This window comes from Watersipora subatra, chromosome 9 (assembly GCF_963576615.1).
Source record: "Watersipora subatra chromosome 9, tzWatSuba1.1, whole genome shotgun sequence".
NCBI lineage: Eukaryota > Metazoa > Bryozoa > Gymnolaemata > Cheilostomatida > Watersiporidae > Watersipora > Watersipora subatra.
The window spans coordinates 22,566,760-22,619,129 of record NC_088716.1 but is presented as its reverse complement, the minus strand read 5'-3'; the positions used below and the strand labels follow the sequence as shown (position 1 = coordinate 22,619,129).

At 36.4% G+C, this 52,370-nt stretch overlaps 3 protein-coding genes across 3 annotated transcripts; 2 read left to right on the top strand and 1 right to left on the bottom strand.

Annotated features, from left to right (window-relative positions):
* Positions 1–20,642: 20,642 nt before the first annotated feature.
* Positions 20,643–21,500, top strand: LOC137404904 (uncharacterized). The gene has a single exon (XM_068091130.1). It carries the CDS (start codon positions 20,643–20,645, stop codon positions 21,498–21,500), a length of 858 nt encoding a protein of 285 aa, XP_067947231.1.
* A 2,201-nt stretch (positions 21,501–23,701) lies between these two features.
* LOC137403821 (probable serine/threonine-protein kinase clkA) lies at positions 23,702–26,818 on the top strand. Its single transcript, XM_068089884.1, has 4 exons — positions 23,702–23,763; positions 24,179–24,275; positions 25,188–25,244; positions 26,087–26,818. Exons 2-4 carry the CDS (start codon positions 24,185–24,187, stop codon positions 26,782–26,784), a joined length of 846 nt encoding a protein of 281 aa, XP_067945985.1. The 5' UTR covers positions 23,702–23,763; positions 24,179–24,184; the 3' UTR covers positions 26,785–26,818.
* A 2,932-nt stretch (positions 26,819–29,750) lies between these two features.
* Positions 29,751–48,700, bottom strand: LOC137404431 (FIGNL1-interacting regulator of recombination and mitosis-like). Its single transcript, XM_068090630.1, has 15 exons — positions 48,649–48,700; positions 47,776–47,881; positions 47,216–47,343; positions 46,537–46,655; positions 43,717–43,854; positions 43,335–43,377; positions 42,142–42,217; positions 40,844–40,926; positions 40,454–40,595; positions 38,852–39,022; positions 36,101–36,289; positions 32,454–32,555; positions 31,960–32,145; positions 31,245–31,325; positions 29,751–30,107 (listed from the first exon to the last, which is right to left on the bottom strand). Exons 1-15 carry the CDS (start codon positions 48,675–48,677, stop codon positions 29,943–29,945), a joined length of 1,758 nt encoding a protein of 585 aa, XP_067946731.1. The 5' UTR covers positions 48,678–48,700; the 3' UTR covers positions 29,751–29,942.
* Positions 48,701–52,370: the final 3,670 nt, after the last annotated feature.

Genomic DNA, 52,370 nt, shown 5'->3' with positions numbered 1-52,370 from the left:
TGTACATATATATATATATATGTATATATATATGCATGTATGTACATATATGTACATATATACATACATGTATATACAGAATAGATATACATGCATATACAGCATATATGAATATACATGCATATACAGTATACATAAATATACATGCATATACAGTATATATGAATATACATGCATATACAGCATATATGAATATACATGCATATACAGTATACATAAATATACATGCATATACAGTATATATGAATATACATGCATATACAGTATATATGAATATACATGAATATACAGTATATATGAATATACATGCATATACAGTATATATGAATATACATGAATATACAGTATACATAAATATACATGCATATACAGTATATATGAATATACATGCATATACAGTATATATGAATATACATGAATATACAGTATATATGAATATACATGCATATACAGTATACATAAATATACATGCATATACAGTATATATGAATATACATGCATATACAGTATATATGAATATACATGAATATACAGTATATATGAATATACATGCATATACAGTATATATGAATATACATGCATATACAGTATATATGAATATACATGCATATACAGTATATATGAATATACATGCATATACAGTATATATGAATATAAATGAATATATGTATAGAAAGGCTGCAGCGAGAAAGTTTAGGCCCTATTCATAAAAATTGTCTCTCTTTAATACACTCAACTCATAGAGTTTAAAGTTCTCTTTTTCACTTAATTACTTGGAAACGACATATACCGGTATATATATATATAAATATATATATATATATACTTATATAAGTATATAGATAGGTATATATATATAAGTATATATATATAAACATATATAAATAGATAAATATATATATACATATATATATAAATATATATATATGTATATATATAAATATATGTAGCTGTTCAGTTATATAAGAATCTGTAGTTGATTGACATATTTTATCTGATGGTTGCTCCTTCAGAGCATGAAACTAGTAGTAATAAAAGTGTTTTAACCATAAGTTTCCAACTTTCGTTTCTGTATATATACTTTTGGTACTATATATATATATATATATATATATATATATATATATAGTGTACAGCAGACAGTGAAAGAGGAGGATCAAAGCATATGCAGCCTCCATGGCCATTTCAGATAAGTTGCTAGCTGAATTTCAATCGGCTGCTCTTACAACGGACCTACGCCCTGATGATGAGGAAATTGACTGGCACACGAAACCTCTTCATGGTGCTTACCACCAACAAATATCTAAGGTTGGCGATCTTCACCAGACATACATGTGACTAAACAAAGGAAACCTAACGGCCAATACAGAGTCGCTAATCATGGCAGCCCAGGAGCAAGTGCTCCCAACAAGGCAATTCCAAACAAAAACCTATCACACTAGAGACGATTCTAGATGCAGACTGCAAAGATGCACCTGAGACCATCCAACACATCATCAGTGGATGCAAGCAGCTAGCAGGAAACGCATACACTGAGCGGCATAATCATGTCGCAGGTGTTGTGTATAGAAGTCTATGTGATGAGTATGGCCTTAATAAACCACAACACTGGTGGAAAGCTCCTGGTAAGGTCAATGAAAATGACCGCGGTAAGATCCTCTGGGACTTCTACATCCGAACAGACAAGCATGTCCTAGCAAACCAACCGGATATAGTGGTGGTAGACAAGGAGAACAAGAGGGCTACTATAATAGATATAGCAGTACCCAATGACTACAATATAGCCAGCAAAGAAAAAGAAAAGGTAGAGAAATATCTCCCTCTTGGAGAAGAAATTGAAAAATGCTAGAATGTAAGAACAACTGTAATCCCAGTAGTCATTGGGGCACTGGGCGCAATAACACCGGCGCATAAAATGTGGCTTGCCCAAATACCAACAACAATCAACTCAGGTGAGTTGCAGAAAAGTGCGCTATTGGGAACAGCTAAGATCTTGAGGCCAGTGCTCAAACTCCCAGGTCTCTGCTAGGAGACCCGAGTTAGAGCAGAATTTACCACCCATACGGGGTATCCGGGGTGAGGAAACAATTTTTATATTTATCTATATATATATATATATATATATATATATATATATATATATATATATATATATATATATATATATATAGTACCCAATGACTACAATATAGCCAGCAAAGAAAAAGAAAAGGCAGAGAAATATCTCCCTTTTGGAGAAGAGATTGAAAAGTGCTGGGATGTAAGAACAACTGTAATTCCAGTAGTCATTGGGGCACTGGGCGCAATAACACCGGCGCATAAAATGTGGCTTGCCCAGATACCGACAGCAATCAACTCAGGTGAGTTGCAGAAAAGTGCGCTATTGGGAACAGCTAAGATCTTGAGGGAAGTGCCCAAACTTTTAGGTCTCTCGTAGGTTACCGAGTTAGAGCAGAAATTACCACCCATATGGGTTAACCGGGGTGAGGGAACATATATATGTATATATATGTATATTTATATATACATTTATGTATTTATACATTTATATATTTATGTATTTATATATTTATGTATTTATATATTTATGTATTTATATATTTATTTATTATTATTAAAGATTGCTGATCTGAAGATCAACCTGAAGAAGCAATCTGAAGATAGCTCTTACTAAGCATGACACTATTAGTAATGGAGTGTTTTATCTAGTCTGTTTTACTGATTTTATATGTTTACAAAATTTTATTAACATTTTACTGACTTTATATATACGTATATACATAAGTGTATACATAGGTATATACACTTACGTATTTAGGCCTATGCACATATGTACATATGTACATACATGTAGGTATACATACTTATCTCTGTATGTGTGCAAAGATGAGGTTTGTTACAGATATTCATAAATGAATTCATGGGTTGAAGGTATATCTGAGAAGTTTCCTTAAACACAACAGATTAAGGTTTAAGCTCAACAGGAAACGCTCTCCTACCACTCAGCTTCACTGACAGAACTAAATATAGTTAACAAACCCAAGAGAACAACAAACCACAGTGCGTAGGAGGTTTATTAATGCCGGTGGCAGATGACATAATGAAGAGAGACTAGGTATGTTTGTATCCGGAGATGTATTATATGTATATTATAGAAATGTGAACAGATGTGATGTTTAGTGGCAACACAGGGGCGGATCTAGGACAAAATGTGTGTGGTGCAAAATTTGTGTGATGTATCTAGGGTGAGAGGGGGTGCATGGTGCCAACCCTGGCTCTGCGCTAGCAGAACCTTTTGAAATTTAGGCATCTTAGAATGAAGGAGAGGCGTGTTTGAGGCCAAAAAGTGTAATCATTTGTTTGCAGCAAACAACAAGTTTAGAGGCAAAAATTGACATTAGATATGATTAATTAAATTGGTGTTTTATAATGTTTATAATAAACATCATAAAATAATAATAATAATCATAACAACATAATAATAATAATACTATGTATATCAAGATTACATGTAAATAGAAAGTTAACAAACAATTGTGCAATAAAATAAAGTCAATCACAAAACCTTAACAGCCATTTGGTGTGGCTTTGCAGAAATAAGCCATCATTTCTGCAAACTACCACAAAAAATGTTTTGTAGTATTAGCTACACATCGATGATCTTATAAAACAAATATAGTAGGGTATACTTTTTGGAATTGTTGTTTTGTTGCTGAAAGAATTGATCTAAAGTTCGTTTTTGGCCTTTCTTCTGAGACATTTTGCTTTTAAAATTGCTTGTAGCACTTTTTTCAGAAAAGTGGCTCAATTAGGGATGTCTATTGGGACCGCCCTTATTTGTTTATAAGCCAAACAAATTCAAGTCAAGTTTATTAAAACTTGATTAATATTACGAGTCCTACTAGGCTGTTTTTGTTCATTTCCTCCGAAAGCAAGCTCTCAGTGAAATGAAATGTAATTCACTCAATTCTTGATGGATTTTAAATCTTTTTTTAAATTTTTTTGCCATATTTAGGGTGGTGCATTTGCACTATATGCACCACAGTAGATCCAACAGGAAATAAGGCCTAGTATAGTAACTTGAAAGGTGTTCAATGATAACAGTGTCAGCTGCCAGACCTACATGTAGCAAAAAATGTGAAGTGCATCAACCCTTCCATTGCATCATCTACAAATATAAGATTTTACCTGCTGTGTTGGTTCCCAAACTCTTACTATGAATTCAAAAGAACATCTTTATATCTCACATAATCAAGACATACATGTTCTAAAGTACTTAAATATCCAAATTTTATTTCCCAATGATCAGTTTGGTAAAATTCAACCTATTCATTCCTAAGTCGATATGCTAAACAATAAAGTTACTAATCTTTGATTTAATATTTCAACCAAAACGTATTTGAAAGTTTTTAGAGAAAGTAGATAATATTTTAACATTTGTATTCCTAATAACAATATCTGCATATGTCTACATTACATTTATCTGAACTAAAATAAATTATAATTTTATTACAAATAAAAATCCTATCATTACTATGTGTAGTTGTTCAATAGAATATAAATAAATTTATGCTGGTGTGGTATGGCTAAATGACGGTACTCAAAATTGTTCAGTTTTGTTATGTGCTACGTATGTCAAAAATTTTATATGTTAGAGCATCAATTTTTATAAAAATGCATCATATTTTCTTAAATTCGTGACAGAGCTAAAACAATCATAAATACTTGAAATAATTATCTGTCACATCAAAACAAATACATTATAAACAACAACATAATAAAATAATTTGACCAATTTGGATAATATTTCAAAACTAAATTAAATAGTGTTAATCAACGCACAAAGATATTTTGTTACTTAACCTTAGAGCCAGCAAAGTGTAGACTTGGCAATGAATAAAATATAGAGTGATAGTTACATGTGCGTAAGATACCCTAATTTGCACTCAACAAAATTTAAATTATTTGAATTTAATTAATTTATATACAAACTTTTATTTCCAATTTTACCCAGTTTTTCATTTTTTTGCACAGATTACCAATTTTTAACATTATTTTGGCTGTCGTGTGTACGGATTTACTTTATATATCAAAACAAATATTTGCACAAATCTCATCACTTATATTGAAGAGTTTATACCTGGAGGTGATCGTAATTTGCCGTAATAATGCGTAATTTATCTACTTCTTCTATGTATTCTTCTTCTACTTCTATGTATATAAATCTTGTTGTCTGTCTGGCTGTACCAATTAGTCATAAAGTTTGAGGAACAAAAAACCTGCTTCACATTTGATTTGAACTCGAAACCTCCAGCTCTGCAGACTAGCGAGCTAATCCACTACTCCACGTTGTCTTGCTATGCTCTGGCATAATAGAGCACATACTTTACATTCGCAAAAATTCTAGCACACCTTTAGATATGATTGTGTTATAGATCATTATGCGTAACGTCACAAGCTAGCTTCAGATGACGGACACGTCCCTTATTATAATAAGTTACTAGCTTTATTAGCTTAAGTTACTCAAGTTCATTGGATAGTTATTTTATTATCCGTGCAATGCCCGGCATTTATCTAACATTTATATCTATATATATATTTCTCAAAGTATGTCCGTATGTGTATTCTAAGTTTGATTGTCCGGCTATAGCAATTATTAGAATAGCGTAGCTCGGCAACAATGCTGGCGCAATGTTAATTGCATTAGAAGCTTACTAACTAGCTTGGTAGACTTTTCCATTGGCAATGTGCTTGTGAAAGTTACAGTTGTTTGACAAAGTTTTGAAACCTTTACAGTTGTTTTTATGTTTCTCTTAATTAATTTCAACTACACAAACACTTTTCTCATGATATGTAGTTTGAAAGTTAGAATGTGAAATGTTGTATATGTTAAATATAAATAAATTTACTTATTTTTTTTACTTAAATTTTTTATTACCCGGGCAATGCCAGGTAGCACAGCTAGTATATCTATAAATCTCAAAGTTCATTGCTTGGTGTGTCCAGCTATAGCTAATAAAGTTTAGGAATGAAAGATTTACTTCATGCAGGATTTGATCTTGGAACCCCTCATTCAGATGGCGATAATCTAACTAATTAAGCTACACGAGATGCAATGAATGTATCAAGCATAATGAGTCATTATGTCGGCTCTTGCAAGTAAGTTTAACAATACGGATAGTAGCTTACTCAAATTAGTCAGTGGCAATGTGCCAGGCTAATGGCAAATGGCAGGCAACTACATTACCTGCCACTGTTTATAGGCTGTTTTTTAATACCCATGCAACGTCGGGCTTTCCACTAATGTATATATATATATATACGAGTTGTATATATGTATATATACTGTATATATAAATTAGTAGAGAATTAGATAGAATACTTATCTTGGTTAGTTACTGTTAGTCTATATGTCAGTCGGTATATGAGATCTACAACCTGTTGACTGCGCAAGCACGAAACTGACAATAGCTAACCAAAATATGTATTTTATCTAATTCTCTGCTAATTTATACTGCTCCATTCTATGCTAAACAATGTGGTTTTTGCTCTACTTATGATAAATTTCAATATACTGTATATATCTTTATATATATGCTTTTTCAAAGGGTTCATAATCTGTCACTAATAATAATAATAGTTAATAATCTGTCATAATCTGTCATTGTTTAACAATGAAGTTTGTTCATAATATTCATGGATAAATTCATAGACTTAAGCTACGTTGCTGAATATGTCAGGCTAAGGTTTAAACACCCTCCAACTCAGTTTCTCTGACAGAACTACATACAGTTAAGAAACCGAAGAGAATAACAAGTCGCATTGTGTAGGAGGTTTAATAATGCTGGTGGCAGATGACATAATGAAGAGAGATTAAGATTGCTTGTATCCGGAGATAAAGTGTTGCCTGAAGATTAGACATAATTAATTGTTATTCCATATTGTGAGATTATTGCTTATTATTCCGTTTGAGCTTCTAGAATAATCTAAAATGAATATATCATCTTTATATATCATTTTCTGCCTTAGTATCTATTATATTATTCTCATGTATGGGAAGTCCTCTATTAGACATATCCTTTCTTGCACGTGGGAGCCAGACCCTGTAGTACCATCTGACCGTGTAGAAGGTAGGATCTAGCTCACTCAAGATTATTCTCCTTTAAAAGCCCAAATTAGCAATGAACTTCCCCACATTTCGACTATAAAAACTGTGATTGCTAAAGAGGTCATTTGGGAATTTTCTATTGGTTATGTTCTATTGGTCGATTGTCACATGACGTGATCTCACAACATGGTGTAGGATTCTACAGAATGTAGTAAAAACTGACGCTAATGATTCGAATGACTCAGTATTCTTTAGTTTTTGATGCTGCATAAAAAGTACATTGATTTAGAGATCTCTTTGCAAACCTTTATCATGAGTTTTAAATTCCATCAACTTCAACATCAGTGTAAAGGTTAAATAACAAAAGGCTTGTAATAGAATCAATAGAATGTGTGATTTTTAACTTAATTATTTGGAAACGACATATACCGGTATTTCTATATATATATTTCTCAAAGTATGTTTTCTGTCTTCTGTCGTTGTATGTATATCTGTCCGCGTTCCGGCTATAGATCTTAAAATATTGAAATAAAAAATCTGTACCGCAGAAGATTTGATCTCGGACCCATCCATTTGTCAGTTCAACACCATACCCATTAGACCAACGAGGTTGAGTTGCTAGGTTACCGATATAAGTCATTATATGAGAACAAATACCCATCGGCTTTGCTTACAATGCAGGGTCATAGCATGACGTCATGAGAAGCTGTTGGCTCACATTATTAAGAGTACTCAAATTTTCCATTGGCAGTGTGCCAGGCTAATAGCAAGCAGCTCTCATTACTTCTCATTGTTTATAAGACAAAAATTTTTTCTCATGATATGTAGTTTGAAAGTTAGAATGGCAAATGTTGTTATATGTTAAATACAAATCATTTTTCTGTCCAAAGACGTTTCTATTACCCGGGCAACGCCGGGAAGCACAGCTAGTTAGTATATATATAAGTATATATATACATACATGTAAGTATATGTATATATAAGTATATATATAAATAAGTATTTATATAAACATATATATAAATAGATAAATATATTTATATACATATATATAAATATATATATATAATAATATATGTATATATATTAAAGATTGCTGATCTGAAGATCAACCTGAAGAAGCAATCTGAAGATAGCTCTTACCAAGAATGAAACCATTAGTAATGAAGTGTTTTATCTAGTCTGTTTTACTGGTTTTATATATTTATAAAATTATATTAAAATTTTACTATATATATACATGTATATACATATATACTATATATACATATATACTATATATACATATAGATATATATATATATATATATATACAATCAGTAAATTTTATTAGAATTTTACTGATTGTATATATATATATATACATATACATAAGTGTATACATAGGTATATACACCTAGGTATATAGGCTTATGTACATATATACATATATGCACAGGTATACATACTTATCTCTGTATGTGTGCAAAGATGAGGTTTGTTACGGATATTCATAAATGAATTCATGGGTTGAAGGTATATATGAGAAGTTTCCTTAAATACAACAGATTAAGATTTAAGCTCAACAGGAAACGCCCTGCTACCACTCAACTTCCCTGACAGAACTAAATATAGTTAACAAACCCAAGAGAACAACAAGTCACAGTGCGTAGGAGGTTTACTAATGCTGGTGGCAGATGACATAATGAAGAGGGATTAGGTATGTTTGTATCCGGAGATGTATATGTATATACATCTTCGTGATACAAACATCTCCACTTGGTGTAGTTCGTGCAGAAGTTTACTTCGATTGACAGAAAACTGTGATTGCATATTTATCAACTGTTTAAGGTTACTCTCTGCGCATATGTATATTGTGATCAATTGATGACCCAAAAATTTTTGGTGTGATCAGGTCTCTGCTAATCAATATTTTCCAGAAAATAATAAGCTTTGGTCTTAGCCCCACAATTCTCATTGCTTACCAAATGTCTATCAATTTATAGTATTACCATAAGTCAAGTAAGAGTTATGTTCTCTTTTATGAGATAGAACAACTCTTTAAAAGCTCATGAGTCGTGACCAATGAATGAACAATAATGCCCATGTTTGTACCCAATTCTTATTACTCAAATTTAGTGCACAAAATCAAAATGTTCAGTTATAGTTTACCTATTAGCAGAATTCAAAGATTCAAAGATGGTTTAACGTAAGAACATAAGGTAGGCAACTCCAGTTGAGGACACATAAAAGGGCTGCTACCAATATTTGTAGTCTCAGCCAGAACTTTTTGTTAAACACTTGACTTAAATAACTCTGATGTTCTGGACTGCAGCAGCCTTTTGTGTTCTTGTTTTTATGGGTTTTAAAGGGACATTTAAAAAGCTTTCCTCTATTAGTCATAGACCAGGCATGTCCTACCCACAATAGTGTTAGTCATTGTCCCAGATTTTGCCCCATTTCCCACACCTTTCATATTTAAAGTTGGCCACATTTCATTACAAGAACTAAAATTTGCAAAATCCATTAGAAGCTCTAATAATAGTTTTTTTGGAAGATTAGATGGTTTCTGTTAGAATATTGCTAACCCAGTTTCCAACCAATTTACTGTGCAAAACATAGTGAGACCACCTAGAAATGTGTCCTGTGGTCACAAAACCACACATGAAGAACTTTGTGGCTGCAGAGTTTCACTAAACTAGCTTGACTCACCTGTGACATAATTTTTCGCAGATTAAATCTTATGAGTGCATTTCCTTGTATTTATTAAGCTGTGAATCATGCAGCATCCAAACCTCAAGACTATCGTAGTATAACTATTATCCACCTCAAATGATAGTTTTGCCCTGCTTTTGCCTTGTGAACAGAGTTGAATTTTGTTTAATCGTGCTCTGGAATTTTAATGATTAGATGAAGCGTGCCAATCTACAAGGAAATGCTTTGCAGCAGCTCGTGTGAATCATTCTCCTTTCTAAAGACTTGGAAAGAAGGGCCATGGTACCGACCCTACATATTTGCTACAAAAGAATTAAATTAGACACCGCTTATCTCATAATATTAATGTTGAGAGGTTCGTTATTATAATGCTACCAGTTTCTAGGCAACTGCAAGCTAAGGTGAGAAAATTTAATAGATCTAATCTAGAAAATCAACATTTATCTGAAAATGATTCAAAATCATGTCACAAACTGATAAAGCTTGATCATGCTTCGCTGGCAAAAGGCAAAACACGCTTTGCAATAACAATAAATCTTTCTTAACAATGCATGGATTATCTACAAAAATATGGTAGAGCTTGTATTACATGGGCACTTATTATCTAGTCGTAAACTAAACAAACTAACTGGCAGTTTGCCAAGGATAATGACACTCTGTAGCAGTTAGTGACGATCTGTAATAGGCATGCAGTTGGCATATTTGGCCTGCGATAAAAGGGAATCAAACTGCCATTATAAGTTTACCTGAAAAATGGCAGGCGATCCAATTGTTCAAATGTGACAGTTGAAGTGTTATTCTAAAACATATTCCCATAAACGTCTGCCCAGTCTAAAGGGTGTAAGATTAATGACACTTGAAATGCGTAATCTCTAGAAACAGAATAGTATAGTAGAATATACTTTATGAATGGTTGACAAAAAGATCTTCCTGAAATAAACTAATTATACTACCAGCACCATAGAACTCACTAGATAATAGAAGAACTGTACTAAATTTATACACTTTTCTTTATCTAAAGATTGGCTCTACAAATAAACTAAGGGCCCCAGGCTACTTACTGCAATAAAGAAGAGCTTTGACATTGAAAATAATATTTTCTCTTATATTTTATATTATATGATTATTGTCTTGAAAACTTGGGCAACACAAAACAATTTCAATGTTTCATAGACACACTTTCTACTACTGCAAATTCTTGATTAAAATTAATAGAATTGAATTTTTGCCAAATAATTGAATTTAAATATTTGAAAAAACTGATTATTACATATAATTATTGTTCTCTTTGCATAAAATCTTGTAAATGCAATTTTTGAGATATGTAGATTCGTGTATGAATTAAACTGTCTGACCAACTCCCAACACCATGTTATTATTAATTACATTGTGATAGATTGGCAGGTGTAATACTGTAACTCTGTGTACAATTATTCCAACCTACAGTTAAGCAGTTGATTGGTGCAGGTATTAGAAAGTCGGTCCATTTAGGTGGCTGTTGTGAGTTCAAACCCAGTATAATGTGTTGGTTTTCCTAACATCCAACCATGTCTTTGGACAGGCCGATGGACATGGCTCTTATTATAGTAAAAAGATTAGGATGTTCTGATAAGCTGCTTTTGCCAGTTTGAAATGGTTTCCAACCGTTGCTCCAATTTTTCGATTGTTATATAGCTAAGGGATTTTGAGAATTTCTTCCTAAAAAGTAACAATCAAACCATCAACATGTATATGCGGAGAGTTGACCTGCATTCCATCAGAATCAACCCCGAGCTCTGCACCTCGACTAGCTACGCTATTGTGCACGTGGGCCCTCATCATTAAAAATAGATTGATTTTTCTATTATGTTTTTTTTTTATTCTTTGATGAAAATACAAACAAACAAACAAACAAACAAACAAACAAAGAATCACTAAGCATTATAAGCCATCAGCTTTGATTAAAGTAGAGGTAAGGTCTACACAGTAACTTTACAGCTAAAGCTTCATGATATGACGATTTAATTTTTTGGTGGCATTTTTAAGGTATACAATTTGAAACTCGCGGCCATTTAAAATGATATAGCCAATCGTATGAAAGATATAATCGTGTAATGAGATAAGCTATACTGGAATTAAACTACATGGGCCTCATTCCACGGCCTTTCATGAACACGGGCATTCATGAAATAAATGTTTGTAATTATCTTGAACAAAAAACCGTTTTTTGTCAAGTTGAAATACAAAAATATTAACAAAAGTTTACAAGTTTTTTCCATAATACTAATATCACTATATATTGAGAATAGTTTATTTGCAATATCGAATCGTCTGATGAAATCGCGAAACTCTATTTACAGCATGATAAAAGCAGCTAATGTTTACCTTGTTTTCATAGCCTAAGTGTGAAGTAGTCATATCGCATATGTACAAAGTAATGTGTAAAGGGGTTGTCTAATATAGCCTTAGTTGCCTATCAAAATCATAACAGACACTCCACATTAGCTCCAAGATAGATTGGCTCACCCTGACTATAAACAAAATAGCTAGCCCTTATTTGTGAAGACTGAAAAGTAGTCACAATGAATATTGGAAATAACATTACCTAATGTGTTGTACTAGTGTGAACAGGACTCCTTTGTACAGCAAGTTGGTGGCCTCATAAAGAATTGCAGAGGTGAGGTGATTCTGTAAGGTAGTGACGACAGGCTTGAGAAGACAAACTATCAGTGTGTGAAAACCATTGCAATACTAGTGGCTGCATGAGTCGCTGAGAATCGAAGCTGTCAAAAACAGGAACTATTGCGGCTTTTACTTACAAGCAAATGCTTGGAAGTGCAGCAAACTGGTCTAGTAAGAGAGGAGACAACTTGAAGGATGGCCATTGCTGGTTGAAAACCCTGTGCAGATTTTTAAACAAATGTGTAGATCTCCATGATGCTCACTGTGGTTTACATTAACTGTTAACATGCTTATGTTAGCATTTTAACATGTTAACATTTTAACATGTTTATATTAACATATTAACTTAAACATAAACATTTATCGACACTAGTTTATAAAGGAGTAGCCCAATTTGAATTGGCCATGATTATTGCAATAGGTTAAAGTTCAACTAAGACCAAGGGATCAGTCTGATTAGTTCCCTACTTTACTTATTGAGCGGTGGCTTCGACCTGAGGACTAAAACTGATGCTGCACTGGAAGCATTTGTGTCTGCAGCTGTTTGTATGGAACTCAATACATGTATATGGAAGATTCATACGCAGTATCATCACCTGCAAGTCATAGCAAAAAGTGAGAGAGTTGATTGTTGTCATTATTCGGACTATTGCGAACATCCCCAAGAACATTCATGCTATTGATCCTGTGTTTATATTAGATGTCTATGTTACATGTTATGTGGCCAGGTCACATATCTATGCAACATATTAAATGTATATTTCACATATGGTAACTATGCAATCACTGCATTTTCATGCTCCAAATGGGTTCAGAGTTGCTCTCACTCCAAATCAAACGGTTATACCCAAACCCATTCGACACCATTTTGATTCGATAAATTTGTGCGAAGGTATTACCGGCGATGCAACGCTTGCTGCTGAAGGATCCGATACGATAACACTCCGCTAAGCTCTTCCTGATGAAGGTAAATAAATTTCAGCACACAACCGTGCGCCCGGGTCTCTGATTCGAAAACGTTCTACTGTTACTCACTATTGTTTCTGCTTGACCTTTTGGCTTTACATTAAAATTTACATGTCAAGGATGGGTTGCTAGTGCAAGGATGATGAAATAATGTCTTTTTAGTGCAACTAGTTGACCATGCATGAAATTAAAAGTGAATGTGAAATGAGAGTGAGTCTGTTTTAACAAGTTTTGTTTTGAAGGATACATCTGTGATTCTTGGAAACATTTATAGGGCGACTCCAAATCGTTGAAATGTTGGATGCGAATTCATTCGAAGCGAGGAAACTCAGTGTATGTGTACATGCTTATCTGTCTATATTACATGACTATGTTGCATGTCCATATTACATATCTATGTATATGTCTATGCCTATATGTCTATGTATATGTCTATGCTTGTGTCTATATGAATTTTTAAATACTAGCACTCAACTTAAGCCCCCATTCTTGTCTGTATAAGGAGCCATTCATCTAGCAGCCCTCAGTCGGTCTCATATGATTTTGGCAACAACTCGTCTGATGATGACATCATTTTCTATTTTTACAAAAGGAATTCCTTGCGATTCATGAGAAAAAATAAACCACAAAAACAAACATAAATATAATAGTGGTGTCAGCTTACACTCGTATAAGCTTGGTTAAGTTATAAATTACTCTTTGACGTCATTGTGGGAAAGGCCGGCAGTACTATAGGCAGCGGTGTAACCGCTACCCCCAACAGAGTGATTTGATCACAGCATAGTCTGTGACTTTAAAGTGTGGTCTCAAAAGTTTGCACACGCCCCTAATTTAGCGTAAAACAAATCTATCTTATTAAATATTTGATATTTCATCACTAAACCATTGCACTGATGTCTGGCTCACAGGAAATACAGAAATATTGAAAAAAGTACCACACATGGAAAGTAACTGTTTGCTGTAAAGTTTATTGACAAACACTAAACATGTTATTGTTATTGTTATTAGTCAGTAAGTAATATTCTTGGTGATATAAACATGTTTAGTGTTTGTCAATAAACTTTACAGCAAACAGTTACTTTCCATGTGTGGTACTTGTTTCAATATTTCTGTATTTCCTGTGAGTCAGACGTCAGTGCAATGGTTTAGTGATGAAATATCAAATATTTAATAAGATAGATTTGTTTTAAGCTAAGTTAGAGGCGTGTGCAAACATTTTAGACCGCAATGTAAAGTCACAGGCTATGCTGTAATCAAATCAGTCTGTTGCGGGTAGCGGTTACAGCACTGCCTATAGTGCTGTCAGCTTTTCCCCACAATGACATCAACAGTAATTTATAACTTAACCAAACTTATATGAGTGTAAGCTGACACCACTATTATATTTATGTTTGTTTTTGTGGTTTATTTTTTGATGATACAGTATACAGTACACTGCATATTGTATCATCATGGCTGACTGATATAGTGTGTGTACAGTACACTGTACACTGTATCATCATGGCTGACTGACATAGTGTGTGTACAGTACACTGTATACTGTATCATCATGGCTCACTGATATAGTGTGTGTACAGTACACTGTATACTGTACCATCATGGCTCACTGACAGATAGTGTGTACAGTACACTGTATACTGTACCATCATGGCTCACTGATATATAGTGTGTGTACAGTACACTGTATACTGTACCATCATGGCTCACTGATATATAGCGTGTACACTACACAGCTTACTGTATCATATCTATGAACAGCTAGTTATGCCTTACTAAGATGTCTTGACTGCAGACTTTACCCATTGTTATCATTCTTATCATATATACATTTACTGTACAAATGTGATATTCCAGATTTTTGTTTAGTAAAGTCATGCCAAGACGAAGACAGATAATAATACTAGGGTTGTGGTGTCCATTTGCTGTGCCACATATAACTCAATATCTACTCTTATTAATATAATTTGTTCGAGGAACATTTGTTTTATTTGTTTAAAGTTATAATAATACTGGCAAGATTGATTAGTTTTAAAATAAAACTAAATCTTTGTTCATTTTGTGCTGTATCTGCTATTTCAGGAGCATTTAGTGTTGTGACTGTTGTAATGGATTTATATATAATATCTGCGATATGTTGGCCATTTTTGTTTGGCTGAGAATTTTGCCTTCTTCATGACAAACAACCGGTAGACTTGAATTACGAAATTATGAATCATGTTGTTTGCTAAGAACGGTGGTCAGCTTGGAATTTCTGCTGACTCCGGAACTACAGCCTACACGTGAAAGGATAATGATTGGACCAAGTATATAGAGACTTTAAGTTTATTGGTCTACCATTTATGTTTAGAAGGTATATAATAATATGTTACCTTATTTTTACTCAGTCTTTTTCCTGCTCTTATCTGAATATATTCTAAGCCTTATTCTATATTCAAGGTATGTTTTAGTCTGAATCAGTAAATAAAAGGAATTATAACCTGTGAAATTAAGCTTGTTGTTATATCTATCAATCTAGATTGTGGATAAGAGATTTTAGCCGCATGCTATGCTATTCTAGGCTGTAACGGCTTATCACCGAACAGCGTTGGTCTATCAATATCTGATTATCTCAGATACTGTTTGAGTTTGTACAACTTTTCATAGTCATCATATCACTATGTCAAGTTGATTATCCTATGTCAATTGATTGTCTCAATTACATAGGACTACGTTATTGAAGTGGCAATTATAACACGAAAGTCATCCTTTCGGGGTTATGGGGTTACACTAGTACTGTTCATCACAGTTTAGTGTAGCTGTGGGCAATATCAATAACCCGAAAGTCATCCTTTCAGGGTTATGTGGCTATGCTAACACTGTTCATCACAGGTTAGTGTAGCTATCTAGGCCTATTTAAATATTAGGGTTAATATTAATCTGACAGCATTTAAACTATAGCCCGTGAGTTCTTGAAGGTGTAGTAATATAAAAGTATTAGGGAAAATCCTTCACACTGGTGGCAGCGGTGGGATTCTATATAGTTTATAATGCCCCCGCGTCGGCGTCATCAAGCGTCACCTGAACCAATGGCAACGGGAGGCGCAAATATGGACCAATTAGCTCAGGCTTTGGCTAATTTGAATTTAAATAGACAGGCAACTTTTAAACTACCTAAGTATGATGGTAGCGGAGATGTTGAATTGTATTTGCAGCAGTTCATTGATATTAGTGCTGCTAATCAATGGGAAGATCGAGCCGCCTTATTACATCTAAAATGCGCTTTGGAAGGGGCGGCTGCGGCTTGCAGTCGTGGGGAGACACTTGAAATCGTCTTTCAAGGTCTACGAGCTCGTTTTGGCATTAGTCCAAGACAGGCTAGAGATAAACTAGGACAGTTAAGGTACGAGAGTAACTCATCGTTACACGTACTAGGAACTGAGGTGGAGCGATTAGTTGATATTGCTTACCCAGCTGCAGGTCAGGAAGTACGAAACACCTTGGCCATTGACTCCTTCACCCGAGCATTAAATCATAATGCGCTTCAACGCCATTTGTTAGTGCTTCCAATTGAGTCAGTAGCTGATGCTGTGACAGCTGCTCAGGAGTATTTCCAAGTGGGAAATAACTCGGGAAAAACAAAACATCACGTTGCTTCTGTAGAAGTGGATCAGGTTTCTGTCGAAAAGAAATCGCCAATGGAGCAGGTGATGGAGAAAATGTTACAGCAAATGGAAACAAACACGAAAGTTATGCAACAGCTTTTACAACAAAAATCCACAGCTACAGGTAGATCCTCCGGCCAGGCATCTAACAATGGATCGAGAACTTCTTTGCAATGCTATGAGTGCGGAGGCCCTCATCTAAAAAGAAACTGTCCCGCTTTGAAGACGGAAACCTCAAAGGCGGGAAACGGAGATGGTCCACAGCAGTAAGGCCTGCTGACTGTGGCAATACTGATAGGTCAAAAAGTCAGGAATCTACCAACGCTTCTAAATTGACATCATCCCAAAATGGCAATGATAGTCTCTTGTCTTTGGCGGTAGATGGGCCCAATAGGGAGTTACCTCGTTCATCACAGGTAACTGAACCTACACGTATCAACCCCAGTTACTTTCTCCCAGGGAAGGTGTCGGGCAGACCTGTTCATTTTCTGATAGACTCTGGTTGTACGTCTAATATCATATCACAGCATGTGTTTGAAAGAATATCTAAAGGAGTTAGAGATCAGCTGATGCCATATGAGTCTCAAGGAAGACTCGCAGATGGTAGTCAGATGGAGATCTCAGGGACAATCGAGTTGTCAGGAAGACTCAGAGATATTGCTTTTGTGTCTGAATTCTTAGTATGCCCCGTCACTGAGGATGCGATACTAGGAATGCCATTTTTAGAAAACAATGCTTGTGTCATGGATTTTAGACTTCAGAGTTTAAAAATGAAAGGCAGAGAGCTGAAGTGTACTAATCGGTTTGGTGATCGACTGCAGAGCAAAGTTCAAGTGGTTCACAAAGTTACCATTCCATCCCATTCTGAAATGATAGTGAAGGGTAGACTATGTGGGAAAACGACAAACGAAATTGGGGTAGTTGACAGATGGGAGGAGAATCCCAAGGCTGCTCCTGGGTTGTTGCTAGGAACATGCTTGGCAAAAGTAGGTGAGAAGTTGCAAGTCCCAATACGCTGCATTAATATAACACGAGCACCGATCGTGATAAATGCAGGTAGTTGCGTGGGGATGTTCCATGCGGTAGAGATTCCAAGCGATGGAGAGGTAGAAGTACGTCAAATAACAAATGTGTTAAATGAAGGTAACAGTCAAACTGAAGACCATCTCTCAGTAGGCTCTATGCCTGAACATGTGGGCTCTGTATATCAGGAAGCAATAAAACTTTGCACTACTGACAGAGAAAGACGTAGTATTGGGAAGCTGCTGATGGAGTTTCAGGACGTTTTCAGCAGATCTGATGCTGATGTTGGCCGGACACATTTAATCAAGCACTCGATACCGGTTAAGCCAGGAACTCGGCCAATTAAGCAACCACCCCGACGCCTCGGATCTGAAAAGGAAGCGGAAGTTGAGCGGCGGGTAAAAGAACTATCAGAGCAGGGGCTCATCACCCCGTCCAATAGTGCTTGGAGTTCGCCAGTCGTCCTGGTGAAACGTAAAGATGGAAACTGGCGGTTTTGTATTGACTACCGCCAATTGAATGCCGTCACAGAACAAGACTGTCATCCGTTGCCGCGAATAGATGAAAGTCTTGATGCATTGGCCGGGAGTAAGATATTCAGCACCCTTGATTTGATATCCGGGTACTGGCAGCTTCCTTTAGATGAGAATGCACAGGACAAATCCTCGTTTGTAACTCGAGATGGGCTGTGGAAGTGGACGGTGCTTCCCTTTGGGCTCACCTCTGCTCCTGCTTGTTTTAGTCGCTTGATGGAGCGGGTGATGAGGGGTCTTCACTGGAAAACCTTGCTTTTGTATCTCGACGATATTATTGTGTTCAGTGAGGATATTGATTCGCATATAGAGCGGTTAGCAGCTGTATTCGAGCGCCTACGGGCAGCGGGTCTGAAATTGAAGCCTCGTAAATGTGATTTTTTTAAAGCCGAAGTGAAATACCTTGGTCACGTGGTGAGTGCAGATGGTGTAGCTACCAACCCCGAAAAGATAGTGGATGTGAAAGAGTGGCCTGTTCCAAAATGTGTGCATGAGCTGAAGGCTTTCCTCGGAACAGCTGGCTATTACCGCCAGTATGTTCCAAATTTCTCAGTTATTGCTAGTCCTTTGAATCGGATAACATCTACGTCTGCTTCTTTTTGTTGGTCGCCCGAGTGTCAAAAATCGTTTGAGACTTTGAAAGAATGTCTGGTGACTTCAGAAGTTCTCGGGTATCCAGACCCAAGCCTTTCGTTCATTTTGGACACAGATGCTAGTGCCGAAGGTATAGGGGGAGTTTTGTCCCAAGTTCAAAATGGTAAAGAAAGAGTAATTTCTTATTATAGCAAGTCGTTCAGTCCTCCTGAACGAAATTATTGCGTAACTAGAAAGGAACTTCTTGCTGTTATTAAGTGTGTCAAACATTTCCGACCTTATCTGTATGGTCGACAGTTCCTTGTCAGAACGGATCATGCCTCATTGATATGGTTGGCTAGAAGAAAAGAGCCTTCGTGTCAGGTGGCTCGGTGGTTAGAAATTCTTGGAGAATTTCAGTATCGGATCGAACACCGGAAGGGCATCCGCCACGGAAACGCGGATGGTCTAAGTCGAATGACTTGTTTCGATTGTAAACAATGTAAACAAATAGAGATCCGAGATGGTGGACCTACAAAAGAGGAAGTAGTGGCAGAACTTCTGGTGGATGAAAATAGATCATCTCTATTTCCACCAGATCGTACGGAATGGAGTACCGGATCATCTCTGGTACCATGCCATTATCCCACTAGAGGTAAAATTGGTTTAGTTGGACGTAGTGAACTCAGTAGCGACAAGGTGGAGGGCTCATCGCCCTCTAACCTGATGGAAATGGAGGGATCGTCTCCCACCATTTCTGTCGTGGACTCGCAGTCTATGAATAACAAAGTTGTGAGTTTACAAAAATAGCAGCCAAGTGAGGTTGCAGACATTTACAATGCTGTGGAAAGCGGTCAAGAGATTTCACGGCAAAAGCTTGAATGCGGTAGTAAGGAGTTAAGGAAATTACACAGTTTGTTACCATCACTGAAGATTCTAAATGAGAGGCTGGTGATCCAGATTAAAATAAATGGACGGATGCATAATTGCACTATTTGTCCCAAAACAGCGCGTAAAACAGTTATATGGGAGACTCATCGTCTGACCCATAGTGGTATAATGCGGACTGCTCGTCGCGTTCGCATGCAGTGGTTTTGGCCCGGCATGATGTCGGAAATTCGCAAGCTCGTTCGCACTTGCGAAACTTGTCAACTAGCAAAACACAGCACAGTTCCACAGTCCGGAAACCGCCAACGGCTATACAGCGGCCGACCCTGGCAAAAAGTGGCTGTAGATTTAGTAGGGCCATTCCCCCAAACTGAATGAGGGAACCAATGGATTCTGGTCTTAACCGACCATTTCACAAGATGGCAAGATGCTCTACCTCTGCCTGACGCCACTGCTCCGGTAGTAGCAGAAGCACTTGATAGCCGTATCTTCTGTTACCTGGGATTGCCAGAACAAATACACTCCGACCAAGGCGCACAATTTCAATCTGCCCTAATGGTAGAGCTTTGTCGGCTCTGGAAGATAGCCAAAAGTAAAACCACTCCCTACCACCCTCAAGGGAATAGTATGGTAGAGAGAATGAATCGGACGCTCGGGGACTCATTGCGCAGTCTCCTGTTGGGAAGACAACAAGAGGACTGGGATCTTCTGTTGCCTCAAATTATGAGAGGGTTCCGTGCCTCGCCCCATTCTGCAACTGGCGAGACAGCAAACTATCTTATGTTTGGAAGAGAAACGCGACTTCCGGATCAAATCGTTTATGGGGTAACAGATACTGAAAATGTTACCACCCAACAATATGCCCTAGAGTTGCTGGAGCGACTTCAAGAGGCCCATGACAAGCTGCGGCAGCAGCAGCTCGAAATTCAAACAGATGATTCTGACGAACCTCCACTATACGAAGTCGGTGACTTGGTTAGCATGACACGAAAAAGAAAGAAGAGAGGGCAGAGCGAGAAACTGTGTCCTAAATTTGTTGGTCCTTTCCGAATCACTGAGGTGAGGCCCAACCACACTTACAAACTGAAGCGGAATGGTCAGGAATCCATTCAAAATGAAGGCCGACTAAAACCGTTTGTGGAGTGTGTGGAAGAAGGGGGTCAGGCTCCGTTTATCCCGGAGCCTGTGCGCCATCCTAACATGAAAGGAGCTAGAAAACTCAAAAAGGCACCTGATCCTTTGTTTAGTTTAGACGATTTTCCTCCGCTAATACCAAACCCAAAAGAGCGACAGTACACTGAGCAAGGAGCTTCCGCGGAAGATGTAGTAAAAGCGATCGCTCAGCCTGAGGTGTTAGAAGAAAGACCAAGGCGTTCACTGAAACATTATCTCGTAGATTATGCAAATAAGTGATGGATCGTCTCCATTGCCACGGCTGTGATCATCTCACAGGCCCATCTTGTGTTGGGAAGTAGTTAGTTACACATATATATATACCTAGTCTCATGTCATTATACTTTATTATATTATTATCACCATGCTCGAAGAACTGAGGGAACTGAAATCCATTCAGCGTCGTCTCGCCTCCAAAGTTGCGGTCAAAGAAGAAAGACTCCAGAGAGCATCAAAGGATACTTTAACCCACTGACTAATCTTTACTCACATTATTATAATGGTTACTCTTACTGTTGTATATTATCTCGATTTAAAGTGCCTTTTTTTTAATTAAGTCATTTAAAGGAAGGGGCTGTGTAATGGATTTATATATAATATCTGCGATATGTTGGCCATTTTTGTTTGGCTGAGAATTTTGCCTTCTTCATGACAAACAACCGGTAGACTTGAATTACGAAATTATGAATCATGTTGTTTGCTAAGAACGGTGGTCAGCTTGGAATTTCTGCTGACTCCGGAACTACAGCCTACACGTGAAAGGATAATGATTGGACCAAGTATATAGAGACTTTAAGTTTATTGGTCTACCATTTATGTTTAGAAGGTATATAATAATATGTTACCTTATTTTTACTCAGTCTTTTTCCTGCTCTTATCTGAATATATTCTAAGCCTTATTCTATATTCAAGGTATGTTTTAGTCTGAATCAGTAAATAAAAGGAATTATAACCTGTGAAATTAAGCTTGTTGTTATATCTATCAATCTAGATTGTGGATAAGAGATTTTAGCCGCATGCTATGCTATTCTAGGCTGTAACGGCTTATCACCGAACAGCGTTGGTCTATCAATATCTGATTATCTCAGATACTGTTTGAGTTTGTACAACTTTCCATAGTCATCATATCACTATGTCAAGTTGATTATCCTATGTCAATTGATTGTCTCAATTACATAGGACTACGTTATTGAAGTGGCAATTATAACACGAAAGTCATCCTTTCGGGGTTATGGGGTTACACTAGTACTGTTCATCACAGTTTAGTGTAGCTGTGGGCAATATCAATAACCCGAAAGTCATCCTTTCAGGGTTATGTGGCTATGCTAACACTGTTCATCACAGGTTAGTGTAGCTATCTAGGCCTATTTAAATATTAGGGTTAATATTAATCTGACAGCATTTAAACTATAGCCCGTGAGTTCTTGAAGGTGTAGTAATATAAAAGTATTAGGGAAAATCCTTCACACTGTTACATGTTTTCACATTTTACCTGATCTTAGCAGCAGCAGCTTTTGGTTGCCTTAGACACTGTACAAAACCGCTTTGGAGAACAAAAATTTTGTGAACGCTTGAAATTCAGTTTTTCTGTATTTTTAACTATGTTGTGGTCAATGCATTGCTGAGCAATAAATTGTACATGTACATATGTTAAATTGAATAGATACAATTGTATCTACTACATAATCCATCATCGATGTCAGTAATTTGATTTACCGTTATCACTGAAAATGTAGCTTTATATCTTGAGCAGACAGTCAAATGTAAACCATATGATACCAACCAGTACTAACATAGCCAACAAATCTTACACTAACATATTAGTAAGATATCTAATCTAAAAACTGCCCAACAACTGTAAACAAAGATACAATGAATCTCAGCAATGAATCTTCTCAAAACTACTGAATTATTGCATAAATTCATCGCACAAATTCCATACAATGACTGTATTTTAAAACTCCCTATATTACTCAACAATGCTTAACTATATCGAACCAATGTCTCAGCACCAATCTACCCACACTTACACTAAATATACCCACAGCTCAGATAAATGCCTCTTACTGTATGTAGATCAGACTTGTCAAGCAAAACACTCCTTTGCTGTTTTTAACTTGCGTTTAAAATATATCAAATGATTTCGTTATATGATTTTGAGTAAAAAGCCTGTTTGTTTTAGGTTTCTCTCAGTGATACTTTAACGAGTAGATGCTGCGGTCCTCTTTGATGTTGTAATTCTGATAAGTTTCCGCTCAGAGGCAATATTAGAATCATTAATAATTTAAAGCAAACGAAGCTATTATTAGTGGTGGTCTAACAGCAAAACAGCCATGTGGGTGGTAAAGTTATCATATGTGGAGGCTTGGGAACTGGCTGCATGTTGATTGGTTATTCAGCCATAACAACTTGCTCTTTTATAAGACTCCTGTTCCAGCTAGAGAGAATCAGTTGACTGGGAGAGTTTAGACGAGTAGAACTCACTGGAGCACATCTTTGGAATGTAAGTGATATGGTGTTGTCATTATATGTATTGTAATGCAGATATGAATTGCTTTAGTTTTGGCTTCTGATATTAGTTAGTCATGCTTTGAGCAGGTCTGTTGAAACTGATGGAGAATTAATGAGATAATAGGAATGCCACTTTGAACATAAACCGTGAAAATGTGCTATCAATCAGTTCCCGCCAATTTATTATGTAATTAACTGACATGAGTTGTAGCTTAATTTGTTCTTTGAAGATTATTGACTTATTGATTATTGACTGATTAGTGACTCTGCTGAAGTACGAACAGAAATATTAATTATGTCGTTGCTCTTTTAAAAAACTAATAGATTAAATTTGAGAAGTTTTCAAAAATTCAGAAAAAGCAAACAGCAGTCAACATTTATTGCAACCAATTTTCATGTACTTGAAGATAAGCATGACACGCACTGCCCTGTTAATGATGATTCTGCTCTCCTCTGCTGGAGGTGCTTACTATGATTGGAGAGCTGCTCTGCGGGAATATGAAAGTGAGTATTTGTGTCATTGCTATATTGTAAATAACTTGATGACAGACGAGCGCTGTTATACTGCTTGCTACATAGACTTGCGTCAACCACCAAACATGCACGTTTCTCACAAAAGGTGAGACAATAAGACAAGCAATACTGTTGGTTATTATGATTAGTAGGTCATCCAATCACAGGAAGTAAACATTAATGGCTAAAATAAAAAACTACTTACGTGTCACAGCTCTGTATCAAACTGCTTCATGTCACTCATCAGTGAAATGTTGATTGAAATGCCTATGTCTATGACTTTGTCTATTTCTATGTTTAAGTCTATATCTTGCTCAACTCTATTATCAATTGAGTATCGACTGAAATGCCCATGTTTGTGTCTATGTTTGGGTCTATCTCTATGTCTTGCTTTAATTCTATTATCAATTGAGTATCGACTGAAATGCCCATGTTTGTGTCTATGACTTTGTCTACCTCTATGTCTATGTCTTGCTTCATCTCTCTTATCAGCATGAAAAAAGTAGGTTACTATCTAACAATAGCACTCAGAGATACGAAGGGTTTCATTATAAAGCCATATTACAACGCTTTCAGTTGTCATGCCTTCATATCATACATGATACAATAAGCTCTGATACCTATCAAGCATAATGATGCCTGTTGATTTATTGCGCTAGAACCAAACCCTTGTCCATTTAGCTCCAGTTTTATGCCAATTAACAGACAAGGTTCTCGGACGGACGACAATGCAAATCGGTGCAAAACACTAGAAGTTTCTAGCATCTTTAGTAATTTCGAAACTTTGCAACTGGCTAATGTGAATAACATGTTGTGAGAGGAAATTGGCAATTGGCCATAATTATTCAACTGTGTGAGAACTCCAGCATAGACTTAGCATTAATTAATGTTTGTCTGCCACAGGAGAATGGAACTCAGGAGGAAACAACTTTGGAAGCACAAATGGACCTGGCAGACCTTGTAAGTTGAATGAATCACGAGTCTAGATGATAGATCTGCTGAGAATTTTGTTTGAGATTAGACATGTTTATCTTTCTTGGGTGATTAATTTCATCTGTCAGTTTCACCATTTAGTGATTGGGTGCCACTTGACTGCACTGGATGTGGATTAGTAGAAACCTCCCAACAGTTATGTGGTCGATCTTTCTTTCATGATTTTACAGTGATTGTTTTCTACTTGTTCACGATGAAGGGTGATGCCATATTGATGAGTCAATGACTATTGCAGAATTCATTGTTTGTGCATAATGATATTAAATATGAATTTGTACAAAAATTTGGTAGATTTTATCAGAAAGTGTTGACCAGTATTTTTTACCATTTGCAATTGTTTCTGATGTTTTATGTGATTTGACTGCCAGGATGTTTCAAGATTTAAATCGACACAACTTGATCGTGGTTAGAACTCTCAGATCAAATGAAAGTGCGATTGTGATGTCTATAGTTGCAAAGAGACCGACCGAATAGAGAGGCGTAACACTGGAACTCGAATGCAATAGCTGATATCAACTATAGCAATGATATCGTTGCTATAGTTGATATCATTTCGCATGCATTTTACTTCTGAGCGTTTTAACCACAACAAAGTTTTGGTAATTTCAATCCTGAAACATCCTGGCAGTCAGATCACCCCAAACATTAAAAGCAATTGCAAATATTAGAAAAATGTGACACCTTATAATAAAATCTACTAAAAATTTTTGCAAGTTCGTTTTATGTCCTGTAAGTTCTGTTGAAGCGCATGTTTGTGATGATTGTTGATCTGTTGTTTATGAGTCTCATTGTTGATGCTGGTATTACAGCAAGTGGCAGCACTAACAATGGAATGGGCAACACTGGCACGAACAATGGGCGGAATAATGCTGGAAGCAACAATGGTAACAACAATGGAGGCAGCAACAATGGAAACAACAACCATGGCTCATTCAATGGGAACAACAACGGAGGCAGCAATAATGGGAACAACAACCAGGGTTCATTCAACGGTAACAACAATGGAGGCAGCAATAACGGAAACAATAACCGAGGTAGTAACTTTGGTAACAACAACCCGGGGTCAAATAATGGGAACAACAATGGTAATGGAAACTGGAGAGGTAACTCCAGGTCTGCTAGCAAAGCTTCTCGGGGGCCATCTTGGAATACCAAATTGCAAGATTCTACTACGCCAAGAAATACCGAAAATACATTTTCTACAAACACAGGAAGTACCGTAGACTACTTTACCAGCACAGGAAGTACCAGTACAAAAAGTACAACTACCTTCTCTATCAGTACAGACAGTACAACAGTTGTCTCTACAGAAGTAGATGCTGAGAGGACACGTCCTGCCGCTACCGAGAGAAATAGACAATGGATGAGCTGGCGGGACTACGCAAGACGATGGGCAGATTATGGCAGACAACCTTACGAATATTCAAGGCCATCGTATGGCAATGAGCATACAACTCCTTCCTACAGCTATGAATATAAGGGCCGATATTCATCCCTCTATTCTTGAATATGACATTCATCCAGCCTTTACGGGCATCTGCTAAGGGTAGGCAACCAGTTGAGCAAGGCTGAAATATTTTTATTTTTTACCAAATTCAACCATAGTGTGGCTTTTAAATACTGCCGTAATGACTATTATTGGCCTTTTTATTGGTTGAAGACATTCTGCCGATACTCGGACAAGTGCATTGACTGTCAACTTTCTCGGACAAGTGCATTGTCTGTCAACTTTCTCGGACAAGTGCATTGTCTGTCAACTTTCTCGGACAAGTGCATTGTCTGTCAACTTTCTCGGACAAGTGCATTGTCTGTCAACTTTTTCGCTCCACAAGCTATACTTCCATAAGGTTTTTATTATTTTCCTATATCTTTATACACAAAATATGACTTTCGCTCGCATTCTGTATATTTTTGTACATATGGTGATTTTTATGAGCATTTGCTACTGGCTCCAATGTGTAATATAGTGTATTTCATAAAATCATTGTAATACAAATGTAATATTTTTTAGTATGCTTTTGTATATAAATAAAAATGAATATCGATTACTTTTATCCAACAGATGTTGTCTATATTTTTGGCTTTTAATTGAATAAATAGGCCTACATGTATACACAAGAATGCATTTATATTGCGCAATTTTTCCCACAAATCCAATTCACATTATTCCTTGAATCACACCTGTAAGATTTTCTATGTATCGGCTGTATCGTACCGATCACGGAACAAAATTTCTTGAATAGTTCAATGAACAGATTTTATATTGCTGTTGCCATGACACGACAGAAAATGTTACAATGGTAATAATACAAGCTACGACTATCATTCAGTTTGTTTATAATTAAAATTAATCGCGATTGGTACAACTTTTTTGGTTTTAAATGATAGCTACCGCTCTGTCCAGCTGTCCAGCTGTCCAGCTGTCCAGCTGTCCAGCTGTCCGCTCTGCCTTCGTGCACAACGAATGAAAAATAATTTGTCGTCTATTTGTAGGCATATATTTGATTCGTTAAAATGAGTGGTCCTCATTGATCAGATTACAATTTTTATTGTAATTCCTTCTATCTGAAATCAGCTTCGTTTAAGAGGACTCAAAGATTTGGTGTGAATAAAAGGTGTCTTTTTAATCAATGTCAAATCAGCAGAAATGATGAAGTGCAGTGTGGATGTCAAAGCCTTTTATTTCTGTGTTACAGTAGCAGTTATTTAAATGTGCCAACTTTGACGCCATCACTTAAAGTTCTGCGCATGCGATTAATAAAATGACTAAAATGCTGGCCAATGTAGGGCTTGAACCTGTGACATTTAGCTTATTAGACTGATGCTCCAGCCAACAGAGCTAATTGTACACTTTGTAAGACATTTGAACAATTGCACTACTTATCTTTATTCTCTGTGATTTATGACAGAAAAAGGGAACAGGCGGATGGACAATAACAGTATAGAGGCATTTTTGAATGAACAACAGACAATATAGAGTTCCACTCACCAATGTTTACGAATCAGGTCTCTAGACATGACATGCTTGATGAGTCATTTCTCCATCACACAGATCTAACCGTAGGTGAGTGAGACGAGCTTAACCAACCATCTGTGCTTTTTGAACTGGCAGGTCTAGTGACTAGAAGATAAAACCTGTAGAGCAATGGTTCTCAAACTTGTTGGTCGTACTGAACCCCACCAGTTTCATATGCGCTTTTACCGAACCATTTTTAATTAAGAAATGTAATATGATTTTTTTCAGCATGATTGACAATGGCTGCCCTGTAAAGCTACCAGGTTACATTCTATCAAATAACTCTATGAATAGCACAATACAGACTCCAAACTCCATTATTAGTATATGAGAGCGACCCAATAAGCTAACTTGCCAGAAATACTTGAACGCGATAAACTTATCGTCAATCGAGGCACGCTGTACCTTGTACATTCATATATTTGTAGCCAAACACAACTGCGCGTTTGACTGGTGCACAAAATGATCTGTGCTTTAACATCAACATGTTGAAGGAACAAAACCAATACACTGCATGAACTCACAACAAATTATATATCTTTATATAAAGACATGACCTTGCAAATCACTGTGACTTGTGCTGTTGCCTTGGAGAGACCTCCACCAGACATCTGAAACTGACTCACTGAACCACTGAGGTTCGATCGAACCCAGAAAAGGAACCTAGAATATTTTGTCTGCGCAGAATGCACCAAACGCTGCTTTGATTCCAATGAAAACCATGCATGTAGGAATATGTAGAAATTGTAAAATGACGAGTAGCATGTTTTTGTCCTACTACTCACACGTGTCAACATTCGTCAACAAGAATGTCCTTTCAATACTTTTCTATGTTAACACATAAACAACAAAACAAATTAGAATACAAAGTGTATGAAATCTGTTTCTCTTGATCAGTGCAGCTCATGCTGAGGTCCTACTTTGATTAGAGTGATACCAACGACAGTCAAATAACAGCGAGCACACTGCATAACAAGCATGATTGATAGATGGATTAAGCATTCATAAATCTGGCTAGAGCCAGAGTAAAATAGTCTGTGTTGACTCTATTCACAACTGTCATATACACAACTGTTGTAACCATTACTGTCGTATCCACAAATGGCACATCCGCAACTGTCATATCTGCAACTGTCACGTCCATTACGGACATACTCACAACTGTCACATCCACAATTGTCGTGTCCAAAACTGTCACATCTACAAATGTCCCATTTGCAACTGTCATATCAGCAACTGCCACATATGTACCTGTCACTTTCACAACTGTCAGATCTATGACTGTCGTTCCCACAAATGGCACATCCACAACGGTCATATCTGCAATTGTCACATTCACGACTGTCATATCCACAACTGTCATATCTGCAATTGTCACATTCACGACTGTCATATCCACAACTGTCACATTCAAAGCTGTCACATTCACAGCTGTCACATCCACAACTGAGGTTTTGTTTGAATGTAAACTAGAAAAGCCATGCTTGTAGCTGAAGTGAGCCTTGGACGTCACCATACAACAGGATATCCAGCGTTATTAAGTTCAGCTTACTTGCAACAATAGTAACATTTATTAAAAATACCGGACCATAGCCCGCAGTTGCTCTTGCGTACTATATAATAAAAAATACAAAAATATCTTTGAGAAACTAGAGCTGGTTGCCAGACAATTGAGTGAGATCAGTTGAGATCTTTCGCAGCCGCAGCCTTTGGGCGGAGCTAAACTGGCAGCGAGACTGATGGATCTGTGTGACAAGAGTTTCTAGACTGTTGATAGTATCCACCGGGTCTAGCCTCAGTCTCTTAGTCTGTGGCTGAAACAGTAAACACCTCCCTTGACGACCGTCTATTCTACACTGAACTATAAGCATCGCCATCTATATATATTTCTCAAAGTTGGTGTCTGTGTTTGTCCAGCTATAGCTATTAAAATCTTGGAATAAAGAATCTGTACCGCAAAAGATTTGATCCCAGACCCTCTGATTCACCAGTCCAACACCTTACCAATTCCATCACAACAACTTGATGGATTCATTAGGCGATAAATGTCGCTATACAAGAGCAAATACGCTACCACGCTCCGCTACGATGCAGCGTGATGGTGTAACATCATGGAGAGCGGTGAATCTTATTAGTAAGCTTACTCAAATATTTATTGGCAATAAGCCAGGCTAATAGCAAGTGGCAGGCAACCACATTACCCCTCATTGTCTATAAGGTGATTTTTAATATCGGGTCAACGCCGGGTAGCACAGCTAGCCTTTACTATAATAAGAGCTGTGTTTGGCCGTCTGAACTCACGGGTGAAGGTTGGGGGAAAAGATTACATTGTGCAGGATTTGAACTCATGAATTTCAGCATAGTGTCCAGACACTTTCACTACTGCGCCATTCTATCACCCACTGACAATTCCGAATGATTGTATCACACATGACGATCTCTCACGGCAAACTGAACTTTTAGGGTACTAGTATCTCTAATTTGTACTCTACTGAACTTACTGGTAATATCGATATAGGTTATATACAACCTCTACAGACACAAAAACATATTGTAACTATATTTGAGTACCGATGTCAATTCGGTTGACCTTTTAACCTTAATGGAGCAATTCTTGACAGTTTTTACAGAATATTTAATTTTTTATAGCAGGAAAACATAGATGGTGCATAAAAGGAGAGGTTACCACTATACTTGCAGGAAGAGATAAATCTGAACAGTTGATGAAATCAGAGAGAAATAATGAACATGTTCAATGACACGAATAAAGATATTAGGATAAAATCGCCAAGGGCTACTGTCTGATGAGCCATGATCAATGAAGCAACACTCATTGTGCTAGGATGATACTTGTACCATTGGATACTTGTACTTGGATTGCCAACCAACAGGAGATATGAAGGGTGGTGAAAAATTATCTCCTCTTTAAAACAAATCAATGACATACTGACCTGGAAAGAGTCAGTGCTGTTGAAATTGAAAGAGAAATCTGGTATGTCCCAGGGTTCCATATTCCTTGGGAGATTCTGAAACTAAAAGAGACCAATAGAACATCAGGAAACTTTTTGACGGAACGATTTGACACGAGAGATTTTTGAGGTGGCTTAATAAAAAAATGTTTACATAACAGATAATATAGAATTACCGCAAATTCTGATGTGTATTGAAAAAGATAATAATTTGTTCAAGGAAACTTGTAAAATGTTGACAGAGTGTAACATGTTGCAACGCATTCGAATATTGTACAAATGGTGGCAATATCATTGGATAAGATGCCCCTTATGACAATATGATTGGATACAATGCAGCCTGGAGAAATATGACTAGGCTCAAGGTTTCTTGTAGCAATACGATTGGTTACTTTGGAAATTGTAGCAATATGATTGGCTGCCGTGCAACTTATAATAATCTCTCAAGTTTTTTAGTTTGTTAGTATCATTTTGCCAGCACAAATTGCCAAAAGTTGTCCATGCATAAACGCACCTTCAAAATCCTCTAATCCTGTAAATAAAATAGCAGAAAAATGAAACTTACAATACTTTTAACAAAGTAATATAATCCAACCACAAGCCAGAATAGTAAAGATCAACTAAATATTGATAGATGAGTATAAGGGACGCTACCAGGCCTGAGGCACCTAGTAGCCTGAGCTCTCTACTAACAAACCTGCCCGCTGCAATAGTTCACAATCTTCTCATTGACCTCTGAACTGCGAGCTGCTACCTCCTGGATGAGCTCCTGGTAAGGTGTTGACTTAGCAAATGATTTGAAGCTTTCCAAGGCATTTAACCTTAGCTCTAGGTCCTTACTGGCAATAGCTCTCTGATAAAGTTGGACCACAAGCTTTTTGTCCTACAGTTGAAAGATATTGCGTTCAATTACGTACTACCTTTAAACTTTACATGTCAAACTTCAGACTCTGCATGCTTTAACTACCTTTGAATCTCAATAACTTAATAGCTGAACAAATCTTTGCTACAACAAGTATTTTGGAATGGATCATCTATAAACAAAAATAATTTTAATAAAATTCAGTATGACATTAGCTTGTTACAGCACCAACTCTATGCTGTGACAACTCTATGAAAATGTCTGACTGTTCAGTAAGTATTTCCAAACATTTGCTTAACACAAATGGAGCAGTGCTAGCCTTTCCTCACCTGAGCGGTAGACAGGGTAGAGAGGTATGAGAGACACCTCAACATCCTTATTCTGATACTCAGACTTCTGACATCAAATGACTCAGAGAGTGCATGTAGTAACTGTAAGCATGTAAAACTAGAAATACCTCATAGACATGGAGAACTACAGATGCCTCATAGACATGGAGAACTACAAATGCCTCATAGACGTGTAGAACTACAAATGCCTCATAGACATGGAGAACTACAGATACCTCATAGACATGAAGAACTACAAATGCCTCATAGACATGTAGAACTACAAATACCTCATAGACATGTAGAACTACAAATGCCTCATAGACATGTAGAACTACAAATGCTCCATAGACATGGAGAACTACAGATACCTCATAGACATGGAAAACTACAGATACCTCATAAACATGGAAAACTACAAATGCCTCATAGACATGGAGAACTACAAATGCCTCATAGACATGTAGAACTACAAATGCCTCATAGACATGGAGAACTACAGATACCTCATAGACACGGAGAACTACAAATGCCTCATAGACACGTAGAACTACAGATACCTCATAGTCATGGAGAACTACAAATGCCTCATAGACGTGTAGAACTACAAATGCCTCATAGACACACAGAACTACAGCTGCCTCATAGACATGAAGAACTAAAAATGCCTCATAGACATGTAGAACTACAAATGCCTCATAGACATGTAGAACTACAGATACCTCATAGTCATGGAGAACTACAGGTGCCTCATAGACATGGAGAACTACAAATGCCTCATAGACGTGTAGAACTACAAATGCCTCATAGACATGGAGAACTACAGATACCTCATAGACATGAAGAACTACAAATGCCTCATAGACATGTAGAACTACAAATACCTCATAGACATGTAGAACTACAAATGCCTCATAGACATGTAGAACTACAAATGCTCCATAGACATGGAGAACTACAGATACCTCATAGACATGGAAAACTACAGATAACTCATAAACATGGAAAACTACAAATGCCTCATAGACATGGAGAACTACAAATGCCTCCTAGACATGTAGAACTACAAATGCCTCATAGACACACAGAACTACAGCTGCCTCATAGACATGAAAAACTAAAAATGCCTCATAGACATGTAGAACTACAAATGCCTCATAGACACGCAGAACTACAGATGCCTCATAGACATGAAGAACTACAGATGCCTCATAGACATGAAGAACTACAGATGCCTCATAGACATGAAGAACTACAGATGCCTCCTAGACATGGACAACTACAAATACCTCATAGACATGAAGAACTACAGATGCCTTCTAGACATGTAGAACTACAGATACCTCATAGTCATGGATGTGCAGTCTTCTCATACCTTCTCACAGCAATAAAACATACTTAATCTTTTAGAAAAAGTGAGCTTTTCATTTCACAGCTTGGAGCTGGTGCTGCAAGTGTAGTTGTCTCTGCGACTGACTTTTAGTTTTATCAACAAAATCATTGCCCAAAAGTAAAATATCATATTATAATTAGATGTAGCTATAAAATGCTGTCAGTAAATGTTCGAGAACAAACACAGCATTTTACTATAGAATGTTTTCATATCTGTGCCATATCCACCCAGTTAAACACGGACTACTAAAATGTATCCATGTCTATGATAATTCATAGACATGTGCAGGCCCATATTCCCTGGGGCGGCTGGCCAGCTGAGCCGACCCAACTTTTTGGGGATTTTTGGCGGCTAAGTACAGTCAAACTAGGATAGAAAATATCGGATAAAATGTAAAATTTTATCACGAACACTTGGTTAACTCGAACGGATTTGTTTGGTCCATTCCCACGCAATGATAAATTGCTTTAGATAACTCGACCTCAACAGCATTAACTCGAACAGTTATTTGCCCAACGGCTACGGGAACCGTTTTTATCGCTGCAGAGTATCACTTTATTCCAAGCCATATAGATAAACGTCAACTTTTAATAGTTATTGGGCGTCATTATTATCATCATCGGCAAAATATTATTGTTAATGACTTTTATAAAGGTTTGCAAAAGGTCAAGTTTTAACAAACGTCCGCTTGGCAATAGCCCCACGAAAGCGTAGAAATCTTAGGATGAACTTAAAATAGAATCGGCAAAATTGATCTTTGTTAAAATGCTCAAAAGAAAAAGATGTATTTTTTCAAGTTTAGCCTATTTTAATCTGAAAACGTCCTGGCAGTCGCATCACCTAAAACAAACAAATCTCAAATAATAGAAAAAATGTTTATACTTTCCGATAAAATTTTTTAAAACTTTACATGAGATGCCCGGTTGAGGCCCTACATAAAAGAAACTGTTGAGGGGGGCTGACACGGCCCCTCCAAACCCCCAGATGCTCATAACTCGTCGCCTAACATTAGCCGCCCCAACTTGCTTAGTCGCCCCAACTTGCAACCAGGGAATACAGGCCTGGACATGTGTAATCGCCTAATACCTTTTTACAGCAAAACACACCACCAATCCTTCATGACAAAATATCTATGCTATTTCATAGATATGCCTAAAATGGGTATAGATACATAAACACTTCTCTATTGATGTGAACATGATTGCATCTTTAGTCACTTTATAATTCTGTACGTGCGTGTGTCATTTCTCCCCACAATGCAACAATAAATATAATTTTTCTCTCAAAATTAAGTGAGATCTTAACGAAAAAGCTACATGTAGAATTGATTTCAATAAAGGAATGACGACATAAACTCACCGTTTTCAGCAGACGATAAAACAAGACGAAATCTGCCAGAAAATAGAAACTACATGAATTTAAAGTCAATATTTCATCTCAGAACTTTTTGTTGAATGAATGCACACTTATATAAATTAATTAATCCCATATTATTATTATGTCAGTCAATCTGTGTAAACGGTATGCCTATCCACAACGGCCTATCCACATTTTTTGGTCAATTTTATCCTTCACACAAATATGCTTCGTGCCTTTTACCAACTCTCGAACAATATGTGGTTTTAAAAGTCCGCCTGGTTGCAGAGAACCAGCGTCATAAACACCCACCTAAAGGCTACTGCAAATATATATATCTGTTTCTCAAAGTTGGTGTTTATACATGTGTGTAGTTCCAGCTATTGATATCTTGATAGAAGATTTGATCTCGGACCCTCCGGTTCACCAGTCCGACGCCTTACCAATTCAACCACACGAGGTTGATGTATTCATGAGGCGATATATGTCGCTATATTAGAGCAAATACGCTACCCGCTTTCCGTCACGACGTAATGTGATGGCGTAATGTCATGAGAAGCGGTAGCTTTTATTAGTAAGCTTATTCAAATTATCCATTGGCAATGTGCCAGGCTAACAGCCAGTGGCAGGCAACTCTCATTGTTTATAAGCTGATTTTTAATACCAGGGCAACGCCGGATAGCACAGCTAGTATGCTACAAAGTTGAAAGTATTTCCATTTGGATAAAAAATAACTTTTTTGTTTAATTCGGACTTCGTAGAGCAAATATCTTAATTAAAAAGCTATTAATGTTCCAAAAGTAGAATTATATAAATTGTTGTCCTACATTTTAAACACGCAGATGATTGATTGAAAACAGAGAAAAAACAAACCCAAGTTAATAATCGGCCTACCCACCTTTAACAGAAGAGGATGGAACTTTCTCCGAGAAGAATAACTCCCCATAACAAGCATGATGCAATACTCCAGAGAATGAGAGTCGAGATTGAAAAGGAGTATTTCTGTCAGATGATTCGCCGCTTGTAATGAAAGCCACACCCACTCTTCTTGCTGGCTCACCAGAAAAAGCAGCCTGGCTATTGCCTTCTACAGATAAGACAAGACAACATCTGACAATATTAAAAAACTCAAACATTCAAGGGAGATAAATCCTAAACACTCTCGTTTGACCAAACTGCTTTTACAACTGATCATTAGCTAAAATCTAGATGAACTTAAAATCCAACCACCAGAGGGCAGCACAGCTACAGTATGTTTATATCCTTGTTCGCTCACTCTTCAAACAAAGCTATGTCAATCATTAGCTCATAAATAGTGATAAGTTGTGGATTAGCTAGAGCTAATCGGCTGATAAGCAGCTGATTCATAAGATGAGCAGACGAATCTCAAACAATCCTTAACATAATTAGGGAAATGAAAGCAGGCACTACCAACTACAGCCATTGCAACATGCTTGACAATGTTTGCTCTGTATAGCTACCGGGTTATATTCTATCAAATAACTCTATGAATACCACAATACATAGGAGACTCTATTGTTAATGTATGAGAGCAACCCATAAAATAACTTACCAGAAAAACTTGAACATATACTAAGAGCCAATGGGAGCTGAGAAATGCCATACATCGCATGTTCATATTTCAAGTTCATATTTCAAATCATATACATGTATATGACTTGAAATGAGCAAATACATATGTACAGTATGTGGTGTGACCATATCTGTATATCTGTACAGATTGTTATCTTCAACCATTAAAAAATGAAATGTTTAGAATTTAGCCTACATAATCATTCAAAAACATACATTTACAACTGTTTGGTTTACATATTGAGAATCAGGACAGAATGAGGATTAATTTAATATATAATTTGTAACTATTGATTAAATTCACAATGAGTAACAATGTTGTAAATGAGAATTCTAGTTTTGCAACAACAAGGTCCAGTTTATTTCGCACACCAATGTATAAAAGGGTTATCAATAAAAAAAAAACAGAATTACCACATTGATAATGAGTCAATTTTGCCTCTTTTTTATAGTTGAATTTTAGTTGACCATCTCAGTGAGTTTGAAAATGAATAACAGCAAGAGTACCTGCATTTAAAAGGTGAAAAGTGGTGCAGCTACTTTAAATTATTTTACATCCTCCCAACCAAAAAACCCGTTCAAAAAATTGACTGCCATAACTGCACCAACCTGAGACATCTCACCAAATTGACTGCCATATAGGTCCTGCACCAAATTAAGACATCTCACCAAATTGACTGCCACATATGGACATGGACCAATTTTACAATGAAAATTTGGGCAGGGCAAATCTCAAGGGCCTAAAGGTGGGTCATTTGAAACACACGGAGCTATTATTATTGTTAATGTTAGGCATTGTTGGCTGATACTCCTTAGTTTGTTTTATACTAATATTTTTGCTATTTCTCAAAGTTATTGAAAATTCTTCTTTTAACCCTGCTTGCTAAAGATGATGGCATGCGATCATTGACCAAATTGCTTTTTAAACTAAGGAACAGCATTTGCTTCTTTTCTCTTCTCACATGAAGAGACCAATGTAAGCAACCGAAACCAAGTGACCAAAGCGAGTGATATAACAGCTGGCTCCAGGAGCTATTCTGAAATTTTTTTCACACAACGCCTTCAGTGCTTGCACCAACCTTCGGCAACAGTTTTTACAAAATGCATTTTCATCTCTAAGCACAGCAAGAACTAATTTTATAAGTACAGTGGAATTTCTACTTACAAAGGACTTGACATATAAAACTTTTAAGTTACGAAACGTCTTTTGGTAGAAATTTTACTTCGACTTACAAATGATATTTTTTTTAGAACCGAAAGGGTTAAAAGGGTTAAAACTATACTTATAGCCAACTGAGAGTTGAGACACGCTATACATTGTACGTTTATATATTTGTATTCCCATAACTAGAAAGTTTAAATATTTCAGCAAGTATGATCTTTTGCTGTAGGGGTTGCTGACTGCAGTAGCTGAATGACAGCAACACATGACATATGATACTTATCTACCCTACAGAACTATATTATTCATGGAGTTATAGTTATATTTCACTTGAAAGTTGTCTTTTCATACATTTTTGCGGAGTATTTTATTCACAGCTAGCAATAGAGTGCAAAACCTCTACATGTACGTGTTTAACTTCCTACTTGAGGTTTTCTATTATATATGTAAAATCTATAAATCAAATACATACCGTAATGTCTAAATCTGAATCATCATTGTCAATGTCACCAACTTCAGTATTAGAAATTGTCAGAGGTGATTTTGCAGTGAAAAACTGCGAAGGCTACTTTTGAGATGAGGATGACATGTTGAATTCTGAAGAAACTGTGACAACCTTGAATAATTTTGTAAAGAATTGCGATGCATTGACATTGGGTAACTTCAACCCCCAGAGATGGTTAAAAAAAAGTTTGGAAATCAGTTATATTCACTGACTACTCCTACCAACTAGTTTTTAATTTTAGGTAGCAGTTATTCTCCTGTTTTACAAAGTTAACAACTCTAATTATTTAAGTATTTAATCATTTGCGGAATTGTCTGTCCACGAATTTTTAAATCCATTGAATAATTTCATCCTGCAGGGTACCTTCAGCTACACAAGGAGCACCTTACCAGTGAGTGAACCATCTCTGTTTGAGATAGTCCATCACTTCCTATCAGCCTTAGATGTTGTTTCATTGACTCAAGAGCGGCCGCCTCCACCTGTGCCTGTACTTGCTTACATAAAGAAACTTGGGCTAATATTCCCGAGTCCAATGCATTCTTATGTTTAACAAGCTCCATCTACAAATTACACACAACATGAAACATGCCATTGTAGACAGATTATACATATAAATTCAACAGAATATGAACACAATACAATAATTATATTATTACAATGTCTATTACTAGCTGTTGATGACATCAGGTCCTGCAGCTCACTTCAAACAGAAACAGAGAACAAAGCACAATATAAAGTTACAGTTTAGTTTTACACGGTGTTAAACTTCTAGTGCATCTATAACAATAATATATATTTAATATATATATTATTATATTATATAATATTATTATATATATAATATTAATTAATCTATATATTCATATACAGTGGAGCTTCTCTAATGAAAGACTACATACATGCTATTTCCTAGTTTTGGAGCTCGGAATGGATTGGAGCATTTATATGCTAAAATGAGTTTCTACTTAAGAAATTTTCAACTTACGAAAGGAATTACGGTAGACGCTCCTACAATGTAAATAATCCATTCTAAGAAAGTTTACGCTAGATGAACTGTAAAATACATGTAAATTGTGTAATCAGTTCCATGGAGTCTTTCAAAACTCACCCCTAAAAAATCATACAAAAGGAAAAAAATTAGACTTAACTTTTTAATTTATTGGTTGTATCATGACTGTAATATTATTAGTTTACGTCAACAACTTGTCTCCTTTTCCTGATCGATTTCTCTGGCTTTATAGACTATGATTGCGGTTATTGTACAATAAGTTGATGGGGAACACATTTTTGACGTCCATTTACGATTTGTTTATTTTTTTAGACAGCAAAGTATATTCTGCAAAGCAAAACTAGTAACAAATATTTAATACGTCTACAATAAGGCAAAACACCCATATATTTTACTATAAAAAGATCGGCGCCTACCTGCTCATCATGTATCTGTATCCAGGGGTCAAGGTTAAGATAAAAGACAACTTTTGGCAATACTTCCAGCTTGTAACATTCAGATTATTAGATGGAACACATGCACCAATCGATCGTCTTCAAGTATTTATCAAACAATGCGCAGCTACCTATTCTTTGTTTTGTCGACGCATCTGACGATCTATCATGAAAAACTAAAATGTCAGGGATGTTGTATATTTAATTTATATAACGCTATGCGTGCGTCGGCAAGATATGTTACCATTTAAATAAAATTTGAGAAGTTGCTCTTACTTGACACTTTACGTTAGATAGAATTTTTTATGTAGTGCGAAGCAAAAACTTTGCATAAATGTTTTACGTTATCTGGAATCTACGTTATAGGAGGTCTATACGTTATAGTAGCGTCTAGTGCAATTTTGTAAGTATTAAATAGATACTCCACTGTATACTATTTTGGTTTCAAGTGCGTAGTAACCCTAGTAACGTAATGCTTGACATTTAGCTTTAGAATCATTAGAGCCAAAAATCTACAGGTATCTAAAGAAATTCTTGGCTATATCTACCTGTATGTTGGGGGTCATCCCACTGACGAGCCTCACTATCACTTGATATAATCTATTCTCCAACCTGTCAGATAGCCTGAGCTCATGTAGTGCATCAAGTAGCTTGCAGCAATGGTCTAAAGAAAGTCTAGCAGAACTGTACCTGAGCAAAGAAGAATGACATATAATAAGATGTACTTATCAGGGTTGCAATGAACTAGCGTAGCTCCAATGATGTCATACAAATGGAAACTCTCTAACTTCCCAGACATGCACTTAACCTAATTTAAATACGATTAATAAGCATACAGTCATGTGACATCAACATATTCCCAGCTCGATGCAACATAATTTTAACATATTTGGCCATATTTTATATATTAAACAAGATGTAGCATCAGTGAGACCCACCTTGAGATGAAGTGCCAACAATCGGTGGCTAGAAAGTTGACATGCAGAGCAGGTGCCACGAGAAGGGTGAGCAACAATTTTTCCTAGAAACCAGTTTAAACCAGTTAATGCTTCACTTCAAAATAAAACAACATCATTAGTACCTAACTATTCAAACATTAATAAGGCTAAGGTGAGACAATTCCAAGTTTAAGTGAGGTGGTCTACTAGATACACAGCTATACCAATTTAGTGTGATAAAGCATTTTTATCCGCTTTTATATTTGTAGTTTATGAGTGCCAACCAATGTGAATGATAAATTATTACCATAAACCTTACCCTAAGTTGATCTTGTGCATAAACAAAACAATATTTGTCAAGGCGAGATCATTTTGTGTGACATTTCTTAAAACAAATAATTACAACAGCTTAAATTATTAAATGCACATAATGAGCCTTAATAGCACATGTGGTGGATGTTTTCCAATATACATGAGAAGATGATTCCTTAACGTTGATTAGGATGTATATGACTCCGAAGTGAGCCAGTAATCTGATAGACTAGTTCAAACTTCTCTATAAATTAGCCGCACCACCAACAGACAGTACTCTCTCCATTGGTTAAATTCTTGTAGCATCTAGCAAAAAATATACTGTACAAGAATTACTAGAAACCTTAAAACAGGATAAGTTTTAAAATATTCAGAATGAATAAGCTGGTTCCTGTGGTACCTGCTGCATTACATTTAACTGTTAATTGAATCATCTCTCAATAATGTTACAATCCTTGCTATAGAGCCATGTCCGTCTGTCTGTTCGGCACCTCAATTGGATGTTAAGAAAAAAGATTGCATAATATGGGATTTAAACTTGCGACTTTGAGCATGGTAGACTAACACTCTAATAACTGCTCCCATTGAATGCCTGCTAAGATTCCAAAATACTGTAATTGTATGTATAGTTATTACCCCTGCCGATCTCTCATGAGACACTGGACTGCATAATATAATGACAGTATAATGTCTAATGAATAGCTATCGTTGGACGAAGAAGTGCTAAACACAATATGAACATATGAACTATGAACATAAAGAGGACAACTCTTGAGTTATAGGCAAGTCCTACAGTCCAAGTTATGAGTCACAGCTATTAGAGATGTCCAACATGTGAGACATACCATAAAACTTCTAATTGAACGCCACTAAAGAGGAAGGATTGAAAAATAGAGCTCCATGGCATCCAATTTAAAGTTATACGGTACCTGTAGCAGCTGTCAAGGTATTTACCAAGTCTATAAGTGGCTGAGATGGTAACTCACCACTGGCTGGAAACTCTGGCCAGCTGCAGTGACCATCATGCCTACCAACCGAGTCAACACAAACTCATATGCTGTCCTACAACATTCCAGAGGATGAGACTGCAAGGTGTCTATGAGAAAGAACAGCAAGGCCTCCGTAAAGTAGGCTAGTAGCACATGCAAAGCTTTGCTGCCGTTACTTGTTTTTTAGTTGTCGAATGACATTGACTGCACTGATCTTCTGCTTGAAAGTAATTTAAAGATGGAGAGCAGGCAATTCCTCTTTTCATCTGTTAATTTGATTCTGATCCAACACATGGTATGAACTAAAAGACTAATGACAGCGTTGTCTATCAATAATCTATAAACAATAATGATCTGGTATTAAACAAAAGTCTGAGTAACAGGATAAAAGGTTTCCATTGAGGAGTTAAGGTTGCAATAGAAAGTGCTCGAAACTTTTTAGCTATAGCTTAAAAATGAGCAGGTATTTAAGGAGTTATTTTTTCCTACTCTCTACATGCTCCCAGTTATAATTCAACCTATAAGGTGGTGACTTAATCTTCTACCTTGTATAGAGGGTTCCGATATGTGCAAGTATAATATTATATGAAATACAGATCTGATCAGATAGAACAATATGCTGGGGATTCACTCAGATTAATCACATGTCAGTATTTTTAGTACCAGCAGAGAGCTATTTAAAAATGCTGCCATAATGATACTGAAGGAAGAAATTCCAGAATACTTCCAAGCCGACAGATTGCTTTATCTACTACTACCTGTAGGACTGACTCAGCTATCAGAGTAAACCAATATCTATTAGTATAGTCTTACAGTATGTTTTGAGCTTTGTTAGTTAATAAAATGATAAATTCAAACTACTAAATGCCCGGTAGAATTTATAAAGTTTTATGAAACATAATATCAACATTAAGTATAATAAAGGCATTAAAGTATAATAAAAAGGACAAAAGGTAAGTTGAAAATGGAAGGCTATAGAATATTCATTGTAGATAATCATTCTAACATACAATCTATGACCGGCACATCTACTAGCTAGTTCTAACAACCAGATTATTACTAATAGTTTTACTGGAAACAAAACTACTTTATTGAAAATAAAGGAAATGTTTTGCCCATAGCTAAAAAATTTGACCAAATAACTAGTTTTATTGGAAACAAAACTACTAGCTACTAGAAAGTACACCTACTTGTTCTTTCCATTTAGACTCAGCAGACAGAGATGGTTTCCACCTGAAGAGCAAAAATAAGCACTACAAGTATAATGTTATACGAACCAAACACTAATTTTATGAACAGAGAAAACTACAAGTAACAATCGGGATAAAAAGGTTTCCTGTTGGAGACTGAGAGCTGCAGAGAAAATTCAAGGGCTCCTAGTGAAACTAGAAGCCCTTATCAGCTCAATTGTTTGATGTTAATTCGATAACTCCGATTTATATTTGATACCTGTTCTGGCTTCATACTTTACACAATCGTAAACAGGAAGTAGGTATCCACTCTTCAAGTGCTCAACAACTCTAGCACGCACATGAAACAACTAAACTGAACAACTCAATAAAATAAGCTTACAGCGGGTGAGAAAAGATGTTAGATCAGCCAGATGCCTCTCACTCCACCAGTGACTGTGATACTGTGTTGACTCTGATAGGCATTTGTGCACCACGCTGACTGCGTAAAGGTTTCTTTCCAGGTTTCCTGTTTTTTGAGCTAAAATATGTTCTCTATTTTATAATAAACAAGAAGCTCGTATATAAAATCTATATATATACATATTTCACAAAGTTTGTCATCTTTTTTCAGAATGTTCAGCCGTAACCATTATTAGAATCTTGGAATAATGAATCCGTACCGAAGAAGATTTGATCTCGGACCCTACCCTTCACCAGTCCGACACCATACCCATTAGGCCACAAAGATTGATTTGTTCCCTAGCCGATATATGTCGCTATATGAGAGCAAATACCCAAAGGCTCCGCATACTACGCGGGGTGATTGCGTAACACCACGGAGATGAATAGCTTTCATTAGTAAGCTTACTCAAATTTTCCATTGGCAATGTGTCCGGTTAATAGCAAGTGGCAGGCAACTCTCATTACTTCTCATTGTTTATAAACTGATTTTAAATACCTGGGCAACGCCGGAAAGCACAGCTAGTATATTAATATAAATATTTGTAGGAAGTAAATAGAAGCAATAAACTAAGGAACACTTAGTAAATCTAATATTTGTCTAAAATGCAAATTTTAGACAATTTTAGACAAAAGTCTAAAATCAGTCTGCCCAAAAACATAAAGCTATCCATAAAACTGCAATAGAGGTAACAAAAAGAGTGAACAAGAAGAGATGGAGATTGTCAAGAACCAGTCTAATTGGCTACAAACCAAAATAAATACAAATGATGATAATAGCAATTGATAATGTGGATAAAACCTCTTCTATACATACTGCACATATTGGTAATTTACCTATTAGCTATATATCACTAAAGTATGATTACGGTAGCATAAAACAATTTTTATAATAATACAATTGCTCTTATTTGCATATATTTTTTTACAGAACTTCCACGCCAGGTTATTTTTATTTGAACTAGTACGCTGGCAGTCTAGTGTGCTGTGAGAAATTTTCATGTGTAATAAATATGTGTACAATTATTCCGTCACGTAGCAAGGTAGTCGAGCAGTGCAGATGGTTGTGTGCCTGTCTGCAAAATGGAATACCCGAGTTCAGTTACCACACGAAGGAATTTTTGTTCCTAAATTTTTGTTCCTGAAGCTCTAAGAACCGCTCAGGATAGACGGACAGATGAACACAGCTCTTATTATAGTAAAGAATGTTTGAGCCAAGAGATGATTAAAAAAATGTTTGACATCGTAATGAAAAATCTGTGAATACCAAACTTCAACTTGCCATATTTACCAAATATGCATGTAATCCCCACAATCCTAACAATATTTATACTAAAACCCATTCCAAATCTGCATGCATTTATAACATATTTTGGAAAACGAAAATACAATTTCATATAACTTAAACCATAATTGTCACGTACAACTTTTATCGTATTTTCTAGGTAAATCAGACACGCTGATTCTGATTTTGTACTCAAAATAAAGATTAGTCCACTAACTTTCAGAGTAATGAAGGCTTTTTTACAGTGTTTTAATATCGGTCTCGCAAACAACACGATCGGCACAACAAGCTCCGCCCATAATTATGTGACGCAACCTAGCTTTTTAGGAACAGAAGTTACGTAGGGATGTTTAGACCGATTTAGAATAATAGAGATGGGTATTTTAAAATCCTTTAATATCTAAATTCAGCCTTAAAAATAACCTAAGTCGTTTCTGAAAGGTAGATAAGCTATTTAACATTGCATATTTAAAAAAGCGCGATAACGCTAGCTTGTGATAAAATCGCGCCTTTTTGAGCTCACTTTTCTCGGTGTTCAGCCCATTTAAACATCATGTAACAAGATACGAGCAATTTTACATAGTTTATATACCTTTCATAAAAGACTGAGATTATTTTACAGGCTGAATTTAGATAATAATAAGTTTTAAGACACTCATCTCTATTATTCTAAATCGGACAAAACATTCCCAACTTCCGTTCCTGAAAAAGCTAGGTTTCGTCACATATTTATGGGCAGAACTTGTAATGCCGATTGTGTTGTTTTCGAAACGGATATTGAAACGCTTTAAAAAAGCCTAAATGACTTTGAAGGTTAGTGGACCAATCTTTATTTTGAGTACAAAATCAGAATCAGCGTGGCTGATTTACCTAGAAAATACGATAAAAGTTGTTCGTGACAGTTATGGTTTAAGTACAATGTGACTGCTGATAAAAGAGGTCTCAAATTAAGACGTTAAACGATATTTAGCTATCATGAGCCTAAGGCTATGTTGCAAAGACAATCATAGAACCAGCAAAACTAGTTGACAACAATAGATGCAATAAATGAGACAACCTTTACTATAATAAGATCAGTGTATGTTTGTCCAAAGCCATGCCCAGAGCCTTAGAAAAAAAATGCATTGTACAAGAATCGAACGCAGATATTCAGCTTGACATCCAGAACTTGATAGATGACGCTCACACAGTTAATACACATGATGATCTTACACAACATCATGTGTATCTCTATGCATACCCTATGTATACCTCTATGTATACCTCTATGCATACCCTTAAATGTACCCCTACGCATACCCCTATGCATACCCCTTCTACATTTGCAGTTAATACACATGATGATCTTACACAACACAGCCGACTACCAGGGTACTAGTAGAGATAGTTACAACTAGAGAAAGCAATATAATGATCCTTAGAAGATAAATAAATGTCCTTAAATAAGATCCTTAAATGGACAGCAATAAAGCTAACCTGACTGGTAGAAAGTGACACAAAAAGTCTCGTGAGGAATGGCGGAGTTGATAAGAGTTTCAACAGCCAATCCGAGGTTAGCATCACCTGGCTCCTCTCCATACATAATACTAGTGAGTCTGTAGAAGAAAGACCAGACTGTCATGCTACAAACTATGTAGTTAGTCTCTGTTAGCAAATTTATACTATAAATACTAAAGTGTACTAATGATGTGTGGTCTTTAATCTGATAGGTGACAGTTGTATGACAGCGGAGAGCAGGCGGCTAAATAGCTAGCAAAAGTGTGCAACACTTTTTAAATTAGTTGAACGCCTTTGAAATTTTACTATAAAATAACAGTTGCTCAAATTGATACATTTAAATGCTTTAATTTAAACATAAATATGTTATACATGTAAATACAAATATTCAAATTTTTCTGCTAATTATCAAGAAAATAATGAAGCTAGCATAATGAAACAAAAATAACAGGGCTAGTTTCGACACAGTAATGCTTTACAGTATGAAAATAAAACAAGGAATTCCATACAAGAGATATGGTCAACATGATGAATCAAAAGTGACAGTGTTATTGGTGCATTATCACTCAAACCGGAGATGTGAGCTGAGGCTACACACTCTGACAACCATATTGAAATAGACAAATAGCATAATTGAAACTACAGGCAGGAGACGTACCCTTTGGAAGCAGCGAGAATAACCTCTACCAGAGGAGGCCAACATATTTCTTCATTTCTGTTCGTAAATGATACAAGCTTAGAAAGAACTTTTAAAAGGAAAACCAGAACCTTTGATAGACCGGAATTCTACAAACAGAGCTAGTAGCCATCATACAGAGCTACAACAATCCATATATTAAAAGCAGAGGCTATATTGCTGCAATCCATGTCGAGCATTCCATGAAGAGATGTGACCTTAAATACCTAGAAATATTCAGTCACTATGTTTTTATGACACGAATGATGTAGATTTGGAGTTGTGCACACGTTGAGCAACTATAAGTATGTCAATCAACATTCGCATGTTGTGGATTGATGGAGACACTTTGTTAAAATGAATAAGGATTTTTACACCAGAGCTAATCGCGGTGCATCCAGAACTGCTCAGATCAAAATAGGAACAACTGAAGTGTTGAAAATGTTTAAAATGAAATAGCTTGCGCGGCTTTTTATGAGTTGATAAAGAGATAGAGAGAAAGGGATTAGGGAGGAGACAGAGAGATGATGAGTTAAACTAACCTGCTGAGAAATGAGCTCTAGTTTAGAAGAAGTGGTATGACAAACTGCATCAACTAAAACAGCCAGCGTACCAGATGCCCTCAGTTCAGAATCCTTGCTGATAATTCTATAAAAGTTAGGAGGATTAGACATTGCATCAGTGAGTATTGATTGTTCATATGTTATAATGCAGCATTACCATTGTGCATTACATATACAATAATTCTATCAATGTGTACTGCCGCAGTGTACATTCTCATCCAAACAACAGCCTCAAGGCTGGTTCACACTATATCGTCGTATCTCGGCGTTGATGCCACAATATTTTTGTGTTTGACGATGATAACGATGTTCACACTATCACAAACTCATCAGCATTTGCATCAGTGACGTAGTGTTCTCATTTATCTTTTTAAATTTTCGCGAAGAAACCTCTTTGTTTTCACATGACTGAAATCAAATACTAGTCTTGCAGCAACGGTCATAAATGGAAATAAATAGATCACAGTATCGGCGACAGCGAATCACCATCGCCGAAATGGTTCACATTTAAAAGCAGTCGTCGATGCTCGGCGAAATATTGGAAAAGTTTAACAGCTGCAAACTTCCCGGCGTGTCCACATTGCTTTGTCGATGCCATCAATTCACAGTTGCAATCAGGAATGTAATAAAAGAGAAAATTGGACAAATCAATGAGCATGGGAATAAAGAAAAAACGTTTTGCTCAAAGCTGAAATATTTGACCATTAAGTTTTGACTATTCACACATTTTTTTACACTGGAGATTGCGTGTATTGGAATGTTGTATTTGTTGATAACTACATTAAATCAAGCTGATGCTATAGTTTGTGCAAATAAATGTAGAAAAATGAACTCATGGTAGGTCAAACTTACCTTAGTGCAGACTTGTACACTAGGACCATAGCTTTAGTGTCAATAGATGCAAGCTCTCTTCCAATAGAAGCCAATGAACACAGAAACTGCCTCACATGGGAACACATGCTAATAGTTTGATCCCATGACTGGTCCTTTTCTGCCAGATTGAGTAGCTTCTGTATCAGAGGGTTACATGAGCCTGGAGCTTATGAACTCACGACAAGTAGAAATATGATAACAATATACAGTAATCACTCTCTACTTCTAGGTTCAGCTCTCACGGCTTCAGTTCGTTGCAGAGCAAAAAAAATGTTCATTAAAAAATAAAAAGAAGTTTTTAAAATGAAAAAACCCCGATATATAAATTTTTCTCATACTCTGACCAAGTGAGATACCTCGATGAGCATCATGTGATAGCAGCTGTCACGGACTGCGGTTTCTCTTGTTACATTTTGTGTAGTGTGGAAATACAAAGTGCTTGTGACTCCCTTTATCATGCCCATGAATGCCGTCTGCCATTCAAATTGCTTATGATCAAAAAAAGTGACTTTAGTAAATATGAAGTTATTTGTTTTTTTCAAAGATTCACACTGTTCGCGCGAGGGGAGGTACGCGAGACCGGATTAATAGTAAAAAAATTAAGGAATACTGTGCAGTTATACGACAGCAGCATGTGCAATGCCTTCATACCACTAAAGAGAGATTGTTTGCGAAAAAACACTATTTTCACATTGACTAATTCATGCTTAATCTTCTATCATTTGGCTACAAAAAGCATTGCTGATAGGAGAAGCGTAAATTGTGTGAAAGAAAAGGTACAGAACTTGATAAATTTCTTCAAAGCTTGTAACAAAAGCAACGGTAATGTAACTATTCACAGACAATAGTAAGTTAGCTTGTAACTATAGCAATGGGGGTCTGAGTACGCACAAACAAAACAAAGTTAGCTTGTAACTATAGCAACGGTGGTCTGACTACTCATAAACAAAACAAAGTTAGCTTGTAACTATAGCAACGGTAGTGTGACTACTAACAGACAAAACAAAGTTCACTTTTAACTATAGCAACTGTAGTGTGACTACTAACAGACAATAAAAAGTTGATGAAATGGAACTCCATAGCAACTACCGGATGAGATTACAGAATAAAGCGCAAAGAACTTCATGTTTTACACAGAAAATTGAAACAACCGCAGCGCGTCAAGACAGACCATTTCTCACTGACCGTGATAAACTCCTTCAGTGATTGCCAGAGGGATTTGAGTGGCTCCAGGGAATCAGATGGATTGTGGGATACAACCATCTGTACAACATTTACCAGCACAATCTGGATCAGCTGTGCTGAGAGCACGAGAAAGCCGATGACATCTGAGAGCAGGACAGAGGGTGAAGAGAAAGAAGTGAGCACATCATGGTAAGTTGTGAGAGATAGCAGAAGTGTGCCTGTTACCTAATGGTACAAATACTGTAGAAGGAACAATGGCTCACTGTGCATAACATACACAAATATACCGTGTATTCTGTGGTTTAAGTCAAAATTTAACACCAAATTTCAAGCTTAAAAATCAAGTCTCGACTTATAAGGTGACCACGCCACGCATGGCACGACTTCTAATACGATTCTACTTCAAAAACCATTGAAAATCAAAATTGCATAATATGACATAAGGATTCATTTATAAAATAGTAAAATACTAGTAATCCTACTCAACATGAGATGAATCAGACACAAAGTCCCATTCTTCACCATTTAAATTCTGATCGCTAGGATTCTCTTCTGGAATATTGTTCCATTTTCACATTTAATGCTTTTTTTTGTAGTATCTGCCCACAAGCCCACACTTTGGTAATCCATTTAACACACCCACTATCGTCCATCCATTCTTTTTCTTGTATTTGAATTACAATTGCTGACAGAAATCTGTCTTGCGGCATGGCGTTTCAGTTAAAAACATACAAATTATCAAAGTTGGCAGTTTCGTTCAATAGGCTAGACAGGCTAATACGATGGTAAATAATTGTTTTTTGTGCCTTGTGGTCTTCGCTAACACTGTCATTTCTCGCTCTTTTGTTACGTATTGCCAACAGTAAAAAAACATGGCGTTTTCGCTGATGACATGTTCAACATAACATAACATAGTCCATGAGAAAATAACATAGTCCAGAAGATAACATAGACCATGAGAAGATAACATAGTCCAGAAGATAACATAGTCCATGAGAAGATAACATAGTCCATGAGAAGATAACATAGTCCAGAGGATAACATAGTCCAGAAGATAACATAGTCCATGAGAAGATAACATAGTCCATGAGAAGATAACATAGTCCAGAGGATAACATAGTCCATGAGAAGATAACATAGTCCAGGAGAAGATAACATAGTCCAGAAGATAACATAGTCCATGAGAAGATAACATAGTCCATGAGAAGATAACATAGTCCATGAGAAGATAACATACTCCATGAGAAGATGACATAGTCCATGAGAAGATGACATAGTCCATGAGAAGATGACATAGTCTATGAGAAGATAACATAGTCCATGAGAAGATAACATAGTCCAGAAGATAACATAGTCCATGAGAAGATAACATAGTCCATGAGAAGATAACATAGTCCATGAGAAGATAACATAGTCCATGAGAAGATGACATAGTCCATGAGAAGATGACATAGTCCATGAGAAGATAACATAGTCCAGAAGATAACATAGTCCATGAGAAGATAACATAGTCCATGAGAAGATAACATAGTCCATGAGAAGATAACATACTCCATGAGAAGATGACATAGTCCATGAGAAGATGACATAGTCCATGAGAAGATGACATAGTCTATGAGAAGAAAACATAGTCCATGAGAAGATAACATAGTCCAGAAGATAACATAGTCCATGAGAAGATAACATAGTCCATGAGAAGATAACATAGTCCATGAGAAGATAACATAGTCCATGAGAAGATGACATAGTCCATGAGAAGATGACATAGTCCATGAGAAGATAACATAGTCCATGAGAAGATAACATAGTCCATGAGAAGATGACATAGTCCATGAGAAAATGACATAGTCCATGAGAAGATAACATAGTCCATGAGAAGATAACATAGTCCAGAAGATAACATAGTCCATGAGAAGATAACATAGTCCATGAGAAGATAACATAGTCCATGAGAAGATAACATAGTCCAGAAGATAACATAGTCCAGAAGATAACATAGTCCATGAGAAGATAACATAGTCCATGAGAAGATAACATAGTCCATGAGAAGATAACATAGTCCATGAGAAGATGACATAGTCCATGAGAAAATGACATAGTCCATGAGAAGATAACATAGTCCATGAGAAGATAACATAGTCCAGAAGATAACATAGTCCATGAGAAGATAACATAGTCCATGAGAAGATAACATAGTCCATGAGAAGATAACATAGTCCATGAGAAGATAACATAGTCCATGAGAAGATAACATAGTCCAGAAGATAACATAGTCCAGAAGATAACATAGTCCATGAGAAGATAACATAGTCCATGAGAAGATAACATAGTCCATGAGAAGATAAATTAGTCCATGAGAAGATAACATAGTCCATGAGAAGATAAATTAGTCCATGAGAAGATAACATAGTCCATGAGAAGATAAATTAGTCCATGAGAAGATAACATAGTCCATGAGAAGATAAATTAGTCCATGAGAAGATAACATAGTCCAGGAGAAGATAACATAGTCCATG

Coding starts and splice junctions, on each gene's coding strand:
- LOC137404904 (XM_068091130.1), top strand. CDS start 20,643: ATGGTAGAGCTTTGTCGGCTCTGGAAGATAGCCAAAAGTAAAACCACT.
- LOC137403821 (XM_068089884.1), top strand. CDS start 24,185: ATGACACGCACTGCCCTGTTAATGATGATTCTGCTCTCCTCTGCTGGA. Junction 24,276..25,187: donor TGCTCTGCGGGAATATGAAA/GTGAGTATTTGT, acceptor TGTCTGCCACAG/GAGAATGGAACTCAGGAGGA. Junction 25,245..26,086: donor AAATGGACCTGGCAGACCTT/GTAAGTTGAATG, acceptor CTGGTATTACAG/CAAGTGGCAGCACTAACAAT.
- LOC137404431 (XM_068090630.1), bottom strand. CDS start 48,677: ATGGTCCTAGTGTACAAGTCTGCACTAAG. Junction 39,023..40,453: donor GGATGACCCCCAACATACAG/GTAGATATAGCC, acceptor TGTAATTTGTAG/ATGGAGCTTGTTAAACATAA. Junction 32,556..36,100: donor TCCATCCTCTTCTGTTAAAG/GTGGGTAGGCCG, acceptor ACATGCTTACAG/TTACTACATGCACTCTCTGA.